General features: G+C 46.4%; 1 protein-coding gene across 1 annotated transcript; it reads right to left on the bottom strand.

The window, feature by feature from the left end:
- Nucleotides 1-5,371: 5,371 nt before the first annotated feature.
- On the bottom strand, nt 5,372-53,023 carry LOC311228841 (sex comb on midleg-like protein 4; the record flags this gene model as incomplete). Its single annotated transcript, XM_084314797.1, has 7 exons — nt 5,372-6,798; nt 9,529-9,665; nt 20,939-21,151; nt 36,916-37,051; nt 41,030-41,220; nt 42,001-42,081; nt 52,483-53,023. 7 exons carry the CDS (start codon nt 53,021-53,023, stop codon nt 6,673-6,675), a joined length of 1,425 nt encoding a protein of 474 aa, XP_084170923.1. The 3' UTR covers nt 5,372-6,672.
- Between the last annotated feature and the right edge of the window lie 10,628 nt (nt 53,024-63,651).

Here is a 63,651-nt window from a genome sequence, read left to right as displayed (position 1 = left end):
CTTGCTCTGAAAATCTGACGAGGCGCGGAACTCCCGCGGGAGCGAGCCACGCACAGCCTTCAGAGCGAGGCTCCACAGTACCTCTCAGCCGGCTGCTCCCGGCTGGGAAGCGACTTGCTACGGTCGCGCAAAGCGCCTATTGGCTCAGAAAAGTTGTCAGTCACCAGCCATGTGACAGCCAGGGAGTTATGAGACGTTTGATTGATTGATTGATTGATTGAAAACTTTATTATGTTATGCGTTATCATCATATCATCATGATAAACTTCAAGCTGTCAGACACATACACACATGTGTCGTCTGTTTTGCCTCAATACTGTATATATAATTCTGTTTTGCCTCAATATACACAGTATACATATATATATTGATGCAAAACAGAATTATTCAGCAGTGTGTTGTGTGTGCGTGCGGCCAGGAGCGTGCAACAAGATGGTATACATTATGGTATATGAATAGTATATTCCACTATAGCAGTATATGGTGTGCTGTACATTTGAATCTGATCTAATTTTGCACACGGCCATCGCATTGTAATGAGCTGGACAGGTGTGTAATGTTGTGTGTGGTGACGTGAAAGCGTATCTGCCATGCGAGACTAGGCGAGAGGCTCTCGTGAAATCTGAAGTGTCCGCCTTTTTAACTCCTCCCCCGGCTTCACTCGGCTACTCTCGTCTACTAGTCGAGGCAAACCGAAATCCATCTCGAACAAGCCTAATATCTCGATAACAGGATGTATCTCCCAGGCTTCAGAATAAAGGTCCGGGGTATTTCAAATAATAAAGAAAATTAACATTTATATATATAATAAAAAATAGATATCTTATTATTTTCTTGTCAAGTCACATACAAGTTTATTTTCAACATTTCTTTTTCCTTCAAAACGGGATATTGTATTTTTTTTTAAAAGATTGCCTAGTATAAAAAGCACTAAAAAGAGAGAGGAACAGACTTGGCTAGTATAAAGAGTTTGATATAGACTCTATTTGGCTGGAGCTATAGGCTCTATCCGAATTTAGATTGGGATAGAGCCTATATTATAGAGCATAGGAAACAGTTGGGATGTGTATTGCATTTGTAAAGAGCTCTAAATTGGGATAGAGCCTATAGCTCCTGCCAAATATCTGCCAATGTGCAGTAGATCATTGTGGATAAAGGAAATAGGGCACTGGAGTAAGGAAATCACAGATTATGAATATACAGCCCTCTATGGCTGAATACAATCATGAAATACAGCATTCTTGCATACAATGCACATACATATTTACCCAATTCTATGGAAAACAGACTAAAACAAAGCAAAGGTTGCACACAACAGACAGGCGATAAAGATTGGACAAAGGCACGTTTTAACCACAAAACTGTAGCTCAATGCATTGTGTGCCGTTTATCATTATACATAATAGCCTAACCCTTTCACCTTTAAGTGTTGAAATGTTTTCTCAGAAGTCTACCTTGGAATTCTAGTGGTCATTGTGACATCTTAACCCTTTCATTACAGAAGGTTAACCCTTTCACTACCATAGTGAAAGGGTTAACCTTATGTAGTGTGGTTGTGAAAGGGTTAACCCTTTGTCATGTGGCAGTAAAAGGGTTAACCATTTGATAGTGGTAGCGAAAGGGTTAAGGTTCAGTTCTGAACAATTATATTGTATGTCAGATTGTACACATGTGAGGGTTAACTCAAAGTTATGCTACATGTTTTTTATGTTGATATGACAGTCACCATATTGGCTGTATAGCCCACATTTTCTGCACAACTGCAACAACATACACACTGCAGTTATTTTATGGCAGAGCAAAAAGTCATCCTCTTACTAAATAAAATTCTGTATAAATAATTGACCATGGTACCATACTTTTAGCTAAATACCATACCTTTTCACGCAGATAGTTTGTCACATTTACACATAGAATTACAAAGGTAAAATATTTATTTATTTCAAGTCCTCCAGAGTAAAATATGATGCAAGTTGTTTATTTGAGACACTGTAGTGTCCCATGTTTGGTATTTGGAAAGAGCGCACTCTTTAATACCTGGACCTCTGCATTGAACTGGTTGAACAGGTTCTGATTTGCACAATACAGCCTTGCCAAGGAGTCGTATGGAGTGACTTTACAGGCACTGACTGATAGTCGTTACTCGGTCACGTGTGGTTGCAGTGTGGGATTGTCTCCTCCTACGTACGAGCACTGAAAGGCATAATATGTACCTGTGATTGGTGGAGCACCTCATCAAGTTCACCGCTGAGCATCGTGTTGTACGTGTTGGTATTGGTTGAGAAGCTGGTTATTGATCGTGTGTCCGACAGAAGATTTGGGGGCCAAATTAATAATAATAAAAACAAGTCATCTGTTTTCTGTTATGTCAATAATGAGCATGGCCTCTATATTATGCCACGACTTACCCCACCCCACCCCCATGGCCCTGACTGACTTGGGACCATGTGTTTGGTGTACTATGTAGAGGTTAAGAAATACACACAGCCTGAGGCTGTCATTCAGACCAGGCTGCAGAAACAAATTAGTGGTGGGGCATAAAATGTTCTCGGGGGCACAATGGTTTTTCAACACAGGTTCCCTTTTATATGTTTCAGCTGGGACAACGGCGCTGTGGCTTGCTTGGCACTGCCCATGGTGCTGAACTAAACAGCAAAGAGGCAATTGAAAAATCTAATTTCTCTCTAACTTAAGAACTTTCACTTATACAAAAACAGACTGAACTTATATATAACAGACCTGCTGGGGCAGCGGACTGAGAGCAGGGGACACAAACAGGCTGGATAAGATGGTCAGGAAGGCCAGTAGCGTGGTGGGGGTGGAGCTGGACTCTAGCGAGGGTGGCGGAGAAGAGGAACCTTGCTAAGCTCCAGGCCATCAGGGAAAACCCCTCCCACCCACTATACACAGACTTGGCTGACAGGAGGAGCATGTTATAGGCTCACACTATCTAAATGCAGCACTGAACGGCACAGGAAGTCCTTCATTAATAATAATAATAATTCATTTAATTTATATAGCGCTTCTCAATAACCCAAAGTCGCTGACAGTAGTCGGGAGCAGGGGTACAAACAAAGAAACGAAAGCAAAGAAACAAAAACAAAACAACAAAGAAACAAAAACAAAAGGAACATGAGACCATGGGGGGAACGGGGGAGACAGCCTGATGGCACAAAAAAAAGACTGGAGACATATCAATCATTCCGACAGCCATCAGACTATACAATGCATCACTGAGCACAGAGTGACAGTTACCATCTTCCTGGACTCTTACTTTTTAAACAGCACTGTGCAATATTACGCCTACTGTAGACTTCCGTATTTATTTACTGTATCTTTTATTCTATTTCATTTTATTCTATTCTTAGGCCATTTGTTTTGTTTTCATATTTGTGACTTGTTCTGTCTAAATGTTTAATGTTGAGTGATTTGCAGTGTCAAATTTCCCTCAGGATAATACATTTCTATTCTATTCTATATCTTTGAAAAGTCTCCATTTATTCAACACTTCTGAATTCACTGACAAACTGAACTGACAAAAATAAGGTGCATAAAAAAGCAAACAATATTCCTCCACAGGCTACTCACCATCATAAGTAGAGAGGCAAGCGGTGTTTGGGGACAGAGTGAAATCTTCTTAAAACACTGTCCCTCCACTCATTCCTGAACTTTTTTGTTAAGTCCTTCTTAAATGCCAACTGAATTAAATTGGCCTTAGTTGCGTCGATGAAGCATACTAAGGCGATGTTCTGTAAAGACGTTCTTGAGGGTAGAAAACGAATTATCACAGAGTGCCGTGCTAGCTTCAGTAGTGTTGTTGTTGACATCAGTGCCCACTAGGGCTGTCCCCGACTAAGGATTTGGATAGTTGACTTTGATTTAAAAAAAAAAAAACGTTTTTTTTTTTTTTTACCAGGGTGGGCACAGCTGACTCAGTGGGCGGGCCCGGCCCCCTAATGCCTGCCCATGGCGCCGGGACTGCTGTCACTGTAGATTTTAAAGCCCCTACAAGGAGAATTTTCACCAATAATCAGATATATCACTGTCAGAATGGTTTGATACCTTGATATAATTACAGTAAACAAATGAGACAATTGGCAAAACAATTGCTAGCCTAATTCTTATAATAAGACCACATTTCCCATAAACCCATTGCTGGCTGCAAAGATTATCAGATTATTATCAGATCATCAGAATTCAGATGTGCATTTTGGTCCTTGCTGTGATTGGTCAGATACAGTTGGTAGAGTGGTCCCGACTGCTGTGATTGGTCCGATAGTTGGTAGAGTGGTCCTGACTGCTGTGATTGGTCCGATACAGAGTTGGTAGAGTGGTCCTGACTGCTGTGATTGGTCTGATAGAGTTGGTAGAGTGGTCCTGACTGCTGTGATTGGTCTGATAGAGTTGGTAGAGTGGTCCTGACTGCTGTGATTGGTCTGATATAGTTGGTAGAGTGGTCCTGACTGCTGTGATTGGTCTGATAGAGTTGGTAGAGTGGTCCTGACTGCTGTGATTGGTCTGATAGAGTTGGTAGAGTGGTCCTGACTGCTGTGATTGGTCTGATAGAGTTGGTAGAGTGGTCCTGACTGCTGTGATTGGTCCGATAGAGTTGGTAGAGTGGTCCTGACTGCTGTGATTGGTCCGATACAGAGTTGGTAGTGGTCCTGACTGCTGTGATTGGTCTGATAGAGTTGGTAGAGTGGTCCTGACTGCTGTGATTGGTCTGATAGAGTTGGTAGAGTGGTCCTGACTGCTGTGATTGGTCCGATAGAGTTGGTAGAGTGGTCCTGACTGCTGTGATTGGTCTGATAGAGTTGGTAGAGTGGTCCTGACTGCTGTGATTGGTCCGATAGAGTTGGTAGAGTGGTCATCCCTGGTCACTTTCCAGTGTAGCTGCCATGTGAGTCCAGCTCAAATATTTACACTTTTAATCAATATAACCGCTTCAGCTGTAAATAACCATGTGTATAAAATATATATAGTGTGTGTGTGTAATATATATATACATACAATATTATTTTATATATATATGGTCAACCTGTTAATTTTGAGTGTGGGAATTAAATGTGATACACAAGTAACCAAAGCTATGTTCAGACTGCCAGCCCAAATCACTTTTTTCAGATTGATTTTTAGAAAGACTGGACAGCATTGTTAGTGTTATTATTGTCCTGTGAAGTCATGTCTATTATTATTAGTATTGTATTGTGTGGTGTCTTCACGTAAGAAAGATTTGATCAAAAAAGATAAACTGGACAGCAAAAAAAAAAAAAAAAAAAACACATGAAATTACCACATTCTGAGAAATTAAATTCCAATCGGATTTTTACAGACGTGTCTCAGTCTGGACACTCAAATACAGTGGCGTCATTTCAGTAAAAGGCAAGGTATGGCGAGGAGGGGTGGGGGGGGGGGGGGTGAAGGGGGATTTTTGGTCATTTTTGGACTTTTGTCAAATCAGTTGTGCAATAGTCACTTTTGGTGAGTTGTTTCTATACAATTCAGTTATATGACATTTAGGTATGACACAGGACTACACAAGCATTTTTAGTATAGAAATGTGTCAACAGACTAAAGCAGGGAACCACAATATTTTGCATACGAATTATGCAGAATGTAATATCATAACTGTCTTTCTTGCAATTGAGCCAATTTTCCTTAGGTACGGTTTTGAGGTGTGTGTTCAGGTGTGTGTTCAACAGAATGTAGTATCAAAAACACATTCACAAAAAGTATGGGTTACTGAATGCTGAACTGCACTATTATATCACTCGTCTCTGCTGCCCTTTGATTAAAAAACGTCCCTATGTCCATTTTCCTTTTTTTTGGGGCATATTTCAGTTAGTCACAGTAAAAGTCACCTAGTAAAAGTGAGATAATTGACAATATCAAAACATGCTAGGGCTGTACCGAATAGTTCGAAGCTTCGTTCATAATGTTGACATTCGAATTCTAAATCAACAAACAATTGTAATAAAAAAAAAAAACAAGGTATGGCGAGTGCATACGATACCAAAATGACGCCCCTGCTCAAATAGGATTTCAAAGTGTCTTTTGCGCTTTGAAACGCGACACATGGCAACAATGTCAAATCCAGAGTGACAGAAGTGCATCAATAGTTCGCTAAGCTAATCAATTGTCTAACGGCAAATTGATACTCTACATAATTCACAAGATTATCATTATGTCGCTATGTGATGATGCATGTTTGATGTGATGTTTGATGCAATGTCCGTTAGTGTCACTCTGGAAAAATAAAGCAGCTTCGGCTAAGCTGTTTGCGCAACACGTTAGAAGTTGTCATTTGTTCTAACAAACACAGCATTAGTAACATAACAGTAACAGAGTTAGCTATCGTTATATGGGCGTCAACTACCGTTAACGGTAGCTAATGTCGTTACCACAGCAGATAGGATGGTGATCTCCGCTGGACACACAAATCCGATCCCCTGCAAATAAACAGTGCAGTTAAAAGATCTGATTTGAGAAACAAATCAGATTGGCCTGCAGTCTGAACGAAGAAGGGGGAGGTCATGTGGCTCACACTGTCCGCTCGTCCTGGACGGTTTAGACCAGAAGCGAGTGAGGGGGGAAACTATTTCATCAGGTAAAATCATCAGGTCATCAGACTGCAAGGAGAGTTCCGTTCTGGGGGGGGGGGGGGGGGGGGGATCATGAGCGGTTCTGTTTGAGCTTGTCGATGTAGAAGCAGAGTTTGAGCGCCGGTCCCAGCTTCAGACCCAGATACTTCATCACCACATCGCTCTTCAGCAGGAGCAGCGCGCCCCCGTCGATCTCCTGGAACACAACACCACACTGGATCAATACTAAACAGGGGTCCCACAGACATTGCAAAATTAAATTCAATGACTTTTAAGTACTTTTCCAAGCACTATTTTTAATTTTCAAGGATGTCACTAGAAGGATACAACACTTTTAAATGCTGTTTTTTAAGCATCTTCTTGGCCTGCTGGCCAGCTAGAGCATCACATGTGAAAAAATGAGGAAAAGCAGTTGGAGCGAGCGAGACAGCGACTAGTCAGATTTGATTAAAACGGAACAAACATTTCAAGGACCTTTTAAGCACCTTGTTAACACTTTCAGTGCCGGGCCGTGTTTTCCTTTTTACCCTGTTGAATGCCACCATCCACGGCCAATGTTAACGTTAATATCGCCTAATCTATGTTTTAAATTATGGCTAATCTATGTTTTAAATTATGGCTATGTGTCTAATCTGCCCGTCGCTTATCAAAGACTCATTTTCCAGTCAACATTGGCAAGGCAGATTGTATTTTTATCGCTTCATTTCCGTTTGATAGCATTTTGAAAATCACCCGTTTTCCGGGGAAAAACAACCCATGCCTATGATAATGGCCTTTTACTGGAATATTCCAGAACGTTGTCATTTGTCGGCCTATTTATGAATCGTTTTCAAATAAACGCTAGATGATCGATAGTATATGTGTGCATGTGTGCGCACGCACGCTCGTGCCGTGCGCTGATAATCGCTGCTCTTATTTCCTCATGGCTTTTACAGTCAAAACAGCCATATCACATAAACGCTTATATCCGTGAAAACGAGTCTGATTATCCTAACACTGATAACATAGATTCCTTACCTGAGGTCAGATGGTATCCAAATGGCTTATTCTAATTTCCGATCGCCATTCGAAAAAATCGATAAATGTATTGATCCATCGTGTGTACAGTATAACACATGATCCGCGCGGCTCAGAGGCTCCAGAATGAACTCTGGTAGACCCCGGCTGCATCAGTGAGAAGTAAAATGTGGAGTCAGAAATCCATTCTCCCATTCCAAAAGGGTGATTTACCATCTGGGAGACGATAGGGGGCGCTTTTTTCACATCCGAGCGCCGGCGGTCCCTGGATCTCCAGCGTGATGCAATATGATTTCAGATTGATAAAGAAATTAAAAAAAATATATACCAGAGAATACTCGTGACCGTGGCAGTCAACGGTCGGGGCGTAAACCCGAGAAAAGCCGTGAGTGGCACTCAAAGTGTTAAAGAATGGGCTGTTTAAGGAATTCCAGGCCTTCAAGCACTTTAAGCACTTCAAGGACCTTGTGCGAACCCTGATAGCACCCTATGGAATCTAAGGTCGCTTTCACATATAGTTTTGGTGGACTCAGTGCGGTTCTGGGGGTGAAGTTGCAACATTGTTGCATTCTTCATTTGGTTCGCCTGCGTTCACATAGAAATCTGTGAGGCGCACCCGAACCTTCTGAACAATGTCACGCGGTCGAAAAGGGCGCTCGGCTATTGGACAGTGGAAATGTGTGTGTGGCTGCGGCCCGTGTGTGTGCGCGCGCGCGCGTGTGTGTGTCTGTGTGTGGACTGTCTGCGAGCCCTCCAGATCAGCGGAGCGAGTTTTGACATGGCATTGATCCATTGTTCTATTGAAGCACATTACCACCATCCTCTCGCTAAACAACTTGTAGACCACGGTGTTTTTATGAGAGCCCACAAGTAGCCGTTTTATTAATATTATAATAAGCCGCGTTTTTTCTTCCTTCTTCCCAAGATGCACAGATATATAGATAGATAGATAGAGAGATAGATGCAGTGTGCTTGTTTTGCAGTGAATGAATGCTGCGAGCAGTGGTAATAATAATCACTTCCTATATTTGGTTCGCGTTTGGTCCGCTGAAGCCGAACCGAGACCTACGTTTTCAGGCGGACTAGAGTTCGCCTGTTTGGTCCGCAAACCGAGTTCGACACGCATTCACACAAACCCGAAAAACTGGACTATCGAATTCTGGTCTGAAAGTCCGGACCAAACAGCCCCTGTGTGAAAGCGACCCAAGAGTCTGTAAAAACATGCAGAAAACATACCACTGTGGGTTTCAATAAGTGAAGAGATTGATCTTTGGGGAAGGGATGAGGCCAACCAAGGCAATTCTTGTTAGTAAAAAATAGAAGGTTAAAGTCCTTTATTTTCACAACTTCATGATGGAACAATAACAACAGGTTTCGGCCTACATGCCTTCAACACGTTTAGGTTTTTTACTTTTTTTCTAAGAAGAGTTGCCTTGGTCCATGATATATTGTATTCGATTAGATTAAAATGTATTGTCATTATACAGCACAAGTACAATACAACGAAAATAGGTTTGGCATCCAACCAGAGTGCAAATGTAACAGTAAAGTGCAATAGTAATATACAATGTACAGATGATTAAACTGGTATAAAATATATAAATTAGTACTGAGTAATAGTGCTAATGTATGTACAGAGTTGTAGTATTATACTGGCCAGCAGCGTAACTAGGCGTATGTATATTTAATATGTATAAATAAATATATCCGTTTGAACTCATTCATATATAATTTCTGAAACAGGGGTTTATGACACGTTTGTAAGGGGTTAAATCATTAGTATTAAAGCTGTTATGGAGATATTATTCAGGAATTATGACAAATCCTTTCAGGGTTTTACAGCACATTCTCAGGTCAAATGTCAATGGCCATAAAGCATAAAAAAGGTTAGAAAGATGCAGAACGTTACATGTTTCCTGAAGACATCAGCGTGGGGTCCTAGAGACTGCGGGTCTGCGTCCTTGATGAACCACACCACCTCCTCCACGCCCCACCTGGACGGGTCCTTGCCTGGGGTACGCTTGCCCTCAGACGCTGGGCTGTAGGCTAGGGAGCACAGGGTGACAGAAAAGGGGAACATTTTACTTGGATCTTTACTGCACTATTTTTTATTTTAAAAGGGCATTTAAAAAGGATACAATTCACTCTTAAATGCTGTTTTTATAGACTAAATCTGATCCAATATTTATGGCTTAAAACCAATTTCCGACAATTAGTTAAAATTGGCTTGATTCAGAACAGATCATGAATGAACAAAACGTTCAATGAGAATGGTTGATTTGAATCAAGAACTTTTTAAGCACCTTGTTTTTTTTAACGCCTTGACTTTTTTTGGTTAAAAAAAACAAGTACTTTAACACATCCAGCGCCGGAAACGGCTTACGACGTGTTTCAAGTTCATGCCAATTCTGCCATTACACGGCGTACGACGTTATTGAGATCATATTTCATTTTTTCGCCATGTTATTCATAATAATTCATAATTCTGGTCTGATGCAGTGGGAGCATGCACAACTCTGCAACGCTTCAATACTGCCGCCTGGTGGATGATCGGCGAGTTACCAAACCGGAAATGGACGAGTCGATCTCGGTGCGTCTAGGAAATGCGTCCGGCACTCGCATATTGTCGCGGGACTCAAGACACACACTGTGTATATGGATCGCTGCCATAACTCAATAATCGACATGATTTGGGCTGTTATTATTATTATACAAACCGGAAATGGATCGACTCGATCGCCGTCAAATAAGTGGGATCTTTTTGCTCCAGTCTCGTCGGCCAACGGTAAGAGGACGCCGACGTCATTTTCAAGGCGATTGTACATTTCTTTGTTTACAAACCAACTGATCAATAAATCAACCCATACTACATAAAGCATTTACTGACGATCACGGAATTATAAACGACCCCCCCCGCCCCCTTTCATCCGTGCATGATGAGTAGGGATGGGAATTGATAGGATTTTATCGATACGATTCCATTATCGATTCTGCTTATCGATTCGATTCTGCTTATCGATTCGATTCTTTATCGATTCTCTTATCGATACCTGATCAATTTATAATTTAAATAAATAAATTGGAAATGCAACAGAACTAAGCTGGTTAGAATAACAACATGCAACTTGACATTTCTGATTGTCATTTATTGTTGAGCCCCCATGTCAGGGGCGACAGTGGCTCGGGAGGTAGAGCAGTCGTCTGGCAATCCGGAGGTTCCCGGTTCGATTCCCGCTCCTCCCGGGCAGCGTGTCGATGTGTCCTTGAGCAAGACACTTAACCCCTAACTGCTCCCGATGAGCAGGTTGGCACCTTGCATGGTTGCCTGCGCCGTCGTTGTGTGAATGTGTGAGTGATTGGGTAAAATGTAAGGAACAAATTGTAAAGCGCTTTGGATAAAAGCGCTATATAAAAAAGCAGCCATTTACCATGTCAGAAAAATACAAAAACTGTAAAAAATAAAACATTAACTATAGCCTACACTTAAATAAAATAATGTATTTGAGATTCTCTTAAAATGTATTTATTTTTTTATTCTTAAACTAATTTAATCTATTGAATAACAGTCGTTATTCCTCTGACTTCTGTCTCACACACACACACACACACACACACACACACACACACACACAGACACACAGAGCTCCCTCCCCGGGCCCCTGTCCTGTAGGTATTGGCTTGTGTTGCTACACGGACACATTTGTATGTTGCACCATGGTACTTCCTGTCTGACGGACTTAGTAAATAAACAATCCGGCTCTTATTATATGTGAACTAAAGAGTACAATGTTTACAGAACAGTCCCCACCCGCTGTTTTATTGTATTTGTACCTGTACTATCCGCTGTCAGCTGTTTATCTCTCTTTGTGAGCTTGATTAAATAGCGTTAGCTCACGTTAGCTAGCGATAGCTCCGCGGCTAATTTTAGCTCACCCTAAACTAAATCAATGAAAGCATTCAAGTAGTTTTCACTGCACATAGAAGTAGCCAAACAGCGGGAGCATTTCGGGAGCATATGACCAAAAGCCAGGCAATTTCGAGCCCTTAAGGAATCAAATAGAGTCTGCCATGGCTACATGCTAACGCGCGCAACTGTAGGAAAAACCTGGCAGCGTTAAGGGAATCGAAAGTCACAGGAGCCACACGGTTCCAGGCATCGGCCAATTAGGAACCCAACGGGAACCGGTTTTCGATTCCCATCCCTAATGATGAGTCATAACGTTTAGGATCGTATTCAGTTGGATTTTTTAATATAGCGTGTATCACGAATAAACTGCAATCGATAATATATATTATGCGTTTAGGCCTATAACTAGCGTTCTAGGAATTACTGCAGAAAACGATAAAAACATTTATATTCTAGACGGTATTTTCGTATGAATGAAAAAGTATAACGTTCCCACATCCTGAACGATAGATAATTGATGTTGAATGGGCCATAGTAATGTCAATTTAGCAATACAATTTAAAAAGTTATAGCCCTGCAAAGAAGGTGAGTGACTCCATAGGGTTACAGCACTGGCAGAGAGTGGTATAAGATGGGCTAGAAGCGTGGCAGGGAATGGGTTAAGGACCTTGTGCGAACCCTGAAGCAAGCTAGCTGGCTGCTGTCATTGCTAAGTAACAGCTAGATATTTGAGAGTCGCAGCAGGCTAACATTATTTCCAGGAACAAAAGCATTCATTCCGAAAGTTATGTCATTGATGCTTGAAATGTCTGAGCTTCCACGTTAACGTGTGGTTGTTTTTACTTAATAGAGCATGAGATAATCCAATAAGCGAGCAAATAGGTAGCTTCCAAAAGCATTAAGCAATTAGTTACATCACTGATGCTTGAAATGTGTGAACTTAGTGAAACAACATGGTAAACATACAAAACCTAGCTACAATGTAACATCTCCAGTCACTCTTTCATCTTTCTCTTCTGTTCTCCCAGCTGTTAACAGACTGTTATACTACCTGGCTAGCTACTGCTGTATCCAGCATGCCGTGTAGCGCTGTAACAATACTCAATACACTACACAGTGCAGTTGCCGGTAAAAACAAAGGGAAATTGTTATTAAGGATATTAGTTATTATGGATATTTATTCACATAAACTATATAATTTTTTTAATAATTAAACGACTATTGAAATATTCAATGCCTAATCTTTACATAGATCTACGCCCTGGTGGCGGGAAACTTCTAAAATCATACAATCTAAAATCGTCTTAAAAAAAAAAAAAAAAAAAATTACGTCATATTTATTTTAGGTTAGGGTGGGGCGAGAGGTCTTGACTGAGGTTAAGGTTCAGGTTAGGTTTATTAACAATTTTATTATAAAAAAAATTCAACGATTTTTTTTAAGCATTTTTACAGCTTTATTTTGGTCAGACATGACCGACAGAGAGCAGAGGACAGTGTGGGGGGGGGGGGGGGGGACTGAGGACATGACCGACAGAGAGCAGAGGACAGTGTGGGGGGGGGGGGGGACTGAGGACATGACGACAGAGAGCAGAGGACAGTGTGGGGGGGGGGGGGGGGGGACTGAGGACATGACGACAGAGAGCAGAGGACAGGGGTGTGTGGGGGGGGGGGGGACTGAGGACATGACCGACAGAGAGCAGAGGACAGTGTGGGGGGGGGGGGGGGGGGGGACTGAGGACATGACGACAGAGAGCAGAGGACAGTGTGGGGGGGGGGACTGAGGACATGACCGACAGAGAGCAGAGGACAGTGTGGGGGGGGGGGGGGGACGGGACTGAGGACATGACCGACAGAGCAGAGGACAGTGTGGGGGGGGGGACTGAGGACATGACCGACAGAGAGCAGAGGACAGTGTGGGGGGGGGGGGGGGACTGAGGACATGACCGACAGAGAGCAGAGGACAGTGTGGGGGGGGGGGGGGGGGGACTGAGGACATGACCGACAGAGAGCAGAGGACAGTGTGGGGGGGGGGGGGGGGGGACTGAGGACATGACGACAGAGAGCAGAGGACAGTGTGGGGGGGGGGGGGGGGGACTGGGGGGGGGACTGAGGACATGACCAAGAGCAGAGGACCGAGTGGGGGGGGGGGGGGGACTGAGGACATGACGACAGAGAGCAGAGGACAGCTGAGGACATGACCGACAGGTGAGCAGAGGACAGTGTGGGGGGGGGGGGGGGGACTGAGGACATGACCGACAGAGAGCAGAGGACAGTGTGGGGGGGGGGGGGGGGCTGAGGACTGACGACAGAGCAGAGGACAGTGTGGGGGGGGGGGGGGACTGAGGACATGACCGACAGAGAGCAGAGGACAGTGTGGGGGGGGGGGGGGACTGAGGACATGACCGACAGAGAGCAGAGGACAGTGTGGGGGGGGGGGGGACTGAGGACATGACGACAGAGAGCAGAGGACAGTGTGGGGGGGGGGGGGGGACTGATGACCGACAGAGAGCAGAGGACAGTGTGGGGGGGGGGGGGGGGACTGAGGACATGACCGACAGAGAGCAGAGGACAGTGTGGGGGGGGGGGGGGACTGAGGACATGACCGACAGAGAGCAGAGGACAGTTGTGGGGGGGGGGGGGGGGGGGGACTGAGGACATGACCGACAGAGAGCAGAGGACAGTGTGGGGGGGGGGGGGGGACTGAGGACATGACCGACAGAGAGCAGAGGACAGTGTGGGGGGGGGGGGGACTGAGACATGACCGACAGAGAGCAGAGGACAGTGTGGGGGGGGGGGGGACTGAGGACATGACCGACAGAGAGCAGAGGACAGTGTGGGGGGGGGGGGACTGAGGACATGACCGACAGAGAGCAGAGGACAGTGTGGGGGGGGGGGGGGGACTGAGGACATGACCGACAGAGAGCAGAGGACAGTGTGGGGGGGGGGGGGGACTGAGGACATGACCGGCAGAGAGCAGAGGACAGTGTGGGGGGGGGGGGGGACTGAGGACATGACCGACAGAGAGCAGAGGACAGTGTGGGGGGGGGGGGGGGGACTGAGACATGACCGACAGAGAGCAGAGGACAGTGTGGGGGGGGGGGGGACTGAGGACATGACCGGCAGAGACAGTGTGGGGGGGGGGGGGGGGACTGAGGACATGACCGACAGAGAGCAGAGGACAGTGGGGGGGGGGGGACTGAGGACATGACCGACAGAGCAGAGGACAGTGTGGGGGGGGGGGGGACTGAGGACATGACCGGCAGAGAGCAGAGGACAGTGTGGGGGGGGGGGGGGGACTGAGGACATGACCGACAGAGAGCAGAGACAGTGTGGGGGGGGGGGGGGGGACTGAGGACATGACCGACAGAGAGCAGAGGACAGTGTGGGGGGGGGGGGGACTGAGGACATGACCGACAGAGAGCAGAGGACAGTGTGGGGGGGGGGGGGACTGAGGACATGACCGGCAGAGGACAGTGTGGGGGGGGGGGGGGGGACTGAGGACATGACGACAGAGAGCAGAGGACAGTGTGGGGGGGGGGGGGACTGAGGACATGACCGACAGAGAGCAGAGGACAGTGTGGGGGGGGGGGGGACTGAGGACATGACCGACAGAGAGCAGAGGACAGTGTGGGGGGGGGGGGGGGACTGAGGACATGACGACAGAGAGCAGAGGCAGTGTTGGGGGGGGGGGGGGGGGGGGACTGAGGACATGACCTGACAGAGAGCAGAGGACAGTTTGGGGGGGGGGGGGACTGAGGACATGACCGACAGAGAGCAGAGGACAGTGTGGGGGGGGGGACTGAGGACATGACCGACAGAGAGCAGAGGACAGTGTGGGGGGGGGGGGGGGGACTGAGACATGACCGACAGAGAGCAGAGGACAGTGTGGGGGGGGGGGGGGACTGAGGACATGACCGACAGAGAGCAGAGGACAGTGTGGGGGGGGGGGGGGGACTGAGGACATGACCGGCAGAGAGCAGAGGACAGTGGTGAGGGGGGGGGGGGGACAGAGGACATGCGGCAGAGGACAGTGTGGGGGGGGGGGGGGACTGAGGACATGACCGGCAGAGAGCAGAGACAGTGTGGGGGGGGGGGGACTGAGGACATGACGACAGAGCAGAGGACATTGGGGGGGACTGAGGACATGACCGGCAGAGGACAGTGTGGGGGGGGGGGGGGACTGAGGACATGACGACAGAGAGCAGAGGACAGTGTGGGGGGGGGGGGGGGACTGAGACATGACCGACAGAGAGCAGAGGACAGTGTGGAGGGGGGGGGGGACTGAGGACATGACGACAGAGAGAGCAGAGGACAGTGCGGGGGGGACTGAGGACATGACCGACAGAGAGCAGAGGACAGTGTGGGGGGTGGGGACTGAGGACATGACCGACAGAGAGCAGAGGACAGTGTGGGGGGGGGGGACTGAGGACATGACCGACAGAGAGCAGAGGACAGTGTGGGGGGGGGGACTGAGACATGACCGACAGAGAGCAGAGGACAGTGTGGGGGGGGGGGGGGACTGAGGACATGACTGACAGAGAGCAGAGGACAGTGTGGGGGGGGGGGACTGAGGACATGACGACAGAGAGCAGAGGACAGTGGGGGGGGGGGACTGAGGACATGACTGACAGAGCAGAGGACAGTGTGGGGGGGGACTGAGGACATGACCGACAGAGAGCAGAGGACAGTGTGGGGGGGGGGGGGGGACTGAGGACATGACCGACAGAGAGCAGAGGACAGTGTGGGGGGGGGGGGGGGGACTGAGGACATGACCGACAGAGAGCAGAGGACAGTGTGGGGGGGGGGGGGGGACTGAGGACATGACCGCAGAGGACAGTGTGGGGGGGGGGACTGAGGACATGACCGACAGAGAGCAGAGGACAGTGTGGGGGGGGGACTGAGGACATGACGACAGAGAGCAGAGGACAGTGGGGGGGGGGACTGAGGACATGACTGACAGAGAGCGAGGACAGTGGTGGGGGGGGGGGGGGACTGAGGACATGACCGACAGAGAGCAGAGGACAGTGTGGGGGGGGGGGGGGGACTGAGGACATGACCGACAGAGAGCAGAGGACAGTGTGGGGGGGGGGGGACTGAGGACATGACCGACAGAGAGCAGAGGACAGTGTGGGGGGGGGGACTGAGGACATGACCGACAGAGAGCAGAGGACAGTGTGGGACGGGGGGGGGGACTGAGGACATGACCGGCAGAGGACAGTGTGGGGGGGGGGGGGGGGGGACTGAGGACATGACCGACAGAGAGCAGAGGACAGTGTGGGGGGGGGGACTGAGGACATGACCGACAGAGAGCAGAGGACAGTGTGGGGGGGGGGACTGAGGACATGACCGACAGAGAGCAGAGGACAGTGTGGGGGGGGGGGGGGGGGACTGAGGACATGACCGACAGAGAGCAGAGGACAGTGTGGGGGGGGGGGACTGAGGACATGACCGACAGAGAGCAGAGACAGTGGGGGGGGGGGGACTGAGGACATGACCGACAGAGAGCAGAGGACAGTGTGGGGGGGGGGGGGACTGGAGGACATGACCGACAGAGAGCAGAGGACAGTGGGGGGGGGGGGGGGACTGAGGACATGACCGACAGAGAGCAGAGGACAGTGTGGGTGGGGGGGGGGGGACTGAGGACATGACCGACAGAGAGCAGAGGACAGTGTGGGGGGGACTGAGGACATGACCGACAGAGAGCAGAGGACAGTGTGGGGGGGGGGGGGACTGAGGACATGACCGACAGAGAGCAGAGGACAGTGTGGGGGGGGGGGGGACTGAGGACATGACCGACAGAGAGCAGAGGACAGTGTGGGGGGGGGGGGGGACTGAGGACATGACCGACAGAGAGCAGAGGACAGTGTGGGGGGGGGGGACTGAGGACATGACCGACAGAGAGCAGAGGACAGTGTGGGGGGGGGGGGGGGACTGAGGACATGACCGACAGAGAGCAGAGGACAGTGTGGGGGGGGGGGGGGGACTGAGGACATGACCGACAGAGAGCAGAGGACAGTGGGGGGGGGGGGGACTGAGGACATGACCGACAGAGAGCAGGGGACAGTGTGGGGGGGGGGGGGACTGAGGACATGACCGACAGAGAGCAGAGGACAGTGTGGGGGGGGGGGGGTGGGACTGAGGACATGACCGACAGAGAGCAGAGGACAGTGTGGGGGGGGGGGGGGGGGACTGAGGACATGATGACAGAGAGCAGAGGACAGTGTGGGGGGGGGGGGGACTGAGGACATGACCGACAGAGAGCAGAGGACAGTGTGGGGGGGGGGGGGGGGGGACTGAGGACATGACGACAGAGAGCAGAGGACAGTGTGGGGGGGGGGGACTGAGGACATGACCGACAGAGCAGAGGACAGTGTGGGGGGGGGGGGGGGAGACATGACCGACAGAGAGCAGAGGACAGTGTGGGGGGGGGGGGACTGAGGACAGGACCGGCAGAGACAGTGTGGGGGGGGGGGGGGGGGACTGAGGACATGACGACAGAGAGCAGAGGACAGTGTGGGGGGGGGGGGGACTGAGGACATGACCGACAGAGAGCAGAGGACAGTGTGGAGGGGGGACTGAGGACATGACCGACAGAGAGCAGAGGGTAGTGCGGGGGGGGGGACTGAGGACATGACCGACAGAGAGCAGGCAGAGTGGGGGGGGGGGACTGAGGACATGACCGACAGAGAGCAGAGGACAGTGTGGGGGGGGGGGGGGACTGAGGACATGACCGACAGAGAGCAGAGGACAGGTGTGGGGGGGGGGGGTGGGGGGGGGGGGGACTGAGGACATGACCGACAGAGAGCAGAGGACAGTGTGGGGGGGGGGGGGGGACTGAGGACATGATGACAGAGAGCAGAGGACAGTGTGGGGGGGGGGGGGGACTGAGGACATGACCGACAGAGAGCAGAGGACAGTGTGGGGGGGGGGGGGGGGGGACTGAGGACATGACCGGCAGAGGACAGTGTGGGGGGGGGGGGACTGAGGACTGACGACAGAGAGCAGAGGACAGTGTGGGGGGACTGAGGACATGACGACAGAGAGCAGAGGACAGTGTGGGGGGGGGGGGGGGGGACTGAGGACATGACCGACAGAGAGCAGAGGACAGTGGGGGTGGGGACGGGGGGACTGAGGACATGACCGACAGAGAGCAGGGACAGTGTGGGGGGGGGGGGGGGGGACATGACCGACAGAGAGCAGAGGACAGTGGGGGGGGGGGGGGGGACTGAGGACATGACCGACAGAGAGCAGAGGACAGTGGGGGGGGACGGGGGACTGAGGACATGACCGACAGAGAGCAGAGGACAGTGTGGGGGGGGGGGGGGGGGGGACATGACCGACAGGAGCAGAGGACAGTGTGGGGGGGGGGGGGGGACTGAGGACATGACCGACAGAGAGCAGAGGACAGTGTGGGGGGGGGGGGGGGACTGAGGACATGACCGACAGAGAGCAGAGGACAGTGGGGGGGGGGGGGGACTGAGGACATGACCGACAGAGAGCAGAGGACAGTGTGGGGGGGGGGGGGGGGGGGACTGAGGACATGACCGACAGAGAGCAGAGGACAGTGGGGGGGGGGACGGGGGGACTGAGGACATGACCGACAGAGAGCAGAGGACAGTGTGGGGGGGGGGGGGGGGGGACATGACCGACAGAGAGCAGAGGACAGTGTGGGGGGGGGGGGGGGACTGAGGACATGACCGACAGAGAGCAGAGGACAGTGTGGGGGGGGGGGGGGGGGGACTGAGGACATGACCGACAGAGAGCAGAGGACAGTGGGGGGGGGGGGGGGGGGGGGAATGAGGACATGACCGACAGAGAGCAGAGGACAGTGTGGGGGGGGGGGGGGACTGAGGACATGACGACAGAGAGCAGAGGACAGTGTGGGGGGGGGGGGGACTGAGGACATGACCGACAGAGAGCAGAGGACAGTGTGGGGGGGGGGACTGAGGACATGACCGACAGAGAGCAGAGGACAGTGTGGGGGGGGGGGGGGGACTGAGGACATGACCGACAGAGAGCAGAGGACAGCGTGGGGGGGGGGGGACTGAGGACATGACCAACAGAGAGCAGAGGACAGTGTGGGGGGGGGGGGGGGGGGGGACTGAGGACATGACCGACAGAGAGCAGAGGACAGGTGTGGGGGGGGGGGGGGACTGAGGACATGACCGACAGAGAGCAGAGGACAGTGTGGGGGGGGACTGAGGACATGCAGCAAATCCATCCGGGATCGGGAGACGAACCCGGGTCGACCGCGTAGGTCTGCAGCGCAGTAACGTGGTGTGGCCACTCGGGCGCCCCTATTAACAACTTTTTAAGTGAAAATTATAACAGGGTGCCCCCCCCCCCCCCCCCCCCGCATTGCTGAGAGACCAAATTCACCAACCATGGCACGGAAATGTTGATTAGACATCCATATCGATCTAAAAGTCCAAGTAAAGAAGTGATTTTGCTCGTAATGATATAAGTAGGGATGCCCCGATCACATTTTTTGCCACAGATACCTATCGTCGTGAGCCATATCGGCCGATACCGATCGTTTTAGATTTTTTCTTTTTTATTATTTTATATATTTTTTTTTATAAAATATATATATTATATAATTAGACTTGTACTTGTATTATCTGCGAGACATCGCCGCCACGCAACAAGTCAAAATGCTCGCTATCTGCAAACAGCTCCACTGTCTGTGTGTACTCTAGTAGCCTCCAGCTACGGCCAGGATTCTCCGGCGCTGCAGCTGGACCTAGTATTGGTATAAATCACATTCAGCAAGCCCTCAGCTCAAATACGCATCAAATCAATGTTATACGACATTGATATCAGGAGCTATCTGTAGCTACTGCTAGCCGGCTATATAACGTTAAACAATGCCTACTAAAAGTGAATAGTTGACTGGGTAATTTTGTTTAAACAGTAACGATAGCTAGGTAGCTAACATTAGCTCACGGTCGAATGCACTACAGACTCGAGCAGAGGAGCCTCCTCTCAGTCCTCTGTGTTTACAAACTCTACACGGGGGCGGGCGGGGCAAGGGAGGAGGAGGAGGAGGAGGAGCGGCAGTTTGCAGGTCCTGTGTGTCTGAGACAGACAGCGAGTGAGATCTCCGCTTGATCGGTTTCCGCGATCTGCGAATATGACTCATTATCGGAATTCACCAATCGCATATTTATACTGATTATCGGCCGATAACGATCGGTGGCCGATCGATCGGGGCATCCCTAGATATAAGATAAGATATTCCTTTATTGGTCCCCTTCTTGGGGAAGATAATGTTTGTAACCGTGTGTGTTCAGTGATCTTCAGTGTGCAAAACATGTTGCATCAGACAGGAATATAAGGGGGAGATGATGTATTTAGGGAACAATTATGATTTTAACACCATGCTAGGTGTCAGACACACACACACACTCACCACTTCTGTTTCCCTCCTGGAAGCCTCCAGGGCTGGACGCTTGTCTGCACATGCCCAGAGGGACGGAGCATCCGCTGCTGCCACGGTAACCATAAGAATGCTTAGGCGGGAACTGTGTTGTCATGACGCTGAAGGCGGAGTCGCTGGGGGCAACGGCGTAGCGCTTGGAGTCCACGGGGTCACACAGGAAGTCATCAGGCATCGATGTCTCTGCTGGAAATAATAATAGCTTCATTTTATATAGCGCCTTTCAAAAGACCCAAGGTCGCTTTACATAGGGGGAAAGGATAACAAAAGTAACAAACATAGTGGACAGACACAACACACAAAGTGAGAAATTAGGGGTTAAAGGTAGGGATGCACGATAATTATCGGGCCGATATCAGCAATTATGACGTCATCCCGATAACGTTATTGATAGCTCCGATAATATAATATATTTTTTGGTAAAAAAAAATGCGGTGTGGGTGAATTGGGATGAAGGGCGTTTGTTTTTACTGTAGGCTCCTCCCGTTTTGCCAGTACTGTGGTACGATAGCGTGTGGTTTAGGAAGAGGGCGTTTTACACAAATCCAGCGCTCCCTTTCTAGGCTGTGACGTAGCCACGTACGTTTCAGAAGCAGCGCGGATGTACACAAAGATGGCGTCAGTAGTGTGGGAATAGTTTGAGGAAAAAAGTTCGCTTGCTATTTGTAACAAATGCAATGCAGAAGTTCCACGAGGGAAAAGGGCAACAACTTATAATACATCCAACCTAACAAGTCACCTGCAACATCACCACCGCTACGATGGTGTGTTATTGTGTTAAAAGCCTACGACGACGCGCGAGCAGCCAAAGCTGCTGCAAATCTAGCCCCTTTCATGACTGTGATGCAACCCTTGGTTGAATACCGCAGTCACTTATTGCTCCGTAGTAGCCAGGTTAATTTGCACCACCAAGCACTGCTTAAAAGCTTGAGCCTGAGCCCTTGGGTCATTTCTGTCAAACTTCTTTCATTTAGCAAACGCCTCGTCAATAGGTACAAGCGCTGTGGGTTCATTTGTAGCTGCTTTGGATTCACAGCAGCTTTAGCTGCTCGCGCGTCGTCGTAGGCTTTTAACACACCATCGTAGCGGTGGTGATGTTGCAGGTGACTTGTTAGGTTGGATGTATTATAAGTTATTGACGGATTGTGAATTTTCTGATTCAAATTATATTTATTTGGAAAAATAAATATGGTCACTTTATCAGTCAAAACTGTTGTCTTGGCTTTGTTTTGTTCATAGTAGTAACGCTCATGTCATGATAAATCTGGTTAGGTCAAAACTACATTTAAAAAAAAAATTGTATAATACAATAAATATCGGTTATCGGTCTTGAGGAGCATAAAGTTATCGGTATTATCGGTGTCAAAAAATCAATATTGTGCACCCCTAGTTAAAGGCCAAGTTGAAGAGGTGGGTTTTGAGCAGTTTTTTTGAATGAGTCCAGAGTTGGGGCGTTGCGGAGTTCTGCAGGGAGGGAGTTCCAGAGGGTGGGAGAAATGACAGGAAACCACATAATCAGATCACCCAGCGTCACCAAGCAAGAATCAACTCATGCCTCATGTATCTTTTGGCTGCACTTCGGCCCGGAGCTACCGAGAGAACAGGGCTGAACATACAGGGCTGCAGAGCCACCCTGTGGTTTATGTATTTTGTTTTACAACTCACATCTGACATTACAAAGAAAATCCATTAAAATCAGTGTTGTTGCTAATGATTGACATAATATGCTAGCTAGCCTGTAATAATCCCAGAAAAATCTACTTTGCATTTGATATATTGAAAATATTTCACTTTGTGTGTGTTGATGCCATCACACACGTATTTAAAGGGTTCATTCTAAAATTAATTGAATATGTGGTGGTTATGATGGGCTTTTTTCAATCCGACATTACAAAAAATAAAAAATCCATCGAAATCAGTGTTGTTGCTATATGCTAGCCTATTTCCCCAGTCCGGCCCTGCCTAGAGGGCGCCGTTACATACAATACATTACAGATTCAACCAGTCAGTATTGATCTCATCCAATTACACCAGTATCCCTTCTTGCTGGGGCCAACAGAAATGTCAGAGAACTCACCCTTTACTGTATTTAGTAGGGATGCACCGATATGAAAATTGGCCGCCGATACCGATTGTTCAACTAACACTATCGGCCGATACCGATACCGATACCGATATTTGTATATAAGTATTTGTAAAAAAAAAAAAAAAAAAAAATTTAATTATTTTTTTTTTTAATGAAACTACTGTATATTTGTATGTGTATGTTTGTATTTGTAGGCCTCTTTACTTACTTAAAAAAAGGAAACGTCAAGAAATATGTTTATGGTATCACTATCTCTCTCCCAGTATCGTCTTGCGGCCTGCAGAGGGATACTATTTTCTCAACCAGAGCTTTCAACCAATGCAATGGAACCATTCTTGCGGCCTGCAGCGGGATACTATTCTCTCAACCAGAGCTTTCAACCAATGCAATGGAACCATTTTGATTGACAGTCGATTCGGCCAATTACGCCACACCGCTAGCACCCACCTCCTGCTGTCCACCAATCGGCAAGCGTTTATAAATTTTTCTACTTCCGGGCATGCCGCCATTGTTCTGTTTGCGAATGCGAGAGCACTGCAGAACACACTTAACGTAGCTCCCGGCCCGCCGACCGGCGCTCCACGCATGACCAAATGAGACATAATGATTTTACTGCAACAAATGTTATAATAAAACAAAGCCTTTCTATACATTTGTCTGGTTGAAAACTTTATTAACAGATTGCAGAATGTGTAGTTGGGTACGGAATGAGCAACGGAATGGAACCGAGCTATGAACGGGCTAACGGAGTAATGCCTTGTTTACTGCTATCTTCGGGTAAATAATATGCTTGTTATTGAACGTGTAACACTTCATTTTAACAGCAGATACTTTCTTAAATGCCATCTTCCCGAGAGAGGGTGTTGACGGGGAGTTGTGTTATTAATAGCATTGAACAGCTAACCGAAAGCTAGCGTTAACTATTGTTAAAGGTTTAGCCATAACGTTACCTTGGCTAAAGTTGGGGCTATTCTTAATGCAGCAATAATGACTGCAGACATCCAAGCAAAGTACAGCAAGTTGACAAAGGAGTATTCCAACGCAAATCACATTTTCACCAGTAACGTTAGTCTTGCATCTAATTAGGGCTGACCTTCGAAGCTTTTTTTGGCAATCGAAGCTTCGGGGCCGAGCTTCGATTTTAATTCGAAGCTTCGAAAAAAAATTAAAAAAAAATTAAAAAAAATATTTTTTTTTAATTTTTTTTTTTTAATTTTTTTTTTTTTTTTTTATCTTATGTTGTGGGACTTGTACAGCACTTTCGTAAACGTTGTTGTTTTTAAATGTGCTCTATAAATAAAGTGGGTTGGATTAATTAATTAAGTAGCCCCTTTCGTGACTGACGCATCCAACAAGGTTTCACTCGGCTGTGTGATTTAATTCAAGGTGGATCGCTGTTGTCGTTTGAACAACTTCAGATTTCATGGGAACTACCAATCCCCCAAATCAAGAATGTTTAAGATGAATGAAGTAAGATTTTGATTATTTGAAATATGGCCTGTGTAGACTAAACTATGCACAGAATTATGTCAGTCTACAAGGTCCGAATTCTACATGGTCCGGCAATGTAGACCTTGTAGACTCCACTACAGACCAATTATCAGTGAATGTTCATGCATTTTTAAGAAGGGCAACTTCCACAAAAAAACAAAGAACTCACCAAAACATCTCAGTAGCACCTTATCTAAATGTTATATTTCATATATGGAGATTCATATTTATTTATGTATTGCATGCATTTCTACATTTTATTTCCTATTTTGTTTATTCATCCCAGTATCTTTCTTTCTTATGTGTGGAATTCTACAAGGTGCGCGCACACACACACACACACACACCTACACACACACACACACACACTTACATTTAGTCATTTAGCTGACGCTTTTATCCAAAGCGACTTACAAGTTCTGTACGACAAGACAGCAAGAAGGGTACAACTCTATCAGCTGAGTAACAATGTTCATCAAAGTGTTGCGTGTTACAGTGTAGGTTAGTTTATTAGGACAAGTGCATGACAGTAAGGTTAGTCACGGTTAGATATTTTTTTTTTTTTTTTATCATTTCAGATAATGGTTGAAGAAGTGAGTCTTTAGTCGACGGCGAAAGATTGGACGGGATTCGGCTGTCCTAACTGGGATGGGTAGCACACACACACACACACACACACACACACACACACACACACACACACACACACACACACACACACACACACACACACACACACACACACACACACACAAATCGAAGTAAAAAAAAAAAATTGAAAAAAAAAAAATTTGAAAAAAGAAATTAATTTTTTTTTTTTTTTTTTTTTTTAAACTTCGATTTTTTTTTTAATGTTCGAAGCTTGTGCCATCGAATCGAACGTTCGAAGCTTCGAAGCATTTAAGACAGCCCTACATCTAATAGCTAATAACGTAGCTACGTTAGCTGCCCGGCCCGCCGACCGGCGCTCCATGCATGACCAAATGAGACATAATGATTTTACTGCAACAAATGTTATAATAAAACAAAGCCTTTCTATACATTTGTCTGGTTGAAAACTTTATTAACAGATTGCAGAATGTGTAGTTGGGTACGGAATGAGCAACGGAATGGAACCGAGCTAATGAACGGACTCTGAGTAATGCCTTGCTGCTATGGGTAATAATAATATGCTGATGTTATTGTCCGTGTAACACTAACTATATAACGCTAATGCCACAAAACGAATGCCTTGTTAATCATAAGTAGTAACTGTGATGCAGTAGCTTGTGTGTGTGTGTGTGGGGGACGGCGGGCGTTGTGCAGGTAGGTCGCGAGTGAATTTTTTTTTTTTGCCTTTTGACGCTACACAAATTGATGGGTATTTATCGGCGACTGCTATCGGCACATTTGAGCTTATCGGCCGATAGGCCGATAGCAGTCAACAAGGCACTTATCGGCCGATACCGATACCCGACCGATATATCGGTGCACCCCTAGTATTTAGTATTTCTATTAAAACCTACATCATTGCGACTGAGAGACACTGAGATAACTCAACACAGCTTGCCCACAGATTAGCTGTTCATTTAAGAAGCTTTGAGTGCCCTCAGCAGGCTATTGTATTGATGTGAAACCGTTGCAGGGCAGCCAGTAATTCTATTGAATGTGCTTGGCTCTATGCCAAGCTTTCTCTGCAGGTCAATAATGGAAATGCCCCGTAGATAAGCCCTGGCAGTTATAGATTTACCACATGACCGATTTATTACACCGAATACCGTTTCTGAGACGGATATTACCTACACAAATGTGCTCACATGAGGGGCAGCAGAGTGTTATTGTAGAACAGAAAAGCAATTATGTGATGATCCCTGGCAGTGACTGATGCCGCAGGCGACACGAACACAGAGCAGAACCAGAACACACAGCAGAACCATTCTCCAGCCTCGTTGCAAAGCCCTTTCGATTAAGTAATACTAAAACAAATGGGCATGCAGTTCATTCTACCCCGATGCCACCCCTGTAAATATTATGTACATTTTATTAATACCATATATAATATTTATTATGCTCCCATTACTGTATATTCTGTACAGCAGCAACACACTACCAAGCCAAATTCCTAGTATATGTAATAATATCAGGTGTAGTTTGGCGTAAAACCCAACACATACCAGTATTCCCATCAACAACATCTGACATTTCTTTCTTACATCTTTCCTAGTGATGCACGATATATCGGCCGCCGATATAATATCGGCCGATATGGCAGTTTTTTACACATCGGTATCGGTCCGATATATAGATTGGGCCGATATAAAAAAAAAAAAATTAATCTTTTATTTTTATTTACATGTTTGACTTAAATAGTTTCTCAATATCAGCCATTTCTGAAAAGAACTTACAAAAGTTATAAAAAAAAATTAAAAATTAAAAATAAAATAAAATGCGTTTTGGAAAATAGCTCTTTATTTGATTATCATAAAAAAGTGTTTTCTATACAGAGATATCGACATCGGTAAATATCGGTATCGGCCAGAACAGCAATATTAATATCTGTTATCGGTATCGGCCACAATTTTCACATCGGTGCATCACTAATCTTTTCCCAACAAAATGAATTATGATTTGAACCTATATACTTACAACAAATAAAAACAATAGAATTCATATGACAAGTAACCCGTTGATAAAAAACCGGGGTTTGATGGCATCCGGCAGATATCACACATACAGAGGTGGTGGAGGACAGATATCACACATACAGAGGTGGTGGAGGACAGATATCACACATACAGAGGTGGTGGAGGACAGATATCACACATACAGAGGTGGTGGAGGACAGATATCACACATACAGAGGTGGTGGAGGACAGATATCACACATACAGAGGTGGTGGAGGACAGATATCACACATACAGAGGTGGTGGAGGACAGATATCACACATACAGAGGTGGTGGAGGACAGATATCACACATACAGAGGTGGTGGAGGACAGATATCACACATACAGAGGTGGTGGAGGACAGATATCACACATACAGAGGTGGTGGAGGACAGATATCACACATACAGAGGTGGTGGAGGACAGATATCACACATACAGAGGTGGTGGAGGACAGATATCACACATACAGAGGTGGTGGAGGACAGATATCACACATACAGAGGTGGTGGAGGACAGATATCACACATAAAGAGGTGGTGGAGGACAGATATCACACATACAGAGGTGGTGGAGGACAGATATCACACATACAGAGGTGGTGGAGGACAGATATCACACATACAGAGGTGGTGGAGGACAGATATCACACATACAGAGGTGGTGGAGGACAGATATCACACATACAGAGGTGGTGGAGGACAGATATCACACATACAGAGGTGGTGGAGGACAGATATCACACATACAGAGGTGGTGGAGGACAGATATCACACATACAGAGGTGGTGGAGGACAGATATCACACATACAGAGGTGGTGGAGGACAGATATCACACATACAGAGGTGGTGGAGGACAGATATCACACATACAGAGGTGGTGGAGGACAGATATCACACATACAGAGGTGGTGGAGGACAGATATCACACATACAGCCAGAATAACAGTCATAATAAATCTTTGAAAATCCTACATTTCAGCAAAGACACAGATTGTGTGAGCGTGCTGCGTGTACATCTACAGCATGCTGCATGACATCAAACACACCTCATGATATGCACACACAAAGAGCAATACCCTCTCCCTCTCTCTCCACCCCCCCCCCCATGATATAATCCATCAACTCTGTATGATAGCATGTACAATAATGTTGTATACCGTATCTTTTTTTTTACCGTATATCTCTCCACATCTGTCTGTACATACCTGCATATACTCCTTTCACACATATCTGTAGATACCATTAGTATATCTATATCTGTACATATCCCTTATCCACTAGTTACGCTGATGGCCAGTATGACTTACTACTAGGGGTGGGAATCACCAGTTTCATCATGATACGATACGATATCGATTCTTTGGACAACGATACGATATTTGCCAATATCACAAAGTCTCTCACGATACAATACGATACGATTAGATTCAGGTGCCTGCGATCGATACGAGATGATATCATATGCCCATTTAACACAATCAGTAACATTTAGATCAACAAAAAAAAGGTAATGAAAATATCATTTGACATTTGTATTTTTGAGCTCTTCCAGACATTTAAAGGAAAATCAATCTATTGTTTTTAATACAAATAGACCTCCTGTTCACTGTAAAGTGCCACGTTTTTATATATTGAGCTTTAAACTTTAAGCTACATTTTTTGGAACTCAAAACTCACAACCTCCCTCTCCCAAACCGTTCCTACAACAATTTGTTGATGTTGCATGATCATGTATAGGCCTACATTTATTATGTATTATATTGTTTATGTTTAAATAACATTTAAACATCAAACTCCTCTGACCTCATCTGGTCTTTCCAAAGACGCGCGCACACACACACACACACAGAAAGGGAGAATGCTATGCTGTAACATCTACACACACGGAGCTACTGCTGTTGTTCTTGGGCGGATATGAGACTCGCCACAGGATTTTCAAAATAAGTATCGATATGAATCGATCTTATTACATCGCATCGATCCGATTCGATTGTTGATAATTACATCGATGTATCGATCTGGATCGATGTATCGTCCCACCCCTACTTACTACCATAGTGTCTTTATACCAGGGCATGTGAGCGGCGCGGGGAGCGGAGCGGGCGGTTTTGACGTGAGCGACGGAGTGGGTTTTAAAATGGGTCGGCGCGACGTCCGGAGCAAGAGTTCTCCTCCGCTCCAATCCACTCCGGGCCGCTCAGTGGTTTAACACTGATGTAATATACATGTAGTACAATGCCAAAGCAACAGGTGGCGATGTACAAACATGAAGGCCATTTTCAACCAATGAGAAGGGTGAACAGTCACTCACATCCTGCTAGACCAAAGTATATTCCGCCATTGTTGTTGATGTTAGCTTACATGCTAACGTGAATGGCAGCGACCATAGCATTGTGGCTAGGCTAGCTACCATCGCTTAATAGAGCTAGTTGAATGGATAAACAACGTTATTTAACATTGCAGAATGGGTACAATTACAATACGGCTCAATACAAACAGTTGTAGGGCCCAGGGGGTGTAGACTGTTGTAGTTTGGTCAAATCAAGCTAATTTACATCATGCTCTAAAAAGAGTTCTGCTGAGCGAGCTGTGGAGCGGGGAGCGCTTGATTGGTAAATGAACGTGAGCAGTGAGCGGAGCGGTGAGCGACTTGGGGGGGCGGGCCGCGTCTATACTTTCTACAACGGAGCTCGGTTTCCGGGATCCTCCGATTGGCCACGACGCCCACGTGACCTCCGCTAGCACGCCCCCTTCCTGCCGCGCTGCGCTCGCCAAGCTCCTGCCGCACCGCCGCGCTCCCAGCTTCCTCAATGAAATGGAAATCGCTACTTTACATCAGGGTGAACGCTGGCTGTTGGTAACACCACCCACTTCAATGACAGGCTCTCATATTTGCGAATGCATAAACTATTAAAAAAATATACCGTTAACTGGAATATGTTGTTTCTTTACACATATGTTGGATTATGTAATTGGTTTGTCATGACAAACCAATAAAATCGCTACTTTACATCAGGCTGAACGCTGTTATGCTGCCACCACCCACTTCAATGACAGAGCTCGGCTCATTACATCAGGCTGAACGCTGTTATGCTGCCACCACCCACTTCAATGACAGAGCTCGGTACATTACATCAGGCTGAACGCTGTTATGCTGCCACCACCCAGTTCAATGACAGAGCTCGGTACATTACATCAGGCTGAACGCTGTTATGCTGCCACCTCCCACTTCAATGACAGAGCTCGGTGCATTACATCAGGCTGAACGCTGTTATGCTGCCACCACCCAGTTCAATGACAGAGCTCGGTGCATTACATCAGGCTGAGCGCTGTTATGCTGCCACCACCCACTTCAATGACAGAGCTCAGCACATTACATCAGGCTGAACGATGTTATGCTGCCACCACCCACTTCAATGACAGAGCTCGGCGCGGCAGGAGCTTGGCGCTGAGGAAGCTGGCGAGCGCGGCAGGAAGGGGGCGTGCTAGCGGAGTTCACGTGGGCGTCGTGGCCAATCGGAGGAACCCGGAAATCGAGCTCCGTTGTAGAAAGTATAGACGCGGGCGGGCCAACATGAGCGGATGAGAGCGGAACCAGACGTCTAGAGCGAAGAGCGGATTTTTCGAGCGCTCCGCTCCGCTCACATGCTCTGCTTTATACCTGTACATATGAATACTATAACTCTGTACATACATCTGATTAGTACTACACTCAGTAGTACTAACTTATATCTTTTAATCTTTTATGCCCAGTTTAATAACCTGTGCATTGTATATTACTATTGCACTTTACTGTTACATTTGCACTCTGGTTGGATGCCAGACTTAATTTGGTTGTACTGTACTTGTGCTGTATAATGAAAATACATTTGAATCTAATATTTGCACTTCTGTGTTGAGCCTCAGTGTTATAGTAAGTCAAGCAGAGGAGGCGGAGAGGGAATAAACACAGCTAGGCCTGCCACGATAACACATTTTGCTGGGCGATTAATTGCCCCCGAAAATATCGCGATAAGCGATATTATTGCGACCGGTTAGAGAATTTTTTTTTGAGACATTTATTTCTTGAAGCCCACCGCTCCGTCTTTTCCGGTGTTTTAGACTTTTATTTTGAAGCCCACCGACCGGACCGGAAGTATTGTTGTTATTATCCTAGCAGAACGTATTGAGCGGACAACTTGTCTCGTCCGGTTCTGTGTTTTTGAGCTAATGATAAAACAAATATTGAGATTGTTGGTGAACAACTAACTTTAGGTTAGTTTTAACGTTAGCTACTAACGTTAGATGCAGCTACTACAGGCAATCAACGATGAGGAGGAAGCGTCAAAGCCGTATATAATAGAATAGCTGTGGTGCGTAGGCACTGCAGCACGACTCGAAACTACCTACTACGTTATAATAAATGAATTCATGTTTAACTTGTCCCCGTGTCCAGTCCTTTGACCAGCCCCACCCGTTCATTGTAAACAATGATGCATGTAATTGTATTAACGTTATTCTGTGTTGTAGCTATGCTATACGTTGTATTTCGTTTGTTAGCTATTTAGCTAATGTTGTTAGCATTGAATGAGAATCAACGCTAGATCTTTAATCTTTATTTAGCAGTCCAGTTTCTCCGGGCAGTAGCGAGTAACTACTTGGGTCTAAAAATAGCTAACGTTACACTACAAATAACGCTACTTGGTTAAAAGGAGCAACACCATTGAGAAATGTAGTTAAGCTATGTGGCGTTGCTACTGCCCCACGGAGCTCCTGTGCTGTGCTCTGTAGTAACGCCAGCGGCCCCCCACACGGAGAGAGACTGACAAGGGGCACTGGTTCCGCCTCATTAAAACAAACGCGCAAATAGCAATTAATCGCGCCCGTCAAAATCATTGCATTAATTTTAATTATCGCGGCAATTAATCGATTTATTGCTTATCGTGGCAGGCCTAAACACAGCAAATAAGTCCTCACAACCCCTCTACACACATAATATTTGATTACTCTTGATGCAACATGCAGACATACACACACGGCACAAGAAGCTAATGTTTTACATCTAAAATCATATCTTCCATTGGGGACAAGTCACAACAAAGAGGAATGAATGAATCCACATCGAGTCCATTCAAGACAAAACACTTCCTAAGACCAATCAAACTCATCTTTGCGAGGGGGATTCAGACATCCTTCTGCTTGGGAAATAATTGGCCCAGCAGGGAAGTGGGTCGGGGTGAAGAAGATTATCATTAAAGGATGGGAAGAAAGAAAAATAAGGGAACCCGCCCCCTGACATCCAACTACGTCTTGAAGCACTACATGATCGTTGTACTGTACTACTCAAAACACAACTTTCTGTCTTGTAATCAGTAGGGATGGGGACCGAATCCGGTACTTTTAAGGGTATCGACCGATTCACATGAGATCCACCGGTGACACATTTCGGCAATGCAAAAAAGTCTGATGATGTCAACGTTTTGTTTACCGCTAAACAAAACCTATGAAGTGTGCCTCACATTCACAAGTGTGCCTCACGTTCACAAGACACGCTGACCTAGCATTTGAACTGATTCAACAACAACAACAAAGCAGTCGGGCCGATGGCAAGCCGATGCAGACAACGCTCGCTGCAATATTATATATATAGTAACACTTTGAGTGCCAGCCACGAGAAATCTCGTTAGTTCATGCCATGCGTCCCTCGAACAGGGAAAATACCGCCCCCCATCGTCTCTCCGGAAGGTATTGCACCCATTGGATTGGACTGAATGAAATGGATGGGGGGGGGGAAAAAAAGAGTCCGGAATCCACATTTTACTTATCAGGCATGTAACCGGAGACGATCCCAGTCATTGCCCACCCTCAGAACAGCGTGGATTATGTGTTTCCAGTACCCAGCGTTGGATCAATAAACTCGATCGATATTTGGAATTGCGATCAGGAATTGGAATAATCTTTTTGGAGAACATCTGATCTGAGGTAAGGAATCTATTTTACCAGTCTTGGGATAATCAGAGCTCTTTTCACCTATATATCAACGTGTCCCATATGCGTGTGTGGCTGTGAGTGTGTGCTCGCTGATCAGGAAATAAGATAATCGATTTTTCAGCCCGCTTCTCTAGCGTGCATAAGTACACATATACTATCGATAATCTAGCGTTTATTTGAAAACTATTCATAAATAGGCCGAAAAATTACAACGTGTTTTGTGTATTCCAGTAAAGCGTGATTCCTGCAGAATCTTACATTTTTTTCTGGAAGTTTAAAAAAAGAGCGTTTTTCAAAATGGTATAAAAACGGAAATGTAACGATTAAAAAACAATCCGTTTCGACAATGTTGACTGCAAACAAATCATTGATAAGCGACGGGCGTATTAGACAGGCATAATTTAAGATATAGTTTATGCGTTCGCAAATGTGCTCGCCCTCCCATTGACTACAGCGCTGGCACTCAAGCGCTATTTCTGGCACCCCCTGCTGGCACTCAAAGTGTTAACAAATTGTTCTAAATAAATAATAATAAATCATTTGAAGTTTGGACACATTTTTTACAACTGGTAGGTAGGTAGATTCAATTTTTAGCGACTAAAGTACAGAAAAAATGTACCGTTGGGTACCGGTATCGATTCACAGGTACCGGTTCAAATGTAAAGTGCCCAACCCTAGTAATCAGGAATGTTGAAGGCGTCATGGTTTCACAGCACATGAGTGATGGGCGACAGGGAGCGATAGCGGGGGTAGTCACTACAAGATCTTTCACCAGGGCGGCTGGGTGGCGCAGCGGACATTGCACTCGTCACCAACGCAAGAGACACCGGGTTCGAATCCGGCTGTCGGCGTTGCCTCCGGCTTGGGCCGGCCGTCATACTAACTCAATTGGTAGAGTTAGCGGGTGGGAAGTCAAAGGGTGGTAGTCTGGTCGTTGTGAACAGCGACTCCTACAGGTCGGTTGGGGCGCCTGCACAGCAAAGTCAGGAAAATTGCAGGGGCAGTGTGAGCCTCCTACGCGTTACTCCTCGCCAAATGAGAGTCTGCGCTGGCAGGTGAAAAGATGTGACAAGGGGTGCTCCAGTAGCACACCATGTTACCGCGCTGCGTCGCGGGACTCCGTGCTGCGTCACGGATCTGGTTGACTCCGAGTTCAATTCCCGGACTCGCCGTCATTTGCCGAATGTCTCCCCCTGCTCTCTCTCCCGTTTCGCCCTACAACTGTCGGTCATGCTTGACCAGAAAAGCGATAAACGCTAAAAAATAAAGTTTTAAAAAAAGAAAAGATGTGACAGGCTGCCTCCACATGTATCGGAGGGGACATGTGATGCAAGGCTTCTATCCTCCCTACAACCGGCCAGTGGGGGGCATATGCGAGCAACGATCAGGACAGGGGAGGGAGAATTGGCACGAGAGGTCAAATGGGATGGGGAGAAAAATCACAGAAAAGAGAAGAAAAAGCTAGATAAAAAAATATATATATCTTTCACCAGTCTGTCTGGTCTCCAAAAAAACTATATTTTGTCACGAAAACACACACCAGAAGTGACATGGGAATACACTGGAGAAAGCACAGGGCAAGGTTTTAGCGGTTTCCCTTTTGCTTTGAGAGAATGGGTCCTTCTGTCCCCGTGCCACTGCCTGGTCTTTGTCCGTCTCTCTCTCTCTCTCCACTCGTTATTCTCCTCCATATTCTCATTCAGAATATGAAACTCTTATCGCCAAATTGAGGTGATAAATACAGCTTTGTAAAATCATTATGATCATAATAACATATGATAGGGGAGTGGGGGATGGGTGTTACCTGTGAGGGGGGCCTGTGGGGTGGTGGAGTGGGGGGATGGGTGTTACCTGTGAGGGCCTGTGGGGTGGTGGAGTGGGGGGATGGGTGTTACCTGTGAGGGGGGCCTGTGGGGTGGTGGAGTGGGGGGATGGGTGTTACCTGTGAGGGGGGCCTGTGGGGTGGTGGAGTGGGGGGATGGGTGTTACCTGTGAGGGCCTGTGGGGTGGTGGAGTGGGGGGATGGGTGTTACCTGTGAGGGGGGCCTGTGGGGTGGTGGAGTGGGGGGATGGGTGTTACCTGTGGGGGCCTGTGGGGTGGTGGAGTGGGGGGATGGGTGTTACCTGTGGGGGCCTGTGGGGTGGTGGAGTGGGGGGATGGGTGTTAACTGTGGGGGCCTGTGGGGTGGTGGAGTGGGGGGATGGGTGTTACCTGTGGGGGCCTGTGGGGTGGTGGAGTGGGGGGGATGGGTGTTACCTGTGGGGTGGTGGAGTGGGGGGATGGGTGTTACCTGTGGGGGCCTGTGGGGTGGTGGAGTGGGGGGATGGGTGTTACCTGTGGGGGCCTGTGGGGTGGTGGAGTGGGGGGATGGGTGTTACCTGTGGGGGCCTGTGGGGTGGTGGAGTGGGGGGATGGGTGTTACCTGTGGGGGCCTGTGGGGTGGTGGAGTGGGGGGATGGGTGTTACCTGTGGGGGCCTGTGGGGTGGTGGAGTGGGGGGATGGGTGTTACCTGTGGGGGCCTGTGGGGTGGTGGAGTGGGGGGATGGGTGTTACCTGTGGGGGCCTGTGGGCTGGTGGAGTGGGGGGTGGGTGTTACCTGTGGGGGCCTGTGGGGTGGTGGAGTGGGTGTTACCTGTGGGGGGGGCCTGTGGGGTGGTGGAGTGGGTGTTACCTGTGGGGGGGGCCTGTGGGGTGGTGGAGTGGGTGTTACCTGTGGGGGCCTGTGGGGTGGTGGAGTGGGTGTTACCTGTGGGGGCCTGTGGGGTGGTGGAGTGGGTGTTACCTGTGGGGGGGGGCCTGTGGGTGGTGGAGTGGGGGGGGTGGGTGTTACCTGTGGGGGCCTGTGGGGTGGTGGAGTGGGTGTTACCTGTGGGGGCCTGTGGGGTGGTGGAGTGGGTGTTACCTGTGGGGGCCTGTGGGGTGGTGGAGTGGGTGTTACCTGTGGTGCCTGTGGGGTGGTGGAGTGGGTGTTACCTGTGGGGGCCTGTGGGGTGGTGGAGTGGGGGTTACCTGTGGGGGGGGGCCTGTGGGGTGGTGGAGTGGGGGGTGGGTGTTACCTGTGGGGGCCTGTGGGGTGGTGGAGTGGGTGTTACCTGTGGGGGCCTGTGGGGTGGTGGAGTGGGTGTTACCTGTGGGGGCCTGTGGGGTGGTGGAGTGGGTGTTACCTGTGGGGGGGGCCTGTGGGGTGGTGGAGTGGGTGTTACCTGTGGGGGCCTGTGGGGTGGTGGAGTGGGTGTTACCTGTGGGGGCCTGTGGGGTGGTGGAGTGGGTGTTACCTGTGGGGGGGGGCCTGTGGGGTGGTGGAGTGGGGGGGGTGGGTGTTACCTGTGGGGGCCTGTGGGGTGGTGGAGTGGGTGTTACCTGTGGGGGCCTGTGGGGTGGTGGAGTGGGTGTTACCTGTGGGGGCCTGTGGGGTGGGTGTTACCTGTGGGGGCCTGTGGGGTGGTGGAGTGGGTGTTACCTGTGGGGGGGGGCCTGTGGGGTGGTGGAGTGGGTGTTACCTGTGGGGGCCTGTGGGGTGGTGGAGTGGGTGTTACCTGTGGGGGCCTGTGGGGTGGTGGAGTGGGTGTTACCTGTGGGGGCCTGTGGGGTGGTGGAGTGGGTGTTACCTGTGGGGGCCTGTGGGGTGGTGGAGTGGGGGTTACCTGTGGGGGCCTGTGGGGTGGTGGAGTGGGTGTTACCTGTGGGGGCCTGTGGGGTGGTGGAGTGGGTGTTACCTGTGGGGGCCTGTGGGGTGGTGGAGTGGGTGTTACCTGTGGGGGCCTGTGGGGTGGTGGAGTGGGGGACTGTAGCAGCATCCTGAGGGATGGAGCTCAGCTCTGGTTGAGGAGTAACGTTGCTGCCGGGAGGAGAGTCAGCCAGCGGGGACATCACCATCCGGGGCTTCAGCTGCATGAGGACACACACACACACACACACGTATACACAAACACACAAACGTATACACAAACAGACACAATCAATGTATCAATATGAATATACAAGCGTTTCTCAATCTGAGTCAGCTACTCGACGTTATGGAGGGGTGATCCAATCACAAGATCATCAGTAGCAATAAAATCATTTGAACATCTGGTCCTGGGCCCTATTCCCCGTACCTGGCTAACTGAGTTAGCCGGATAATTTTCAGCATAGCTTGACTTAAGCCAGACATTTCCGTTCCCCGACGTCGGATTTTCTAAATCGCCATGGTAACAGATCAGAAAGTTTGAACCTGGTCCGGAGCAGGGTTAAGTTCAGTTAGCTGGATGAACCATGGCCACACCCTCGCAAAGAAATGCCAGCTCGCTTCCTGAAATAATTACCACAGTGTAGATCTGCATTATACCATTCTGAATTATGTTTTTGTGCTTCGTTTTCCTAGAGGGGGCTTTTGAAATGTAAAATAATATACCTAAATGCTGATAATAAATCATATTCAGCCTATAGATTTACTTTGTCCTAAATAAAATAATGCACGTCATATATACGGCGCTCGGAGTCGCGATACACACTGCATGTGGTTATTTTAATAACGGCGCATTGCAAATGTGAATCCCGCTGGGATATATTTAATGAATGAAACCTATCGGCCTGTTTGGCTCTGATTAGTTTCATATTCTCCGCTGTAGATTTGCTTAACGGAGCGCCCGGATTGTGTTTCATTCAAGCATAAAATTGAAGTGTCTATGCGTGGATTGTGGTCTTTGTGGATTATGAATTACGAGGAATCTGAGGATTGTATCATCACTTGCACGTTATTGTGATATTGTAACTGGGATTAAAATGTCTGATGAGTTTGACGGATTTGAGCAATTGAATGAGCCGTTGACGTCACATTAATGCATTTGAGAAAATGCATTTATCTGTTCAAGCACGGTTATCTGATGATGAACATGTGTCACTGGTATAAACCAAAGGTTAATCAATTCAATGCATATGGATTATGTCCGAAACAGATTAAAACCCGATTAATAGTGAAACTGTATAGCCGGCTCCAAGCCTCTGTTATTTCGGGGGTTGCGCCTTGAAAACTGTATTTATATATAAAGTACATGTTACCTAAGCCGAGCGCATACAGTGCAGATATCCTCATAAGCATCTATTAATTCTTATCAATTAGATACTCTTTGGGCTTCTTTGCATCTACTTATTCTGAAAGAGTTTAACCAATTATTTTCGCTAGCAATAGATCTCATTCGATTATTCATTCCATTAAGCCTACTGCCATCAGGCACATTTAAAGAAATATAGTCTGATTGATTGGGGTAATGAGGGACTTAACATTAGCCTATAGATTATGCATTTAACTTGTCGGCGAGGCTATTGAGCCGTACTGTATTGTACCCATTCTGCAATATGTTAATAAAGTTTTAAATCAATCAATCAATCAATGCCGTTAGAAAATCAGGATTTCTGCGATCGACACATGCTGTCTTTTCAGCTGAGGCGGCCGCGCGCACTTATCCTGAGCATCAAGTCTGGTTCGAATTAACGAGACTGAATCCACCTTCGAGGAACAGGGAAAGCGCGGATTCAAACATCAGGTTAATTTAATCTGGATAATGGGACTTTTGATCGACTTAGTTGAACCAGGTACGGGGAATAGGGCCCTGGACTACCTCAGAACTGCCACAGAACCCCACATGGACCCACACCAGTTTGCATACCGGACCAACAGGTCAGTAGAGGATGCCATCAACCTGGCTCTCCACCACACTCTACAGCACCTGGAAACCCCCAACACCTACACCCGTATTCTGTTTATCTCCCCAAATAATCTGTTCCATAAGCTACAGGACATTGACATCAACCCCACCATCAACCACTGGATCCTCAATTTCCTCACCAATAGAACCCAAACAGTCAAAGTAAACAACAAATCATCCCGCCCTCTGACCCTCAGCACTGGGGCCCCCCAGGGCTGCATCCTTTCTCCTTGGCTCTCCCTCTACACCAACCAGTTCACCCCCCTGGACAGCTCAGTCAAGGCCTTCAAGTACGCTGATGACACCACCATCCTGGGCCTCATCTCCAACAATGACGAGTCCATTTACCGGCAGGAGGTGGACAGAGCAGTGAGGTGGTGCGCATCCAACAACCTCCTGCTCAACACCTCCAAAACCATGGAAATTGCCATAGACTTCAGGACTTCAAAAAAAAAAAAACATACTCCCAATAACTATCTCAGACCAACCCATAACCCTAACTGAATCATTCAAGTTCCTCGGCACCCACATCAGCAATAAACTCAAATGGGACATTAACACCACTGCCATCATCAAAAAGGCCCAGCAGCGCCTGTACTTCCTCAGTTGCCTGAGGAAGTACAGAGTCCAACAACACCTGCTGGTCCAATTTTACACTGCCATAATTCAAAGTATCCTCACCTCATCCATCAGTCTGGTACGGTTCCACTGACAAACACACCAAACACAAACTCCAACGCATCACCAAGACAGCCTCCAAAATAATTGGCTGCCCCCTCCCCTCTCTGGACTCCATCTACACCTCACGCACAGTCACCCGCTCTGGTAAAATAGTCAACGACCCCTCTCACCCAGCACACCACTTATTCCAGCACATGCCCTCAGGTCGCTACAGGTCCATTCTAACCAGACACACACGCTTCACAAACAGCTTTTTCCCCACAGCAGTCCGAACACTGAACACCCTGGCCCGCCCCCCTTTGCACAGACGGGCAAGCATCGGTCACTGACTGACACCGTTACTGTGACTGTCCTATATGTATTTATGTATATATGTATTTATTGTGGGATTGGGAGGTAGGAGGGGTGCGTTTTTGATGTCTGTTTCATGTTTGATGTAACCAGTGCTTAACAATCTGTACCAAAAACAATTACCACCAACCATTGTTGTGTGGCATTAAAGTATCTTGTATCTTTAATTAGTGACTCATGATTTTATCCAAATTCTTTTATTCTACTTTTTCTATCTCGTTTCACTGTTTTTAACTGCCGTTTGTTGTTGTCGTCATTTATTTCTGATTTTGTTTTATTGTGTTTTTATATTAAGCTGTAGTGTAAAGCACCCTGTGCATTCGTGCTGTGAAGGGTGCTATATAAATAAAGGTCATTCATTCAATGTATCTACTTCAAATTCACAAACGGTGATAATAAATGTTTAATACATTTCCATGCTAAATAGATGCACATTTCATATTGGTGATGCAGTAAATAGTTTCCTGTTAAAATGTGCATATTCCTTATTGCTTTTCCTAATAAACTGGTAAAAATTAATAAAAAGAGATTTAGAATCAATCATTCAAGGCTTTTGATACAATTTGATGCCTTAAAGAAGATGATTTTTCTGTCATTTGAAACGAGGACCACGTAGACTCAACCATGTCATAACTCAACCGGAGCATGGAATAAGCACATTATCCTTTATTGCTCGAGTCGACACAATCCTCATTCCATCGGGCCAGCAATTTACATTATTCACACGGCGGCAATTTTGCTCTTATGTCATACTCCGGTTGGGATTCCTTTCCACCCTGTTCCCAACCTGAGCATAACATAAGCAAAATGCAATATGGCCACCGTGTGAATAATGGTCAATGAGAAACGTGTATGTTTTTTTGTTTATTTTTCTTCTTCACATAGACTGTGCTTATGCCACATAATTATATGTGGTCGAGTCTATACAGGTCTCATGTCAAATTACAAAACATCTGTGTTACGGCATCTTTAACCCTTTCACTACCAAACGGTTAACCCCGTCACTGCCACACAACAAAGGGTGAACCCTTTCACTACCACACTACAGAGAGTTAGTGGTAGTGAAAGGTTAACCTACTGTAGTGTGGTAGTGAAAGGGAGTTACAGTCAACATTGATACCAAAACCTGGTCCACACACGCACACACCTTAAAGCCAGGCTTCCTGCCCCTCTTCTTGGGAACCTTGAGGGGAGAGAAGGGTTCAGGGTAGTGGCTCTGTAACTCTAGCTTGCGAATGATGGGAGGCCGACCTCTCTTCCTGCCTGGTACCTTACCCTGGGGGCAGAGAGACACCGGGGTCTGCATGCCTGGACCACCAGACGGTATGCTCATGAGAGCTGAGAGAGAGAGATGGGCAAAGACAGTCAGAGTGGGAGAGAGAAGAGAGAAAGAGGTAGACGGAGAGGGAGAGAGAGATAGGCAGAGAGGGATGGAAAGAGAGAGGTGGTGGCATTAATAGAACAGGAAGTAGTAACATAAAACCATAATCACTATTACCATGGTTACATCTGAAAGGACCCCCACCCAACACACACAAAAAAAACACTTTAGAGACTTCCGAGTGCTCCAGTCCCCACCTCACACACACTCCACCTCTCTCTCACACACTCACACACACACACACACACATGCTTTCAAATATATTTTAGACCGGTCTGTGTAGTGTTAAGGCAGTCTTAAGTTTGCTCATAGTTTAGTGTAATGCAAGTTGGACCGTTTCACAAAACTAAAGATTCCCCTAATTAAAATCCCAATAATAACGAGCAGTTAAACACCACAAAATGAAACCCATTAAATAACGTGACAGAGAAATGTAGCGCTGCAATCTCAGTGAATTCATGTTAAAAAAAAAACTTGCCTCAATTACAGAAACGCAACATATTTACTGTTCCATTAACTGCATTTCCAACTTCAATTTATCTCGCAAGCTTTAAAGACTTCGATTTCAAGCAGCGATTTTCTTTCTTCAAGTTGGGAGATTTTTGGTATTGTTTGTTTAGCACCACGGACAAGAGTTGCAGTAGTTTCCCCTCCAACACACTGAAGGGCAGACCTCTCCACTCGGACCAGCTGCAGCTGCCTGTCTCCCCATCTCCCGTCCTCCCCTCTCTGATCACCTGGCTCCCTTGCTCCTGCTCCCTGCCTCTCCTGCTCCTCCTCCTCTGCAGTCTCATTCAAACCGTTCACAGACGAGGTCGCTAAGAAAAATAAAGAGAAAGCAGTACTTTATTCTGAAGCCCACGTCGTAGCATTTGTTGACATTAGAAAACGATAAAAGGAGGAAGGGTCACCACGTCAGAATACCAGTGTTCTTAGCCCCTTTCGTGACTGTGATGCACCGAGTGAATCCACAGTCACTTTCTCCTCAATAGGAAACCAACGTACGTGTTGACCATGAAGGACTGGTTCTGGCCGAACCGTTCGTTATACAAGTATCACAGAGAAATGTCAAAGGTACTCAGTTGCACGAGGGTTTCGGACAAAAATACGACCACCTTATGAATAGCCCCAACTTTAGCCAAGGTAACGTTATGGCTAAACCTTTAACGTTAGTTAACGCTAGCTTTCGGTTAGCTGTTCAATGCTATTAATAACACAACCAAGCGAACCCATCACAGCTCCCCGTCAACACCCCTCTCTCGGGAAGATGGCATTTAAGAAAGTATCTGCTGTTAAAATGACACAAACATTTGTTGTGTGGCATTAACGTTATATAGTTAGTGTTACACGTTCAATAACATCAGCATATTATTTACCCGAAGATAGCAAGCAAGGCATTACTCCGTTCATAGCTCAGTTCCATTCCGTTGCTCATTCCGTACCCAACTACCCATTCTGCAATCTGTTAATAAAGTTTTCAACCAGACAAATGTATAGAAAGGCTTTGTTTTATTATAACATTTGTTGCAGTAAAATCATTGGTTTGGTCATCCTGTGGAGCGATGGTCGGCGGGCAGCTAACGTATTAGCTTGTTGTGGTTCTCGCAAGCAGATCAATGGCGGCATGCCCGGAAGTAGAAAATGAATAAACGCTTGCCGATTGGTGGTAAGAACAGCAGGAGGTGGGTGCTAGCGGTGTGGCGTAATTGGCCGAATCGACTGTCAATCAAATTGGTTCTATTGCATTGGTTGAAAGCTCTGGTTGAGAGAATAGTATCCATCTGCAGGCCGCCAGACGATACTGGGAGAGGGATAGTGATACATGGCATGGTGGAATTAATACCATAAAGATATTTCTTGATGTTTCCTTTTTTTTAAGTAAGTAAAGAGGCCTACAAATACAAACATACAAATATACAGTAGTTTCATTAAAAAAATAAAAATAAAAAATTTAAATAAAAAAAAAATTACAAATACTTATTTTTTGCCACAAGTATCGGTATCGGCCGATTGTTAGTTGAACAATCGGAATCGGTGGCCAATTTTCATATCGGTGCATCCCTAGTAAGTATCGTTGTACACGACGGCGACGCCACACAAAACATTAATAAGGCTATGCCTATGCTGCTATGACTAATGTGTTACCAAGTTGGCTAATTTAATTGTAATCATCTGCTTTTGTAGGTGCATTGTCTGATATAATTATAAATTATAAATTAAATGTAATATAATTGTTTGCTTGATAGACGAAGGTTGCAACATAATTATGTAATGTCATGTCGTTGGCTGTGAGAGCAGCCCCACTGCACCCAGGCAGCGCAGCCGAGTGAAAGCTTGTTGGCTGGGGTTACTTAATTAATCCAATCCACTTTATTTATAGAGCACATTTAAAAACAACAAAGTTTACCAAAGTGCTGTACAAGTCCCCCGAAGCTTCGAATTAAAATCGAAGCTCGGCCCGAAGCTTCGATTGCCAAAAAAAGCTTTGAAGGTCAGCCCTACATATTAACATGAAAGAGGGAACTATTTTGGACTGGGTTGGGCTGAACTGGGCAGTGAAAGATGCTGGGCTGGACTGGGTTGGGCAGGGAAAGTTGGGCTGGTCTAGGTTGGACTGGGCAGTGAAAGAACCAAGCATTTCACTGTAATGTAATAGCTAAATAAAACAGAACTTGACTTGTTACATTTGCACTCTGGTTGGATGCCAAACATATTCTGGTTGTACTGTACTTGTGCTGTAAGATGACAATACATTGGAATCGAATCTCATGTCAACGCTAGGGGTTCAGCAGGTGTATTCTGAATGACAAGTATGACAACATCACCGTTGTGAAGGGCATATGGGCGAGTGGTGATATGGGGGGAAACCAGGTAATAATTCGGTAATAATAAAATGTCACTCTGCTGCATTTAAGCAAAGCCGCTCAGTATAGTCGTCCACCATGTTGAACGCGCGTTATGGTTAGAGATGTTCTGATACAATTTTTTCCTTCCCGATCCGATTCCGATACCTAAGCTTTGGGTATCGGCCGATATAGATACTGATCCGATACCAGTGCATACATTAAAAAAATATATATATAAATTATAAAAAAAAAAAATTATATATATATATATATATACAGGGAGCGAAATTAACTTTGACTCACCGGCCAGTGGCGGGTAGATGGGAAGAATCTACCCGCCAAGCATATTTCTTACCTGCCAACTTTTTTTTGATTACATTTTTTTTTATTATTATTTTATATAAAAAAATTTTTTTTAATAAAATATATATATTATATAATCATACTTGTGATTGTGTTATCTGCGAGACATCGCCACCTCGCTGTCTGCAAACAGCTCCACTGTCTGTGTGTATACTCGAGTGGCCTCCAGCTCTAGCAAGGATTCTCCGGGGGTGCAGCTGGACCCTAAACGCTACATTCAGCATGCAAAAGGATTCTCCTGAGCTACAGCTGGACCCTATTCAGCAGCCCTCACTCATGCGATGTAAACCAGGGACTCGAATACGCATGTTGTTGTTTTAGGACATTGATGCCAGGAGCTATCTGTAGCTACTGCTGGATGGCGTTGGGACAACGCCTCAGTGAACTATTTAGTTTACTGCGACATTTCGTAGTGACTAGTTACCTAGCCAACGGAGGTATTATGCACTGGACTATTGCTGGAGGATTTGTTGATGTCTGGAGCTATCAGTAGCTAGCCGGCTGGATAACGTTACACAATGCCTCATGTATTAAACTGATTAAAGTGAATAGTTGACTGGGTCATTTTGTAACGGTAGCTAACGGAGGTCCCACTGACTAGACTAACGTCACGGTGACTCAGGGCTGTACGCTAAGCTTTTTCACTAGGGGCACACTTGCCCCTAAATGAGAAATTTAGGGGCAAAGAATATTTTTTAGGGGCAAATTTTTAAATAACTATTTTACCATTATAGTAGGGCTGGGCGATATGGCCTCTAAATGATATCGCGATATTTTGACATTTCCTCTAAAGCACTTAAAAATGCTTGATTTAACCCTTTGATGCATACAGTCACGCCAATATGATGATTATAATAAGTCCCTGCAACATATGTTTGCATTATTAAACCATGAAGATGCTTTAAAAAATAATTTAATGAAAATGTACTAAGAGTAGTCTACTGACACACTAATAAAAAAAATTATTTACATCCAAGACAATTTATATAAAAACTCTTGGGTGCCTTTTACACAGTACTGTGTTTTCTATCCACTTTAGCCAAACACACACACACACACACATATATATACACACACACACACTACTGTGAGAAAATAATAATCACACAGACTTAATGATTTTAGAATATTTCAGATAATGAAATTAAATGTTTATATCATCAACTATCCAGTTAGTATTTATACTGTGTGTAACATTTGGCTACTTTAAATCATTGAATGTAGAGAGAGAGAGAGAGAGGGGGCGAGAACGAACAAGAAAGCCAGCCCCCCCCCTTCGCGTTTTGATCGTCTAAGCTGCCGTAGGTGATGACGTCACACTCGAATGTAAACAGGAAGAGATGGAGACACACGGAGATGGAAATTCAATGATATACAGAAATGAATAACCAATAAATATGAAGTTATGTTTAAACTTCTGTTGTCAAGCGTTGTATATATATATATAATATAACCCACCCCCTTTCCTCACGAATGGAACTAGTATTGTGGAGTCCGCTTTGACCGTTTTCCAGGGTTAGCAGAGATCGCTAGTTAGCTTAGCATAATCCTAATGGTAACCTTGGTTAGAAGCTACCGTTAGCTCATTGCTCGTGTCAATTAAATTGCATGTTATTAAAGGTCCGCGCTGGTCTGTCTAATGAAATTACAACCGCAACATTATATTGCACTGTACAGCCCTGGTTGTAGGCTAATGTTTTACTACAATTTGTATGGATTAATTTAGGAGTGAAATGCGAATGAAGGGTTGAAATCACCACTCGCAAGCTTGCCCCCAGATATTATTTTAAACTCGCACGGACCAAATTAGGGGGCAATTTGCGATCATATCATCGCAGTGTACAGGCCTGTGACTCGGAGGCAATAGCCTCTGTTTACATGCAGGCATACAGGGGTAGGAGCAGCAGCAGCAGTGCTAATTAACGTCACGGTGACTCGGAGGCAATAGCCTCCATTTACATGCAGGCATACAGAAACAGGTGGGGAGGGGGTAGCAGCAGCAGCAGCAGCAGTGCGCGGTGCGCGCTTCATGTCTGTGCTGAGACAGCGAGTGAGAACTCCGCTAAAGAATTGGATCATGATTTTCGGTTTTCACATGACTATTTGATTGCCCGCCACACGGCGCTCAGACGTCTCAGTGGGAGGCGCCAAATGTAAAAACTGAGCGCAAATGGCGGGTGGCGCTCTCTAGTTTCGGTCCCTGTAATATATATATACAGCTACTGTTTTATATATACTGTTTTTTAGTAATAACTATAAAGTAATGGTATTTATTCAACAACAGGTGATTGTATAGATTAGTATTAGTATCAGTAATTGAAAACTATCTCAATGAATTCACCCACGGAAAGGTTGTTGGCACATTAGTTCACACGGACATTATTCGTTGCTGCACTTGCTTCCACAAGGCTCTGTTTAAGTAGCAGAGGCTGTGTTGTGATTTTTGCACAATAAATATTCAACACTCTTTTGAGACTCCGCCTCAGACTCTTATCATTTGGCACTAAAAGCTAAACATTGTCACCGATATGGCTGTCCGCAACATGTCATTAATTGTGTATGCGAGGTGGTCTATCAATGACGACGTTAACGTGAGCTAGGTTAGCTAGCATGAGCTACCGGTAGATGGAAAGACTAACGTTACTGGTGAAAATGTGAAATGAATACTCCTTTGCCAACTTGCTGTACTTTGCTTGCAGGTCTGCAGCCATTATTGCTGGATTATGAATAGCCCCAACTTTAGCCAAGGTAACGTTAAAGCTAAAACGTTAACGTTAGTTAACGCTAGCTGTTCAATGCTAATAACACCACCAAGCGAACCCATCAGAGCTCCCCGTCAACACCGCTGTCGGGAGGATGTCATTTAAGAAAGTATCTGCTGTTAAAATGACAAACAGCATTGACACTTTAATTCACGGCCGGTTAAACACACGTTTGTTTTATAATGCTCACTCAGCAGCAGGGTTTCCGTTAGAAAAAATTAGGGATGCACCGATATGAAAATTGGCCGCCGATACCGATACCGATTGTTCAACTAACACTATCGGCCGATACCGATACCGATACCGATATTTGTATATTTGTATATAAGTATTTGTAAAAAAAAAAAAAAAAAAAATATTTTTTTTAAATTTTTTATTTTTTTTTAATGAAACTACTGTATATTTGTATGTGTATGTTTGTATTTGTAGGCCTCTTTACTTACTTAAAAAAAGGAAACATCAAGAAATATGTTTATGGTATCACTATCTCTCTCCCAGTATCGTCTTGCGGCCTGCAGAGGGATACTATTTTCTCAACCAGAGCTTTCAACCAATGCAATGGAACCATTCTTGCGGCCTGCAGCAGGATACTATTCTCTCAACCAGAGCTTTCAACCAATGCAATGGAACCATTTTGATTGACAGTCGATTCGGCCAATTACGCCACACCGGTGACCGCTAGCACCCACCTCCTGCTGTCCTTACCACCAATCGGCAAGCGTTTATAAATTTTTCTACTTCCGGGCATGTTCTGTTTGCGAGAGCAGAACACACTTAACGTAGCTACCGGCGCTCCACGCATGACCAAATGAGACATAATGATTTTACTGCAACAAATGTTATAATAAAACAAAGCCTTTCTATACATTTGTCTGGTTGAAAACTTTATTAACAGATTGCAGAATGTGTAGTTGGGTACGGAATGAGCAACGGAATGGAACCGAGCTATGAACGTACTAACGGAGTAATGCCTTGTTTACTGCTATCTTCGGGTAAATAATATGCTTGTTATTGAACGTGTAACACTTCATTTTAACAGCAGATACTTTCTTAAATGCCATCTTCCCGAGAGAGGGTGTTGACGGGGAGTTGTGTTATTAATAGCATTGAACAGCTAACCGAAAGCTAGCGTTAACTATTGTTAAAGGTTTAGCCATAACGTTACCTTGGCTAAAGTTGCGGCTATTCATAATGCAGCAATAATGACTGCAGACCTGCAAGCAAAGTACAGCAAGTTGACAAAGGAGTATTCCAACGCAAATCACATTTTCACCAGTAACGTTAGTCTTGCATCTAATAGCTAATAACGTAGCTACGTTAGCTGCCCGGCCCGCCGACCGGCGCTCCACGCATGACCAAATGAGACATAATGATTTTACTGCAACAAATGTTATAATAAAACAAAGCCTTTCTATACATTTGTCTGGTTGAAAACTTTATTAACAGATTGCAGAATGTGTAGTTGGGTACGGAATGAGCAACGGAATGGAACCGAGCTAATGAACGGACTCGGAGTAATGCCTTGCTGCTATGGGTAATAATAATATGCTGATGTTATTGTCCGTGTAACACTAACTATATAACGCTAATGCCACAAAACGAATGCCTTGTTAATCATAAATAGTTACTTTGATGCAGTAGATTGTGTGTGTGTGGGGGGGACGGCGGGCGTTGTGCAGGTAGATCGCGCGAGTGAACTTTTTTTTTTGTTGCCTTTTGACGCTACACAAATTGATGGGTATTTATCGGCGACTGCTATCGGCACATTTGAGCTTATCGGCCGATAGGCCGATAGCAGTCAACAAGGCACTTATCGGCCGATACCGATACCCGACCGATATATCGGTGCACCCCTAGAAAAAATTGTTGCCGGAGAGAAATTCCGGTCAGTTTATTGAGCTTAAAAACAATTGATAGGCAAAAGAATGACAACAAAACAAAAGAATGACATCATCAAGGCATGTAGATTTATAATATTTTTACTTAAAACTAGGCTACTTTTGCGTATAAAGTCATTATATTCCAAATAAAATAAGTCCCGAGACTCGTGCTGCTGCCGACTTTAAATCAAATAGGTGTCTGTGGGCAGTCGGCCGACATTAATAAACAGCAGTCTGTTATAATCACATTTTTATGAGCTAACGAATTCCGTTATATTGGACATTTGTATTAATTATATCAAGCGAAGAACTGAGAAATTTGACAGAGAGAGACGGCAACATTATCGTGGGTTTGCGTGACGACTCTCTCCACCTCCCAATGACTTATTTGCGAGAGTATGTCGATGCAGAGCAGCAGATTCAGCTGTTATTGGCTCTTTTCTGGGGACCGCACAGCAGCGCCCCCCACCCAACATTGAATTGAAATGGCTGAATTGGAGTACTGCTGGAGTACTGCATTGTGCTGCTGCTGCTCCGGCTCTGCAGCGTCACAAAAGTTCGCACACCCAGTACTAAGCTCTCGCTGACAACGTCGTTGTCATTATTGGAAGCAACGATGAAACAAATGTAATGATTGTTTCGTTCATCGCATAGGCTATTTAATTTTAGCCTATTTTAATACAATTCAAATAATCAAATTGTGCTTAAGACTCAGGGAATTATTTTCACCGGACATTAAGACCGGAGAGATTAAATATGTCGGACTTCAACAGATTTTGCCGGTCAAATACCGGTAATTACCGGCTAACGGAAACGCTGCTCAGCAGACCACAGTGTTGTTGATAAATTACGTCATATGGTATCGGAGCGCAGAATTAGAGGGTACTCGCCGATACCGATACCAGCATTTTAGGCAGTATCGGCTGCATTTCCGATACTGGTATCGGAACAACTCTAGTTATGGTAGCTTGTTACATGCTAGGTAGCTAGCTGGCTAATGCTGGTTGACTTGAGTGAGTGGAATCGTTAGCCTCACGTAGGGCTGGGCGATAAAACGATAACGATAAATATCGCGATAAATTATTTCCTCGAAATAAACATGAAACGTGGTCGCAAAGTTTCGATATATCGATTTTCCAAGTTTGGCTCCGTTCAGCCTCGGCTCAGCTCACTCACTAACAACCAACGTTACGTGATGACGTCCTTACGCACCACAGCTCAGGACTCAAGGCTGCTAGGATACTTAGCTTGCACGGTGCTATTTAATATATTTACGTGCCGAGTATGTGTGTGGCGAGAATTCTGATGCCACGGTTAGAGTAGTGTGTGATATACGGTGGACGTCGTTGCAATGTATTGTGGCGGAACAGAGTATTTTAGGGATATTTACTAGTACATTGTCATGGAATACATCACTTGTAAACGAAGCTGGCTAGGTTAACTAGCTTGCACAGCGCTCTTTTTATATATTTACGTGCCGAGTATGTGTGTGGCGAGAATTCTGATGCCACGGTTAGAGTAGTGTGTGATATACGGTGGACGTCGTTGCAATGTATTGTGGCGGAACAGAGTATTTTAGGGATATTTACTAGTACATTGTCATGGAATACATCGCTTGTAAACGAAGCTGGCTAGGTTAACTAGCTTGCACGGCGCTCTTTTTATATATTTACGTGCCGAGTATGTGTGTGGCGAGAATTCTGATGCCACGGTTAGAGTAGTGTGTGATATACGGTGGACGTCGTTGCAATGTATTGTGGCGGAACAGAGTATTTTAGGGATATTTACTAGTACATTGTCATGGGATACACAGTACTGCTCGCTCTGGCTAACGTGCGCGGACTGATGACGACATCAACTCGAGACATTCACAGCAGAAAAATAAGTCTATTAATAGCCCGTCCATCGGCGCCGGGCATAAAAAGTTAATTAAACTTGACAGACATTATATCGACGATAATTATCGATATCGAGTTATATGAAAATAATTTTATAATTTTATCGCGATAACGTTTTTGGTCATATCGCCCAGCCCTAGCCTCACGCCCACTTGTCATTCTCATCCGACTCGAAGGAGACGCGTCAGCGACGTCGCGTGCCGTTGTTCGCCCCCATGTCAGACAGACCGCACTTATATCCGAAAGCAAAGACTCTACATGCAATTATTTTCATCCACTGATGTGTTTTGTCTAAGTTTGTCTACGTTGTCAAGCCGGTGACAGGAGTCTGTAGGGCCGCACGCAGTGGTCCGTCCACTTCCCCTAGATGGGCGGCATCTTCTAGAAAACGAGTGTTCATTGGAGGAACTTAGAGCGCAACGATGATGTTCATTGGTTATGGATTATTATGAGGCGCAAATGGGAGGAATCATAAGGGGGGAGTCAGAGTTCGGCTTGTGCCAGTGAGCGAATCAGCAGATTGCAGAATGATTTTTGTTTACTACTCGCCAGTGTGGCGAGTGCTCTTCATGAATCACTCGCCAAACATAAAGAATACTCGCATTTGGCGAGTCAAATGGCCTAATTTCCTCCCCTGCTTGGCACCAATGTGCGTTCACGCGCTACACAGTGATGTGTTGACCCTTCCTTATTTTATACGTTCCTTGGATATAGGCTGTTTCATATGGCTAGCTTCAGTCACATATTTTTCTTTTGACTGACAGTCACCAAAACAACCACTAGATACATTATCGGCCTACTGTAATGTACAGTTTCTTCCCCCTCAAATGTATATACTCTCTTTTTAGACCATTTTTGTACTCAAACAGTACTGTATATTTGTAGATATGGTATGTCATAAATGTCTAGATGCAACAGTACTGTCTAGCTGTATGACATGTATATGTTATGATGAATTGAAAATGGGGGACCCTGATGTAAACAAGACGAAAGTCTCTCTGGTCTACTCTGCATCCCCTTAACAATTGTGTATTGAGCTGTACTGTACCCATTCTGCAATCGAATACAATTTTCAATCAATCAATCACGTTGATGAACATTGTTACTCAGCTGATTAGAGTTGTGCCCTTCCTGATGACCTTCCTGATGACTTGTCGTACAGAACTTGTAAGTCGCTTTGGATAAAAGAGTCAGCTAAATGACTAAATGTAAATGTATTGACCCGTCCTTATTTTATACTTTCCTTTGATATAGGATGAATGAATGAAAACTTTTGAACAGATTGCAGAATGGGTACAATACAGTACAGCTCAATGCACACAATGTGTTAAGGGGATGCAGACCAGAGAAAGACGTCCGTCTTGTTTACACCAGGTTCCCCTAATGTAGGCGGTTTCATATGGCTAGCTTCCATCACCGACAGTCATCAAAAAACAACAACCACTAGATGCATTATCGGCCTCCTGTTACCCGTATTCTCCTTCTGGCTGCTGTCTGTGGGCCGCGGCGTCTCTCGGGACTCGGTGTTTAACTTGTGGTGCCGCTGCCAGCGCCAGCACAGGGGCGGCGGGGGGGCCGAGGCCGCCGCTGCTCCGCCCCTGCTCACCGAACACACTCCTGCGCCCTCCTGCTTTATGCCCCACAACCGGGGCGACTGCCCGCCGTATATCTTCAGCACCATCTCCGTGGTGTCTTTGAGCTTCTCCCCGTCCCCTCCTGCCGCCCGAGCCTCTCTCCTCTTGAACATCTCCCTCTTCGCGTCCTGCACCATGTTCTTGTATCTCTTGTGGACGTCTTTCATGCTGCGCTCCACGGACGGGTTGACACGGTTCACCGTCGCGGTGATTTCTTTCCATATCACGTTTTTCGTCTTGTTGTTACGCTCCTCGTTGACTTTTCCCAGTAAAACGTCCTTGTAGCTGTTGAATTCTTCCAGAAGACAACAGTTCTCCTTCGCGGTGAAAGGAGCGGAACGGAGCGGTTGTGCGGTTAGCCATTGTCGGTCGGCCATTGTTTTTCTACCCTTTTTTACTTTGAAAAAGTCTTAATTTACCCAGAATTCCTTGCACCGTAGTCGTCTTCTTCTAGTGACGGATTTCCGGCAGACAATTGCTGCCAGTGCCACCCATAGATATATATAGAACACTAGATAGCTTGCCCGCGCTGCCGGCCAATGGAGAGCGACGTCACTGAACCGCCGCCATCTTGCTCCAGTTAGCCTTGAGTGAGAGTGAGTGAGCTGCACAGACAAAAATACTCATAACTCGCTGAAATATTGACGGTTTGGTTTATTACAAGCATTATTAACGTGGCTATGATTCAAGCGGTTTGTAAAAAAAAAAAAACATCTTTAAAAGATTTTCTTTTTATAAGTATGCAGTATCATAACTACATCTTTGATGTTTATAGCAAACCAACCCGTTTGTAAATCCGTCAATATTTCAGCGAGTTATGAGTATTTTTGTCTGCAGCTCACTCACTCTCACTCAAGGCTAACTGGAGCAAGATGGCGCCGGTTCAGTGATGCTGGTGACTCCGCCTTAAGCTATCTAGTGTTACCCACCGGTCGATAAAGACGGTTTGATTGATTGATTGAACATGTTATTAACAGATTGCAGAATGGGTACAATACAGTACGGCTCAATACATGTTAACCCAATCACTATGAATTGAAAATGGGGGACCCTGATGTAAACAAGACAAACGTATTTCATTTTTCAGTCTCTAGCATTGTATTATAGTAATAGGAGTTCGTATCAATGTGTTTTAGTGTCTAAATACCATATTGGCGGATTGCTCTGATTCAGCTCAGCCCCTTTCCTCCTCCAGTAAATCAGGCCATTTTTATTTGAACGGCTGATATACGTCATACGGCCGCTGGGTGATGCGATTGGCTCTGTGGTTGGAGCTAATGCCCGCCCCCATTCTACCTAGACTAGACAGCGAGTGTGGAAGCCACTTCCTCAATGCTGCGAGGCGGAGTGGGGCCCGTGAGCTCTGGAGGGAGAGAGGGAGAGAGAGATGGAGAGAGAGGGGGCACTTGGGGGGGGGGGGGACACCTGCTGCGCGGCACACAGGAGTGTGTGCACTGCAGAGGTGTCGGGTTTCGCTCTGGAAGAAACTCTCTCTCTCTCTCCCACCCCCCACCCTCTCTCTCTCTCTCTCCCTCCGACTCTCCGAGTGTGTGCAAAGGTGGCAGGTTTCGCTCTGGAAGAAGCTCTCTCTCTCTCTCTCTCTCCCACCCCCCTCTCCCTCTCTCTCTCTCTCTCTCTCCCACCCCCCCTATCTCTCTCTCTCTATCTCTCTCAGTCCAAGCATGGCTTTGTCAGTATTCCAATGTACCCAACCCCCCTCCCCCCCCACCTCCAATGTACAGCCCCACCCCACCTACCCAACCTCCTCCAATGTACAGTTTCTATGTCAAATGTATGTCAGTATTCCAATGTACAGTGTCCCCCCCCTACCCAACCCCCCCCCCCACCTCCAATGTACAGCCCCACCCCACCTACCCAACCTCCTCAAATGCACAGTTTCTATGTCAAATGTATATACACTCTTTTTCTGGATTTTTTTAGTATCACAAACAGTACTGTATTTGAAAATCTGGTATGTCATAAATGTATAGATGTAGCAGTACTGTCTATCTGTATGTCGTGTGTGTCATATGATGAATTGAAAATGGGGGACCCTGATGGAAACAAGACGAAAGTCTTTCTCAGGTCTGCATCCTCTTAACAATTGTATGTATTGAGCTGTACTGTACTATACCCATTCTGCAATCTGTTAATAAACGTTTCAATCAATCAATCAATCTACCAGTAGCAGACTGTGTGGGCTGACTGTCACTCAAAGTGCTTATGGGCGGAGCCAGGCCATAACAGCCTGAAATCTTGAAGCTGGAAAATGATGGTTTTGAGTACTTGATTAGAAATATAAAACAATGCATTTTTTTGAAAAAAACCTTACAGATGTCTTCAATAGACTAACAGGAATTGTGTAAAGTTGCCCAAATAGTGCTAGGAATAGCAGTACATAGTAGGGATGGGTACCTTTCACATTTGAACCGATACCGGTACCTGTGAATCGATACCGGTACCCAACGGTACCTTTTTTCGGTACTTAAAAAAAAAAAAAAAAAAAAAAATTATTAAATTTTTTTTTTACCTTTTTTTTTTTTTTTTTTTTACCTTTTTTCTTTTCATGTCAACGTTCACACGCACAATATATGCTTACCTAGGATTTGACTTGATTCAACAACAAAGCAGTCGGAGCAATGACAAGCCGAAAACTGTCGAAATTTAATTTACCTACCTCAGTCGTAAAAAAAAATCCAAACTTCAAATAACTACAATTTCGACAGTTTTCGGCTTGTCATTGCTCCGACTGCTTTGTTGTTGAATCAAGTCAAATCCTAGGTAAGCATATATTGTGCGTGTGAACGTTGACATGAAAAGAAAAAAGTAAAAAAAAAAAAAAAAAGTAAAAAAAAAAATGTATACATTTTTTTTTTTTTTTTTATTTATTTTTTTTTCGGTTTCTCACTTGATTCGATACTCGGTAGTACCGACGTGTTTCGGTTCGGTACCTCAAAAGTACCGAATTCGGTACCCATCCCTAGTACATACCCCCTTTAACAATTGTGTGTATTGAGCCGTACTGTGTATTCTACCCATTGTGCAATCTGTTAAATAAAGTTTTCATTCATTCATACATTCACCCTTTCACTGCCACACGACAGAAGGTTAACCCTTTACTATCACACAACCGACGGTCGACTTTTGCCATTTGTTTTGTAGTGTATATAGGCGCATTGTTGTGAAGGGACAGATTAAAGCTGAGAATCTACATTTATTGTTTTATATACCTTGTATATTATTTATATATACACGTTATATCCCTTTAAGCCTGCGTTTGAAGCCTAGTAATATTCACTTTCCTTATGGATAATGCTCCCTGACGGTGGCGCCAGGCAGTCTCGCACTCAGACAGGTTCAAGGGCGTGTCTGGGCAAGTCAGGACATGCCCTTGGCAGCGCATTGATTCCGGGCAAGTGGTTAGGTTTGGCACTAGAAAGCCCCTTAAGTATATATACGGCAGCAGGTGCGAAGAGCAGTAGAGTTCATCGTTCATCACGCAGTGTGATTCTAATGTAGTGAGAAGCAGTTCGTCTAACAGAGCGTTGAGAACCACGTGCGAAGTGAATAGTAAAAGTGTCAGATTTAATGCAGTAACGTCAAGTTCGACTTAGCTTAATGTGAAGTAAAGAGTCGTTAATTATTGTGTATCGTGCCAACAGCAGTTCGTTTGTGTGCAGCATTACCCAGCAGTTCGTTCGTTTAGCTAGTGGACCTTAGCCAGTGCGCGTGGACTAAATACATTGGTGCCAGCACACGAGGAGGCCTAGTCGGAGAACCTACTGGACATGTGCACATGAGAACCGACGGCGGCGATTGCAGAACCAGTATTGGTTGGATTATATTGATTGTGGAACGTACCCTTGGAGAAGAGCATCGTTAATCTCCACTGTCATTTGGATTTAACCACCTTGAGGATCTACATTCGGGCTGGCCTCATGGACCGAGGCTAGCTGGCTATCATCATTGCTATCGTGCAATTGGATTACAGTTATTGCTTTTGATGCTGAGCTTTGGATTACAAGGACTGGATTCTGTACGTGAACCCCCTTCTTCTTCTTCAATTGATCAGACTGAGTATCCGAACATTCCTCTCTCCTCCAGAGCTTACAACTCTGGGAGGAACCCCCTTGTCTCCAGCGGTACCAGCGTTTCCCCCATATAATTGCCACCCTACGCCAGGCGGCGTTAGCCTAGTACCCCATCGTAGGAATTATTCTATTCCCATTGACTTATGCTACTGACTGACTTATGCATATTCTTCGCCATACAAGCGCGACCCTAATTCTCATATCTGTACATTTACTGCATAATAATAAATACCCTCAATGATATTTCTTTGTCAGTGCCGTGTTATTATGAGTGTCTGCCATATTTAGATGTACTGTCTGGCCATTAATACTAAGTACATAACTAGCAGTGGTTTAATCTATCACAATCTTTAATACAGTCAGGGTTTTGTAACCCCTCAGTTACACGCATAGACAATGTTATTTTGGATTTCCTTATTTCTCGCCTTCGGTAGTGTGATATTAAAGGGTTAACGAAGGGTTATGTATATAACCCAATTCTATGAGTTATGGTGCGCTCAGCACCTGTCTGCATATATCTCGCTTCAGCGTATATACACTGAATAAAAAATTCCACCATGTACCTTTACATGCCAGCATTCATCTGGCCACACCCCCATCCGCTTACCTACATAAGCAGGGGTGGGACCACACACTCATCTCCTTCCCAACAAATTTCACCACAATGAAAAATCAAGGGCCGCAGCAGCGTCCAGGTGCTGAGCGCACCATAACTCATAGAACTGGGTTATATACATAACCCTTCGTTCTATAGCGTTATGGCTTCGCTCAGCACCTGTCTGCATAACAGGGGATGAGCGGGAGCCATAGCCCGACAAATGTACCCCGCTGAGGCCCCCCACAACCATCAGACCGGGGAGGACCGAGCCCCCCCGACCCTCCCTAATGGAGGATACCCCCCCTATTGGAGGTTCACGGGAGGGCGACGGATCCGACCGTGCAAAGAGGCACTCAAGCAACACAACGCACAGGGTGAGCAGACCGTGGCTTGACCCCACGACTACACACACGCACAACCCGCATGCCACCCGGGAACGAACGAAAAGGAACAAACCTCGTTACTGCCCCCAAAATCACGGGGTCAAGAGCAACCCAACCCCGTGGCAAGGCTGTAGCAGCGGAGCGCGAAGGAAGACCCAGACCCACCGAAGGGACTGGATCCCCTGGAAAAAGGGGGCCCGGAGAGGTCAATGACGCCAGGCATCAAGACCCCACCAGGCGGTCACGTAGTGACACCGCCCCCCACATCGCCAGCGTATTCGGATAAGGGCCCCTCCAAGAGCGGGCCCTTTCCCCCCAATAGCACACCGCCTGGCACACTGACCCTGCAGAACAGGCAGTCAGCATGGCCGTAAGCACACAAAAAAGGTTAAGCAACGGAAGCAGGCAGCGCACCGGGGAAACCAGGCAACAGGCTGTAACCTGAGCCTGGAGTACTGCGGACGAGACAGGTGCCAAAGGAGTCAGCTGAACAGCCCCCCCGGCGGAAGGGGCGTATGCTGGCGTTGTTGATCACCATGACAAAGCCTCCATTAAAAAAAACCCATCCAGAGGGGTTGAGGCAGAGAAGGCTGACACGATTGGCAGACGTCATGAACGTGCAGGGGCACACTCAACCGGTAACCCGGGAGTTGACTCTGCTCCAACACACCAGGGAATCAACCACCCACTCGGTACAGACGGTGGTTGTTCCTATAACCCATCAAGAAAAAACTCCAAAACACACCTGCGGGTATACACTGGCTATACCGCAGTACAAGTGTTTCAGTTTTCAAAAAAGGGTTATCCCAGGCCTCCGGTATCAACAAAACGTTACTTCGGACCGGGCCCGGCGGCACGGGAAGCACAGGATTACCAGAGGAGGTCCAAGACCACCCCAACAGCCCTCTCTTCGCCACGCATGAGAGAGGAGCGAAAAGAATGGAGAACCAGCCCTAAGCACACCGCACTTGGTATTCCCAGGCGGTCTCCCAACCAAGTACTAACCAGGACCGAACCTGCTCTAGCTACCGAGATCGGACGAGATCGGGCGTGGACAGGTTGGTATGGCCGTAAGCCATTACGATAGTGCAGAGTACAACATGTACCCAACAAAGGGTCTCCATAACGCCTAACCCTGTGACACCCGGACCGACCCGGCATTTTTCCCCCCGAAAAAAGCACAAGTCCCTCAGGGTACCAGAACAGCAGATCTGCATCCCCGGTGGACAACGGGTTAACTGACCTGGACCAGCATGACCAGACCAGTCCCGTGTCCTAACCACGGCGACATGCCCACTCCAGGAGAGGGGGTAGGTATGCGTGTCGATATAAAACATGAAAAGAGGGCGCCACCCAGACGGTCCCATTTGGACCGTGCTCAGTGGCCCACCCCAAGGGCGTGAGACCCCTCTACCTATGTTCTGATCTATTCCGTTAACATCCCCCAGATATGAATGAGAATTCATCGAGACAACCTAGTAAACTGGCGCTCGGAAGAGACAAAACTCCATCCCAGTTGCCCTATAAAAATGCTGTTTTAACAAGCAACCAAGGCGCGCTTAGCCCCTGTGTGATTATTTAACAGAAAACACACCGAGCCAGCACTATGTATGCGTCGAGACCCAAACACATCAATGGATAGTCTAGCAAGACACCAAACATTGTTCCTCCAAGTCGCCTGGGAGAACGACACGGAGCCGTCGTGCTCCATGTACCTTCCTCTTTTTATTCAAAAAAGAAAGACACACAGACTGACATGAATCCCACGTGACGCAGCTGAGGGTAATTTTTTTTTACATTTTTACATCCCACCATCCTCGCCATAGGGAGGAGACGGAAATCCCCAGAGAGACTTCCCACGCGAGCTGTATAGATTGAAAAGAATATATTGCAACATTGAGCTATGTAATATTTGGGTTTAGGGCTCTCCGAGGAGGAGGCACTGAACCAATACACTCAATAATCGAATTGAATCGAATACACACACAATAGAGCAGAACTCCTTTTTGAAGTTCTACTCATCTTGACAATCTGAGGAGGAGGCTCTGAACTCTGAGGAGGCTCCCTCACAGGGAAGGAGAGTCCGAACTCACAGAAGGCCCGAGGAGGAGCTTTGTGAGGAGGAGCTCTGACAACTCCCTGAAACAGATCCATAGCATGGACCTGAACAACTCACGGAAGTCTTACCAACAGAGACGCGCACAGTGACGTACTCTATGGCGGGGGAATTTCTGCGGTGCCCACACCCAATCTTCCAGGGCGTGGGACCAGGAACCCCCCCCCCCCTCTTACCCTGTAACGTGCCGAACAGCAACGTGACAGGAACCTTGAAGGACAGGAGGTTTTAACCCCTGACCAATCAAAAAAGGGGAGGAAAGGATTACCAGTTCACCCCTTACGACCCCACACCCATGATACGACGTAAAGACAAAAAAGAGCATGACACAGTCATAGTCAGCTACATGAAGTGTCTAACAGCTTCACACAGCTCATGTGCTAACCTGCTATCTGATTTTTACTAAGGAAAAAACACAGAATAGAGAGGGCCCCTTTAAGAGCCCCGGTACCAGACTTACACATGTGCTTCTGTGGCCAAACCTAACCCAGTTGTAGATCACAAGACACACACAACCCTTTATCACAACAAAAAAGGGCAAGTACACTCTTGCTACAGAGGAACACCGTTTTTCATAACGAGAGAATACAGAATCCTCGATTATGTATCGGCCACAGGCCTTGCTAAGCACACACGATAAGCGACCAAACAATCTTTTCTTTAGGAAAATATAGTTTCTCAAGCTGTTAGCACAACCCCAGCAATTAAGCTGAGGGTTACATCGTATCCCCACAAACACAGTGACACAATATATTGTAAACAACATGTCTGAAAGGAAGGTGGGGAAGCCCCAGGGAAACCGGGGGGATCACCCCTCCTACCTTACCCTTGATACGGCCAAGTTGAACAGGTAACCCTGTTAATATGTGAACACACTGTTCATTGTCATTACAGGCTGAGAAAAGAAGTCATTCTTCACTCATATGTCACTAAGCATAGCTTTATAGGTTAATTAACCCCCTTAGTTGTGAGTTCACGGTACCTGAACACACATGATGTTCTCAACACAACTAACCAGATAATTTTTACACATGTAAAACAACAACCCGATTTGTATGGAGAGAGAAGCTATACCAGTGACAAGACAATTCACACACAACACGCGTCGTATCCTAAATGTATTGCAGCAACACCCGTTTTGGAAAAACATCGTTATGACAAAACATTTAGAAGGGAAGGAAGAAGATTGGCTCCCAAATTTAATTATATCCTATATATGCTGCCGCTGACTCTCCCGACTCAGTTACTCAAACAGTATGACAAAGGCATTAATGTATATTTGTGGGGGGGCAAAAGGCCGCTATTTGGACGGGCCAAAATGTATTCAGCAAAGGAAAATGGCGGCTTATCCCTGCCTAAGCTAGACTGGTATCACTATGCGTTCTCACTCTCCCAGCTCTCCAAATTGAATCACTCGACTGAGGAGGCACCTGCTTGGGTCAAGATGGAGGAGGAAATGGTATATCCCTCATCTCTGGAATCCTTCCTGACACAATCAGACAGACCTATACCTTTTAAGAACCCTCTAATGGCGTTTGCCAGGGAAACTTGGAATCAGTCGCACAGGCTGACTGGTGATAGCCCATATCTAACTACAAGAGCCTCTATATGGTATAATAAAAAATTAAAGATTGGTAAGAAATCAGTCATATGGGACGACTGGATTAAAAGGGGGATACATGTACTAGGTGATATAGCCGGGGAAGATGGGGTATTACCTTTTGAAGATATTAGAGAGGACTTTGCTATAGATAATAAAAACGTCTATAAATTCCTACAGATTAGACATTGTATATCGTCATCAATGGGAGGGCCAAAATGTGGCCCAATTACTGCAATTCAAGAAATATTTTATAAAGGATGGCGTAGGAAAGGCGGTGCGTCAAGATTCTATGATGTTATAAGAGAACACAATGCACCCAAGTTGGCGGGTCTGAGGTTGAGCTGGGAGAACGATGTACGTGAGGATATTACTGAGGAAATATGGGAGAAGCTGGTGTCCAAATGGGGTAAATTCTCTAGGGAGGCACAATCACAACTTATCTTTTACAAAGTTTTAAACAGAAGCTATTGGACGCCTAGTAAACTGGCCAGACTAAAATTAAGGGACAGTGACATCTGCTGGAGATGTGAGAAGGAGACAGGCACTTTACTACATATGTTATACGAATGTGAGAAAGTCCGGAAAATGTGGGATCAAATTGTGATATTCCTAAGTAAAGTTCTGAATGTAAAGGTAAATAACTCTCCAATGGCATGTGTGTTGGGTATAGTACCGAAAGGGATTAAACTGCCTAAATACCGGGGAATGTGGTATAGAATGGCCATGATATCAGGATGTAGAATTGCATTACGACATTGGAAATCACCCATTGATATTACTTTTAAAGAATGGATGGAACTAATGTGCCGGACAGCATCATTTGAAAGGGTGACATATAGAGTCGCAGGGAGAGAGGATATCTTTGCTGAGGTATGGGACCATTTTCTACACCTGACTGAACGGTCTGGGGACGAATGATTAAGGTGGGGTTACAGTGTTATCAAGGATGAATGTGAAAAAGGGGATCTGACCTGATGGTACCTATACTTTATATTGTATTATGTATGTATATGCATAGATTGTATGTCCGGATGGTGTATCTATGGAATGGCCACTTTCTCTATCACACTCTCACATTGATTGATTGATTGATTGAAAACTTTATTAACAGATTGCAGAATGGGTACAGTACAGTACAGCTCAATACATACAATTGTTAAGGGGATGCAGACCAGAGAAAGACTTTCGTCTTGTTTACATCAGGGTCCCCCATTTTCAATTCATCGTAACATATATGACATACATGACATACAGATAGACAGTACTGCTACATCTATACATTTATGACATACCAGATTTGCAAATACAGTACTGTTTGTGATACAAAAAGAGTCCAGAAAAAAGAGTATATACATTTGATGTAGAAACTGTACATTGGATTGGGTAGGTGGGGGGGACTGTACATTGGAGGTGGTTGGGTGGGTGGGGGGGGGGGGGGGGGTTGGGTAGGAGTGGGGGGGAGGTTGGGTAGGAGGGGTGGGTGGGGGACACTGTTATGGTTTGTAACCGACCCCAATCGCACAACACAAGACAGGTATGAGAGTAAGCCAAAACAGGGCATTTATTCATTACAAAACAAAAGGCGGCACTGTCCCTTTAAGGGAGAACACAAAAACACTGGAGTCAAAGAATAAAGGGAAAATGCGGCACTGTGCCTTTAAGAGGCGAGCAGGCTAAGGGGCTAAGGCTAAGGGACAGGGCCAGGGCAAAAAGTCAAGGACCAGGACCAGGGGGCACTGGAGAGGGGGACAGGGACAGAGGCCCGGAGAGGCGGGCTGGAGACAGGGACAGAGAACAGGGTTAAGGCCTTGGACAGGGCGAGGGCCAGAGCTGCTTACAGGGATGGCAGGGTTCCGACGGCGGAGGCCTGGCACGGAGATCCTCCTCGGAAGCTGCAGACGGGCAGCGCAGAACACCGGGGTCCCAGAGGACCGGGGCGAAGAGACGCATCCTCCCGTGGAATAGGAAGCGATGCGCGCCGGCTTGACGTCTGGAGTGGGAGCGCACCGGCTTGACGTCTGGTCTGGAGTGGGAGCGCGCCGGCTTGACGTCTGGAGTGGGAACACCACTCCAGGCCTGGCACGGAGATCCCCCCTCGGATGCTGCAGACGGGCAGCGCGGAACACCGGGGTCTCAGGGGACCGGGGCGAAGAGACGCATCCTCCCGTGGAATAGGAAGCGATGCGCACCGGCTTGACGTCTGGAGTGGGAGCG

This window comes from Notolepis coatsorum, assembly GCF_963971535.1.
Source record: "Notolepis coatsorum genome assembly, chromosome: 5".
In the NCBI taxonomy this organism is placed as follows: Eukaryota; Metazoa; Chordata; class Actinopteri; order Aulopiformes; family Paralepididae; genus Notolepis; species Notolepis coatsorum.
This window is presented reverse-complemented; position numbering and strand designations above follow the sequence as displayed.